Source organism: Rhipicephalus sanguineus, chromosome 7, assembly GCF_013339695.2.
Source record: "Rhipicephalus sanguineus isolate Rsan-2018 chromosome 7, BIME_Rsan_1.4, whole genome shotgun sequence".
Taxonomy (NCBI): Eukaryota; Metazoa; Arthropoda; class Arachnida; order Ixodida; family Ixodidae; genus Rhipicephalus; species Rhipicephalus sanguineus.
The window spans coordinates 32618640-32690728 of record NC_051182.1 but is presented as its reverse complement, the minus strand read 5'-3'; the positions used below and the strand labels follow the sequence as shown (position 1 = coordinate 32690728).

The window sequence follows — 72089 nt, the reverse complement described above, 5'->3', positions numbered from 1 at the left end:
TTCTGCCAATGCGTTCTCACGTCAAAAGCTGTCGCTCGGCCCTAGCCTGACTGACAAGCAAAGCCTCTGAAGACAAACTAAGACGTCGCCGCCAAATCGTTCAACTATAAAATGAAGTCAAATCGAAACTGTCGTTCTTTGCAAAAGTGAAGAGAACGACTTAAAAAGAAAAAGCTCAGTGAATAAATGAATGAATTTACAGATAGTTTGCACGCGACGTCATGGACGCAGCTTCTGAACGTAGTGGCGTGGCGACTTTTATGACAAACAAGTTTGCGGTTAACTTGCTTACCTGTGATAACGACGTGGCAGCAACGTCTCTGTGCGTGAATTACGAAAGAACCTGCATGTGATGATGTTTCGATAACATTAGTGTGACATCGCAAACTTCGCGTCTCCCCATGCCGGTGCTCCAACACGGCGGTTTCAGTGACGTCAATTCAAACCATCCTATCGCTGCAATCTTTAGTATTTTCTTCATCAGCAAAGTGACATGTTTATAAAGCTCGAGGGCGCGGGTTCAATTCCCCGCCACGGCGGCCTCATTTAGATGGGGGCGAAACGCTAGAAGCCCTTGCATTTAGATTTAGGTGTAGTTTAAACAACCCAGGCGGTATAGAAACTATTACGGAAAGACGCACTGCCGTGTGCCACGTAATCATAACACACACACACACACACACACACACACACACACACACACACACACACACACACACACACACACACACACACACACACACACACAACACACACACCACACACACACACACACACACAACACACACACACACACACACACACACACACACACACACACACCACACACACACACACACACACACACACACACACACACACACACACACACACACACACACACACACACACACACACACACACACACACACACACACACACACACACACACACACACACACACACACACACACACACACACACACACACACACCACACACACACACACACACACACACACACACACACACACACACACACACACACACACACACACACACACACACACCACACCACACACACACACACACACACACACACACACACACACACACACACACACACACACACACACACCACACACACACACACACACACACACACACACACACACACACACACACACCACACACACACACACACACACACCACACACACACACACACACACACACACACACACACACACACACACACACACACACACACACACACACACACACACACACACACACACACACACACACACACACACACACACACCACACACACACACACACACACACACACACACACACACACACACACACACACACCACACACACACACACACACACACACACCACACACACACACCACACACACACACACCACACACACACACACACACACACCCACAACAACACCACACACACACCACACACCACCCACACACACACCACCCACACCACCACACACACACACACACACACACACACACACCACACACCACACCACACACCACACACACACACACACACACAACACACACACACACACACACACACACACACACACACACACACACACACATTATTCAGAAGGCAGGAAGCTTTATCGTAGGTTGCGGCTTTGCCTAGAATGCCGTTTCCGGGCAGCATCGGCATAGCGTCTTTCATATTGTTTTCAACGTGTGTCAGCATCTGCTGAGGCCCCACAGAAGGCGCATCTCTCGATCGCCGAAACGTGAGTTTTGCATTAAATCTTATCTTGGCAAAGTATTAATTTTCCTGATGCCCGTATGCGTTTATATGGCGTCTCAACGAGAATAAAAATGTTCGTTGGCCCCTCAGTGGCGTAGGCAGAAATTTGTTAGCCACGTCCTTCATCTGATCGTGGGAGCTGTGCAGGCAAGTGTGGTGGAGTGTCGTTTTGTGCTCTGCATATGTCATGGCAGAAATAAAGTTCGGGAGGGGCACGTTGCCCGGTGTGCCACCCCCTGGCTACACCACTGCGTCCCTCTGTCACGTAAGACGATCATCGCTATAAATACATGAAACATGAAAATGAAAAACATGAATGTGTAAAACGAAATAAATTTTCTTGAAGTTGCTTGAAGTTGAACCCAGGTTTTGAAACGCAATGTGTACATTTAAGAAGTGTTATTTCATAGCGGCATTTGTTCTTCCACTATACATAGTTTTCACGGACGTCACGCCACGTCACTTCCGCCACTTCCGGTGTACGTAGCCGCCATAGCTGGGTGCCTTGCTGGACTTTACCTTTAGCTAGAGCACTGCACGGGCTCGAGCCTACCCGAAAACCCGGGCCAGGTAAAGTAGTTTCCACGGCGGGCTCGGGCCCGAAGCTCCGGGGTTAGGGCCGGGCCCGGCTTTGGTGTGGCGGGCTCGGGTCAGGCCGGGCTTGGACTCTGCTCGGTTATTAAAGGGACACTAAAGCGAAAAATGAATTAATTGGTGTAGATTGACAAAGTGTTATCCGAGAACTCGAATGTCATTCATTTCACCATCATAAGTTTATTAATAGAAGAGAAAATCAAGGTCAAAGTCCATTTTTAAATTTCGCGCTGAAATCTCCGCGCGTGACGCCACGGGTATTGGAGCTGCATTTGTCGCATTTTGGTGACATTGGCTCAAAGAAATTTTCTGAAGCTTTGCATGTTAAGTCTATGGCCCCCTCAGAGGTCAATGTACCTCATTTTTGCCGGTTTGGGAACTACGTAGGCCCCAGCAGACGCCGTCAAAATCTATGACGTTACGGCGTCTGCTGCGCGAATATCAAGGTGGCGTTGCCACCCGTATTTTCTTTTTGCGCGGCGAGCGAGGTGATTTTGAAATTGTAAACGAGTAATTTACTGACAATAGAAAAATCGTTTTTCTCTTTAGTGTCCCTTTAAGTTTGTTGCACATACGTTGGTAGTACCAAATGTCAGCTAACGTTGCCATTTGAACGAAGAGCTCTTCCATATCTCATATATGGGTCATTTCTGAAGGGTATGTGGCGGCAGGATTCCAACAACATGTCGATTCCTATCTGCAAATCACTAAAACCTGGATTCTGATATATAGAGTTTTGTTTCACGGTTGTGTATCAACACATGGCTGCCGCAGGGGGTGCCTCATGAAAAAAAAAATGATGCTTTACACCTGTCATGCCTGTGTAGCTTAAGAACATACTTATACAGAAAATATATATTTAAAAAAATGGGACGAAGACAGGCATAGGCGTGCGCACGGGTCCCCCCCCCCTGAAGGGGAACCCTGCGCACGCCTATGAAGACAGGCATGTGCCGGCCGCGGCCCGCTAGCGAGAGGTCGGCGGGCCGCGTGTTTGAGACCCCTGCGCTCTATATATAGTGCGAGAGCTACATGATACTGTCGCAACAGCGTTGGAATATGCAGGAATGGCCGAGGTCCATTAAACAAAGCGTGGGGCAAAGTAGGCCTATATTCGCTTGACGAAATATCTGGCTTGAAAAATGACAATTGCGAATCCCCTGCCGGGTGATGCCTACTTACCTCGAACCATATGCATCCAATGAGTAAGCGTCGAGAAGCTTATTGGCGCCTTTATTACCAAACTGAAATGAACCCCGGAAATAGATCGAAATCTCGTCGTACACCAGTCCTACTGGCATAGTCCAATGACCACCTTCTACCAGTACAACATCGTTAGGAAGGCATGCACCATTATAATATGCAAAAAAAAAAAAAAAGAGCACGGTGCAAACCATGCATAACATATACATTCCTGAAAACTGCACGGGGAAGCCCCCAAAGAAGAGTATTATAATTGGTATTGAAGAATGGCGCGACGTTCGGGAACGAGAGAAATGAAGGGATGAGCTGGACAGCTATGCTCATTCTGCAGAGGTCCACAAAGACATCCAAATTTGCTCCAGTGGCGGAAGTTAAGAGCAACGACTGCCGACGCGGTCACATTTCGCAAGGCAGATGAGCGCCCCTGCGGCTAGCGAAACCAGTGCGAGAAACAAGGAAATGGGATGCACAGCGCATGGTAATTTGATTTTTTGCACATAACACGTGAAGAAATAAAGTATAAAATGTGCCACAAGAAATTTATACTCTGTGTATATACCAGCAGTGGGGTGATATATGAAAAGAATGCTCTAGCAAATAGTTTTTTTTTCTTCCTTTCGTATTTCTAAAAGTATACGAGATGCACGCGGTTCGTGGTAATTTTATCTAGGTTACCGTATTTACAACAAGGTAATAAATCTGGCCTTCGCCCTCTATTTTTCTTGCTGTGGCATGGTGCTACTACGTTGAAGACAGGTGCTACGTGTCCAGAAGGGGGCACGATTGGCTTTTTCTTTACAGCATGCTTTAAATTTCAATAGAGAGCGCAATAAAGCAAAGTGAAGTGAGCGTTCTGTTCTCTGTCGCCTCTGTTTTTATTGCGCTCCCTATCGAAACTGAGCTCAGGTTGCAAATCACTTTCCTTGCTACAGTATCTGCTACAAAACGCTCTTGATGATCCACACTGTATTTGCAGAAAAACAAAAAAAAGGTACAGTATACCACTGCCGAACAAACGTTCATAGTACCGAGTATGTCCGCTCAACTCTTTCCACCGCGAGTCCCCTTTTACAAGAAATTACTGTAGGTTAGCGCGCCAACAAAGTATAGGTATTTGCCACTTAATGTCATCAAATTTCGAGGCTATAACAAGCCTGTTGTGGGTTTCCTCTGTATGCAACGACACTCCACACGAAGGGCCGGACGCAGCAAACGTTTACAACATATTTTAATTCACTTCCAAAGTGTACTTAAATGCCCATTCTCCCGACCGAGACCCATCGCTAGCGCGCCAACACTGACGTAACTCTGTAGGATGGGCAACGAAAGTTGCAGTGACGTCACACCAGATCTACTGCAGTGACGTACGTGAGTGACCTCCGGACCTCCGCCACCTCCGCAACGTATACGTACCGGCTGTAATGATCTAGAATATATTCTAGTTCACTATAGTACCGGCAAAGCATCGGTTGCTACATCACTCGCCGAGTTTCGATCGCTTCCTGGCCATGTGCGTCACAGCCTTGTGTGGTCACGTGAACAAGCCTCCTACACTTCTACGTCACTGCCCAACCTCGGCGCCCAGAAACCGAAACCGAAAGTTGTCCACATCAAAAGGCGATATTAAATTATTTAGCGAGATTACATGAATCTTGATGCGTGCATCGTGCTTCCTGGAGCTATAGGAAACGCTTACAGCAAAGAACGCGCAAGCCACAATTAAAACACCTTGCTGTCGGTTCCATGTTCGGGGGACACCACCTAGATTATTGTCTCGGGCACCTGTCGGGCCCGATCTGAGGTCGGGCCGGGCCGGGTAGGTGAAATTTTTTCTCGGGTTCGGGCCGCGCCCGGGTCTCGCAGAGTCACCGGGCCGGGCGCGTAAACTTGAACGAGTTCCGGGCCCGGGTCGGGCTGGGCCGAAAATCACGGCCGAACGCGCTCGCCACACAGGTGAAAAGATTCCATCTTCGTCACTCTTTGCGTCACGCGCGAAAACGCCGTCGGAACACGCTCAGATAAGACGTTTGCTGGCTTTGCGACTGCTCGAAGGTGCCAACCAAAGGTCAAGAACCCCCGACGTGACGTCACGTGAAAACTATGCATAGGAGAATTAACGCCTCTTTTCTGGACTGTGGCACGGGAGTACAAAGGCTAACGTCACTGCCTCGGCAGAGCGTTAAGCTGGTGTTCCGAAAAACCCTCCTCACTAACAGCTGGCGTGCACCAAAGATATAATAAATAAAACAAAATATATATTCTTTCCAGCGCTGGGGTTTGAACCCGGATCACACCGGTCCGAAAGCGAGTGCCTCGACCGCTAGGCCACGCGCCCATGCTCGCCCAATATGAACTGAACTGAAGCACACGAATGCGTTCTACACACGACGCAAAGAAAAAAAAAAAAACCCCACACAATTGGGAAGCAGCACATGCCATGGGCGCTTCAATGAAATATTTCGTGTTGGCTGACTGAAAGCGACCTGCTGGACAAAGCCCGATATCGAGAAAATTGAATTCCCAGCCCGCACTTCCACGATAGCGTGGTGTTCCTCCCGTTAGGCCGTTCTGCAGGCTGACGAATGCTGGAAATAACATGGAAGACGCCACTCCGATTCAACCCGAAAACAGCGTTGCGGGGACGGCCGCTCCCGATAATAAAAGTGAACGCTTACGTAAGGAGGCAGCATTGCGCAATGCCAAGGAAAGAAAGAAAAGCGGTACGTCAGACAAGCACACGCCACTGCCCACGCTTCGCCGATAGCGGAACAGCTCCTGAATTTTTCGGGGTCACGCTTATTTACTAGGGGTGTGCGAGCAGTGAATTTTAAAGCCGAATTGAACACGAATCGAATAGTGATGACACCAAATCGAATACGAGTATGAATCGAATACTATTCGAATAGTTTTCGAGTAGTAAGGCGACCATTTTCGAAACAGCTCCAGAGATCCATAACGTTTTGTTTGCAAGAAATATTCACGAACATTAACAAAGAAACATTACGATTACTTTTAACCGACAAAAACTACTACAATTATGTAAACTGAGGTAAGCTTGTACGCATCAGTGACTAGAGCATTCGGAATATTTTGTAGCTATACATTTAAGTACAGCAGTGGCTAAAGTATTCAAGGTGGCACTTTGTCACCGGCCTTTAATTAAAACTGAGGCATGAGAATTAAACAATGTTGAACCAAACACCGCACATGCAGCGAAACATTCAATGAAACAGATAAACCAGTTTTCGCATCATGGGCCTAAGCACCAAAGGCAGGTAAATATCCTTGTTGAATACTACATCTGCAAGGAAATTTACATCAACATAACACTTGCATCTGATGTTAGTCATGTAAACGCGTACGAAAATTCCACTTCTGTATCCGAATGCAGCTTCAATCCCCTCCATCTCATGACCGATCTCGTGATGATGATAGTGGATAGGATACCCGGGGTGCTATTCTGGACATTGTCAAATTCCTCCATTGGTCAACTTTGATTGGCCCAGAGGGCTACTACAACCTCTCCGATTGGCTTAAAATGCCGCCATTACAAATTTTGACAATATGGCGGAATTCAACAGTGTCCAGAATAGCACCCCCGGTCGCTTCGGCGACACTACTGTTTTAAGCAACACCTTTATCCGGTGATCAATATTGTGTCGATAGTCCCTTGAAAGCTGGGGCTGCATGTATCTTGGTAATTCAATTGTTAAGACTAGTAAAAATGGCCCCTCGCTGTTCCAACGTTTCCTTACTTCGGTGTTTTCCCGTCGATGCTAATTATTCGAAAAATATTCGGTATTTCAATATATACTATTCGATTCGAAGATCGAATTGAATACAGCACTATTCGATTAATTATTCGAAATGTTCGAATATTCGCACACCCTTACGATTTACCACAGCCCATAGGGGATTGTTGGCTAGGGAAGCTTCTGTGAAAAGCTGTATACACTCCAGTAACACCCCTTGCTCGACAATTATGATCAGTCCCTGAATTTATGTCTTGATTGGCTTTATATCACACGTTATCTCCATTATCAACAATTATACTTAGTATTTAATAAAGTAAATATGATTTATAAAATCATTGCACAATCATGTTTTTCACCTTTTTTCCCACTGTTTTTTGGCTCATGTTTCAGTAAAAAGTGCGGTAAACTTTAGTGATTTAATTACAGAAAAGCCTGAGGGTTGACTGAGAAAGATGAGCAGACATACAGGAAAGAGGAACGTTTATTCAGCTGTGCCAATGTACTTATTTTCTGCAAAGGCAATGGTCCAAATTGTGAAGAGCATTTTAGAGCAGATTTCGAAGTAGCCAATACGGTTTGTAGAACCCGTCTTTGCTTTAGTAGATCGAAGCACATCCATCAAGTGGCCTCCGTGGATGGTTGGCATGGCAACAGAAACGGATGATGAAAGTGAGAAATTTCCAGATTTGTCGAAAATGTAGTTGAACTTAGATGTAATGGACGGCAGTTTAACAAGGCTTCTTGGTTCCACAATTTTCATTCATTGAATATCTACTTTTGACAGCGATAAATTTTTCTCAATTTCTTTTTTTTATTTATTCAAGCCTGTATACACTTGACGTATTTTTGAGAAAGCGTGGACGTCTAGAAGACAAACGGAACGTTCCTGAACGGCAATTATTATCGGCTTGCTTTTACTGCTGTAGCAGCTGTTTTGTACGTGTATTGTAGGAAAAGTTAATGTATGGATATTCAAATTTCGTTACTACCTTGTCACGGGTAGTTCCAGACTGACATGAGAGAGAGGCCATGTTTACTGTGCGCCGGGCACGATCATTTTCGATTTCGCCTTTAAAATTCGATGATGAATATCTCGAATTATGTGCAACTTTCGCGATTTTTAAAGAATGGGTTTGCATTTGCACATAATACACCTTTCTAATGTAAACGACTGCCCTCAAGTGAATAATTAAAAAGTTAATTAACTAGTTCTTGTGAATTATTCTCGTCAATGTCATCTTAGTTACGGCAAAGCATTTCCGCCTCGACATGTACGTGTGCGAAAACTACTACAGCGTGACTGTTATGAAATTTTTATTAGAAATGTGTATTGTTTAAAAAAATACACCCTGATATACATGCCCACACTCAATATGTATTCTCCTATTTCACATTCCACATCCCTACCCCATACACATACAGCCTTCTTTTTCACTCTCGTGTGAGCCTTGTAGTCTTTAATCTTTCCTCTTGTAATGTTTGTCCTCAATGCTAAAGTATGACAGTTACTGAGCATCACCCACAGACAGCTGTCAAGCATGCACACAATGTGCTCAAACTCTGCATTTTAGCCCACTATCAGGGGCGTAGCCAGAAATTTTTTTCGGGGGGGGGGGGGGGGGGCACGGGCCCGGTGTGCCACCCCCCCCCCGGCTACGCTAAAGGGCTATGCCACTGTCCACTATAGGCAGAGGAGTCAATACTGAGCCGTAGGTGGGGGCGATGTATTTTAGTATGCCGCGCAATTAAAATATGACACATTTCTTGACTCTTGGATTACTTCACCAGAACAACTTTGAAAGGGAATCATTCAACGAATTTTTTTGAAGGAGATACAATTGTGCACATTTCGAATGAGATGAGAGATATTTTGCCTGTTCTGTAGTAAAAAAGCAAAATAAAGTAATGCACAGTAGCAAGAAGCACTTCCTCATGGAACAGTTCTTCAAGTGATATAACTATAACAATTCACTGTCTAGCCTGTTCAACAAAACTCTAACGTGAATCTTTTGCAGACTCCGAGACATTCACACTTCTGGTGCAATTATAGACATTAAAGGGCAATGCCAAATTAGTTTAAACTGATGAAGTGATGTACTGAAATTTTGATTTTGTTTGGAACGTCTAATGTCGCATTGAATAAAAGCTATTAATACATGCAATTTTTTTGTACAATCTCGTGTTTCTTGACACCTGCATGTTAAGACGCCCCAGCTGCTATTCAACGTAATGATTTTACTGCCATACTTATCTAACTAAACGGGTGTTCTTGCATTTCGCACCCAATGAAACACTGTTGTCGTGGCCATGATTCGAACCTGCAGTGCGACACCTTAACCCTAATGTGACACCCCCTAATCATCTAATGGGAGCCCCAAGTGTGCCCGATGCCTTTACTCAGTTGATTGACCTGTCCTGTCAATGATTAATGCACAGACGTATGTAGATGCAGGTTTTTGAAGATAACGGCGGCTGAGGACCACTGATGTTGCTTTCCAAGACGTGCTTCTATAGTTTCCATCTTTACCCCCGCATAGCTGGGAACCAAAAGGCCATTGTGAGCAGAACGTGATCACTTCATTTTTATTTTGCATCCATTGCAAAGTGTTTTTTTTTGGACTCTACTAACCAGGGGAGGTGAGGGGGGGGGGTTGCTGACAAAACTTCCTTATTAGGTCACCTTATTCCATATGGTCTGGGAGTGCTAAGACAATTCCAATATATCGGCCAAACATAATCCTACTGTGGGAGTGGGAGGCGACCCTGTCCAGCTCTGACCCCGGGCAGCAACAAGCCCTGGCCCACTGAGCCCGGACAGCGGCAAGCGCCAATGCTCTTCCGGACTAGGAGGTCCAACCACTAGTGACTCAACTTGTTAGCAATAAATGTTTTATTCTCTCTCTCTCAAACTAATGGAGAGCCCTGCCCACACCTATGGTTGTACGTGTAAAACCACGATATTATGTATCATGCCACAGTGGGGGAAGACTGGATATCAACTTTGACCATTTGGGATTCTTCGATGCACGGTGCTCATGGACTGAAATGTGGCACTAAAGCGTCAAGTGTAACAACTGGTGAGTGCAATTGCTTTAGATGACGCGAGTCATGTTGCTACATATCTGGCCACTAAAGCTGATGGTGCTTTCTTATGCAAGTACAAGAGCCAATATTACAAGATGTGACACAAACTAAACACGGTAGAAACGAAAGCACATGCATTACATGGCCCTAAACTGGTGCCTTTCATTCATGAGCAGTGCACACCTAAACCTAGGTACAGGCTGTTTCACACCGAGGGGGAAACAGCCCATACATGCATGCTTTTCCATTTTGTCCCCCATCAAAATGTGCTAGCAGTGGCTACAAATCAAACCCCCCACCTCACTCTTGGCAGTGAAAAAATCCGTAAACAGGGGTTGGGTGCTCGAGCACCCACCCCTGTTTACGCATTTTTTCATCGCAAGCTTCCATCTTCCACTTCCTGCCGTTTTTTTGGATTTACTATCTCTGCAGTGAAGCACCAGCTTTGCATTAAACTAAACTGATTGATAATGTCTCAGAATGTGCAATCACGATCATGCTCAATCTTGTGCAAGACAAAACCCACACACAACATGTATTCACTTACTTTGGCCAGACTGGAACGCATGAATTGTGAGTGTACTGTAGTTACAGGGTGTTGCAACAACCCCTCTCGCCAGCAGACACCTGCTTACACCGGTTCTTCTCTGTGGGTGATGTACAGTACTCGCGGATTAATGTGGAAATTTAGGGCCAAGCAATGCACACACTTTCACTTCTAGCATCTGCAGTTCGCCTATAGTTCGCGTCACATCGATGTAATTTTGACTCGAGCACTTGCATCAGAATGCCAACCTTTAGTGGCCAGATCTGCAGTGAGATGATGCAGTTATCACGAGCAATTGCTCACAGCAGTTGACTAAAAAAGAAAAAAAGAAAAAAAAAAGAGGGTTGTTTTAATCCTTGACTACTGTGCATGGCAATGCGAGGCAGCCCAAATAGCCTGAGATGTTTAATTAAAATTAAATTCAAGATTTTTGCATGTAGAAACCACTGTATGATTATGAGGCATGTTGTAGTCGGGGGCTCTAGATTAATTTTGACCACTTTGTGTTCTTCAAAGGGACACTAAAGGCAAGTAGGAAATGTTGAAAATGGATTGTTGAACTAATGCTCTGGAAACCTTCTAGTGCTCGTTTCGTCCCAAGGAAATGCTTAGTTTGAAAGAAAATCACACTCTAGTGGTACACATACGATTAGTGCAATTCAAACCGTTGTAAATAGAGGGGAATTATGTATTTCATATAATGTTGTATGAGTAATATGTACTGATATTTTTCCTGCAACCCACCCCTGTAATGGCCTGACAGCGAACAATATGGTAAAATAAAATCCATCCGCCACTGAGAAGGGGCTTGTGATGTAGCATTTGCTGCCCAACAACAGGCACTGCAGTTTCTTGCGCACACAGTGCTTGCGCATACAGCGGAATCGCGGCTATCAACATCACATGGACTCGTCCTTCGGCAAATTTGCAGTTTGAGCAAGTTTTGTGGGCGAGCAAGGCATGTGCATCACTACGTGACAACTAAACTACCATGGAAACGCGAATGCACCAGCAGAGCCCGGCCCGACGAAAACAAACTTTTGGACCACCCGCGCCAATCTCAAGGGTGACGTCAAGAAGTTCTTTTTGCCATGGATAGAACAGAAATGCACAAGCTGCACTTTATTTCGTCTTGTAATGCACTGCGATGCTCTTTCTTTATCATGGGCAGTTTGAGGACTAGTGATTAATTGTACTCAGGGCCTTCTACGTCATTGGGCTATTATAGTACTAGTATGTCTCACTAGTGGTACAAATGATGTCCGACATTTATTTACTTTCACTTGTCAATTACTAAAGCACTGTTGTGCATAATATCGAGGCTTTAGACGTTCTCAAGCACTGACCTTTCATTTTGGCATAAGTATAGTAATATCCCTTTACTGTCCCTTTAACAGGCTCCTAAACCTAAGGATATGTATGTTCTTGCATTTCACTGCCATTGAAATGCAGCCATTATGGCTGAACAGACAACTTGATCATTGTAGGTAGCGCAACACGGATACAGACAGGACAAACAACAAGCACTGTGGCTGGGATTCAAATCTGCATCCTCAAGTTTAACAATGCAAAACCCTAGCTGTTACTACCATGGTTGCAAGCACCTCAGTCGAAAGCAGTGGCACTAACATGTTTGGGAAAAAAAAATGCTCAAGGCCTTGACACATGGAAACATGAATTTTTGACTGGGCCTTACCATATACCCCCCCCCCCCTCCTTCGCAATGAATGCACTAGTGGGGATCACAGAAGAAAGAAAGCTGTGCAGAGATCTAGCTGTAATCCTCGCTGTAACACCATGCTCCATATCTCGCTGTAACTCCATGCATACTTGAAGGATTCCATAAATCTTTGTGGCAAGAGATCAACAGGCAATATAGCCAGACAGTGACCTTTTTCTAAGATTACTTGGAGACGTGCTCCAGCAGAAATTTTCGAATGTGTATAAACTCCACCAATGTGTTTTCTCCTGCAAAAGGATGACGCTTGGCAAACAAAGCTTGAGTGATGCTTATAAGATGCCTATTATAATCTGGCCCAAAGACCCGCCTTGATATGACAGACCACATCGTTGACACTGCCAGCAAGAGGCTTGAATTGTTGACATAACGTAGGAATGAGGCCAGGTATGACTCACGGGCATGTGAACATGTTTTGTCAGGCTGTGCTCATGCGTGCCACCTGCAGCAAGCCAACCATCATGACATGGATGAAAATTCTGGGATGGTCACACAGACCACCTGCAAAGTAAGCTTGCCCGTATAGTTGGCATGAGAAAATTTTAGCGTTTTTGCCAAAAAAGCAAAGCTTACATTATGGCAAGCACTGTTTGAATTGCACTTGAAGTACTGCGTTTCGACGTGGGGCAGTACAGTCGGAATCACACTTGCCTAGAGCGGCCAGTCGGCCGCCTCAACCGCTGCTTTTTGCAAAAAATATGCAGGGACCGATGCCATAATGGTACCATACATAGTCCTACCCCATGCTAGGTTCTTGTGCTATAATGCAAGCCTGAACGGAATCTCGTAGCTAACGCAATGTAGCAGCTGCGGACGGCGCCAGCACCCACAGCCACGGGCTCGAATGCTCTGCACAAGTGTGATTCCGACTGTACTACGCAGACAAATATCAATAAGCTGTTGATTATGCAGAACAATGTGCTTAGAATGATTGCTGACTTGCCTTGCGGAATGCACACTGAACCACTGTCTATGGCCTGTCATACCATGCACTTATTCAACATGTACCGTCATCTTTTACAGGTGCACACATCACAGATTGGACCTGGCGTATTCTCATGTCAAGTTGCTCACCCGGAAACCAACATTCACTACTACCCTACACGACACCATGTCTATGCCTCACCCACATACTAACTGCAGTTTTCATAAACTGTACGTTGCCTTCTCTACTTAACAAGCTTGGCTTACTCTACTCCTCTGTCCGTGAACTTTGTTACAACTCTCTTCAAAACATATTTAGTTAAGTGTGCACTGCCCCGCCACTATATACAGTGAAACCTCGGTGATAAGAATCTCACGGGGCCACCAAAAATATTCGTATCACCAGAAAGAATGACAAATTAGCATGCGATAAAAGAAGGCTGGCGTACATTTTCATTTATTGTTTTTCAGGGCCGCAGCAACGTCAGGAAGAACCCTGAATGATTGTCAGTTAAGTTTTTAGATGTCGGCAATCATACCAGCACTCGTAAATATACGGCCCGTACGCGCGTATTTAATTAATGAACCAGGTGCGTTGTGACCCACGACAGCAGTAGCCCCTTTTAAATTTAGTATGCTTTTTTTGGATCACACCGGAGCACTGCAGAGAAAGTACCGAAAGAAGCGTTTTGACGCGATGGATCAAGGCCACAAAATTACAGAACCAGGGTACTGTGTTATGATTTTGTTATCGTGGAGGTGTTGGGATGTTTTTTGGTAGATTTACGGCCGTGCATGCAAAAGTGCAACCTCAACGGTCGCGCATGTTGACGTTGTGAGGCCTGACTCCTTCTCCAAGACTGTCCTCGCCTTCTTTCGGGTCTCGCCCACCTTTCATAGGATGTCTGATGCACGAGGCAGGCGCGTGTAAACACAGTACAATGACAGCAGCCTGCGTCGACGCGTTAGAAAAAAAAAAGGCATGGCTCTATAATGTCCTCTGTAATCTAAACGCGAAGGCACACGGAGGAGCCTCAAAGATTACGCAGACAATCTCGGAGGCCATGACGCGTCTCTGAAGGCTTATTCTGACTGTAATAAAAGTGTTTTTCTTACACTGTGATTCTGATGAGTTGGCGGTGCGGCGCGCATGCCCACGCTTGCATTCCCGCGCTCGCACGTGCTTGGCGCGTCTTCCGCGACAGCACCTCTTAATTCGTACCTGGGCGGTAGTGTACGTTCGTATCAAACGTAGCTGGGTGAAAATCGGTTCGCAACAACCGTACTCCATTACATTCCAGGCCAACAGGCCTTGGCCGGGACCAACGAAAAATTCGTATGAGCTGTGATCGTATCACTGAGGTTTCACTGTATATATTCTTGTGTGTAACTTGTATTGAATGCACCCCAAGATTATATTGTATTTGTAGCATTACTCATTTTGTGGTGCACCGCGTTTTACAAATTTATTTTTGAGTTTTTCACTCAGCATCATAAGCCTGTGCTGTTTCTACTCTGTGCATACCACAGTACCGATGTATATGTACGTGAGGAAAGGGAGCACCGTCAAGCCGCAATTAAGTGGCTTGTTTTCTCTTCGCCTCAGCCATGTATTTATATATGCATGTCTGGAATATAGATTAAAACTCAAACATCATGACACATCCACTTTTTATGGCACTGAAACCAAAAGTGGTTCGCAAGAATAAGTCTTGCAGTAAATGTTGTAGGACAATGCCACATGTCAATAGTTCTGTTTGATTGAGAGTGGACCACACTATTGACATGCGTACTTTTTTTTCACAGCAACCGGGTTTTCACCAGCTGCAGCAGTCACATTATTGCTTGGCACAAGCTGCGCCAGAGTGTATCAGAGCATTCTCGAATGTTGTGAACAATTCTAATCATATTGCTTGTACAACGCAAAAAACCGTGAACATTCTCAAGGGCGTCTGCATAACCTTTTGCAGGAAGGCACTTGAAGCACACTTCTGAGCAGCAATAAAAGCTCTAGTTTAGTGAGTCTAGCAGGGCTGTCTTGGACGCAGCTGGCTTTCACAAAGCTAGTAAACCTGACCGTACTGCAGACAATTGTCGTAAGTGGAAGCCTAGCACCCTTTAGCAACAGGCTTAATGGTGTGTGAAAACTGCCACACTTTGCAGTGCAGCACGGGGAAGGATGGAAAAAAAAACCATACGCTTCGAGCACTGTATTTTGGGCATCAAAATATATGTACAATGAGCGACAAGCTCATCATTATACACGATTCAATGTTCGATTGAAGAAAGCAAAAAAAAATCACACTCACGCAAGTTGTAGCATGAAATGCCATTTGTCAATATGTGTTCATGATCTTGGCTATCTTCGAGGACTGTGACCTCGGAGAACTGCACTTTGCCAATCGTCAATTGACACATCTTGCCGATCACACGTTCGCTCGCTTCTCTCATTTCGTCTCGTGCCGTCACTGTCGTACTTTGCACACACACTGGCTCCAGGAGTCGACATCGAATGCTTTACGCAGACACGATGAAGAGAGTGAGAGAGGGAAAGAGCGTAAGAGTTTCTTGCAATATTGCCCTGGGGCATAACACTGGTGCCGCTGTCTATGCAAGTTTTTCTAAAGGGTGCCAGAAAAAGAACGCCAAGCATGGCACAGCGAAATCTGTGGGACGGTGATTTGGCTTGTCGCGAACGTGGTTTGGCCCCGGGCACAACTTTGCCACACAAATGAAGCTTTTATAATAAATCTATCGTCTTTAATGCTTCACAGTTTAACTGCACACAATACCAATAAGCACAGAAAAGCGTACAATTAAAACTAATGCACAGTTCACCTAGATTCTTTCTGTCATTACTGCCAAATATGGCTGCTCACCAGCCCTGCTTATGTTCGGTATTGCATTATAATGCTCGTGATGCATAATAAACGAACACAGCTCAAGTGCTTGTGCTCTGACAAATAGTATTCTTACATAACAACACAGGAAAAAGAAGATTCTGCACTTTAAACTAAACTGCTATAAGACGAACTGTTGCAACAGATGTAACAATAACTTGACGTCTTAACAGTACCAATCCGAAGCCTCAATTACCTAGCTTTCTACTGCATTGAATGGCAGTTTCTGCACCTAGGCAATATTGAGAAACTCCTACAGGATGGTGGTCAAGGTAAAATAGATGCTGTACAACTCCTACGCCGGAGCAGGCACTCCACGCGGCGATATTCCACAGTTGCTGCGGTGATGAGAAGCGCTGGAGCCCGTGAGGAACGGAGCTGTGCCACGTCGCGTCTCGGCGGAGACGCACACTTGCACACGAGTGCACACATCACCCACGTTCACACAAAACACAGCGGTAGTCATGTGAGGCGACTACAAGTCCACCACTTCAAGCCTTCCGGTGCGCGTAGTACATCTCGAGGGGCTTGTTGACCTTCCAGTACTTCTCGTTGACCTGGTCGAGAGTCATGTTACCCGGGAGGGGAGTGAACTGGCCCGGCGTGACGGCGATGTAGATGGTGAACGGTGCCACGCTGCGGGGAGCCGACGCGTCCTGCTCGAACTTGTCCAGGGCCAGGCGCATCGCCAGGTACTTGGAGAGGTGGTCCACTGCGTGTGCGAGAGAGGCCATCAGCCATGACCATATTTCTTTAATCTATTCCCTACTGTGAAAAACGAAAAAAAAAAATTGTACCAAGCTTACTAGATTCTTTTTCTCTCAGTTTGTAGAGCTCTTTTTTTTTTTCTGAATAAAATGGTACCATTATTTCAATTCAATGGGGCTCCTTTATTTCACTAATTGCGTAAAAAAAAATGGCTCAAAGATGGCTTCACCACATGGCAATAGAATGGCACATGGCAATAGAATGAAAGCCGAAACACAATGGCACAACATGGACAAGTGTAGCCGTCTAGCATCAAGAAACAACTGTAACGAGTATAGCCCTCATTGATTCCATGTGGAACCAATTTTTGTCGATGATGAGTGTAGCCATCATCGGTCATTTTGTTACAAAATCTCATGAAGACTATACTCGTCAATGGGAGGGAAAGGGTTAAAACGTACCACACCTGAGAGCCCAAGCAGAGGTAAAATATATCATACCCAAGAAAAAGCTAAGCTGAGTTGCCCACAAAAACACACCAGGCTTGAGTAGAACACAGAGCACAGTCACAGCATGAGCTGGAGGAGTGGCCTTTGTAAAGCCCATTTTAAACTCTCCAAAGGCAACTACTGCAAGTACAGTTGCGAGGTACTCAGAATGCGTGTGTAAGGCAATATATGCACCTCAGAAGCTGCACAAATTGTTGATGCTGTGGCTGATGATGATGACGAGTTATGGCTGAGCCCTTTGTTACTGGGTGCAAAGCATTATACACTCCACTCATTATGCAGTTAACATTGTGTGACACCTGGTGCTATTTTACCCTTCCGCCACACAATATTCAATTTGTCAATGTGATTTTTCAGCCGACTTGACGCCTGCGTAGGGGTCTTTTTGTGAGGCAGTTTCAAGCAGCAGCGTGGCTCCAGGGTAGAATACTCGACCGCCACGTAGAGTCTGTGGGCTCAAATCTCGAATGAACCCTGCCTCTTTTTTTCCCATTGAGCGGGATAGCTGCGACGGAGACCGGCGGAGGACAACCACGCCACCAAAATAGGCTGTTGTGAGCTCTTAACAGCTTACGCTGCAAAATTAAGTAACAGAAGAGAAGAGAAGACAGGGCAGTAGACAAAAGAGATAGGAAAGGAGATAATTCTTGATCCCTCTTTCAAAGGAATTGCTGATAACACAAAAGTGAAACTGTGAGATAATCATGCTGTAAAATGCCATTTTATTAACCACTGTATAAAGATGATACCATACCTATCTTATACCCCTGTCACACGGGCAGCCGTGAACTCCATTTAACTCCCTCTTATTTTCCTTGAGGGAGATGGGGTTCATGTCACACGGTCACCATTTCGCTGAGGAAGTTAAATGGAGCTTTTGGTGGAGGGAGTTCGGTAATGACCATTTCGGCTCGATGGAGTACTCTTGTTCCCAGCCAGCTACTGCTACGCTGAAAACCGGACTAGCAAAATCGTCCTATTGAGCTCAATTATAATTTTGCTCTTTTTTTGCGTAGCATTTCAGTTTAGTTGTATTTTTTCGGACATTAGTGCTTGTACTCCACGCCAACGCCTCGCCAAGCTGCCGCTGTGAAGTGTCGCGCCCTATTTGTTTCTGCACGTGTGAGGCGCACGGACAAGCACTGTGACAGCAATGGTGATTCCGAGCACTTCATCAACACACAAAAACACGTTTTTGTTGCTTTAAAAAGGCGACTGCACAGGCAAAATATGGGACGCTTCGACGAGCTGCGCTGTTTCTGCCCCACGCGGCAACCGTCGAAAGCTTGCACCGAGCCGTGTAGCACGGCCACAACTCCATTCTGGTTAAGCTCCATTAAGGAGTTCAATGCGGAACGGAGATAAACGGAGTTCAGTGGTGGCCGTGTGACAGGGGTATTACAAGTAAATCACTATAGTATAGTACCATGTAAAACATTACGTAATGACTCGCTGCACTTCCGCATTGCATGATGTTCATATTGGATGCCTTGCTGCGTATTTATAACTTTGTATAAGGATTCCTTACTACGTGACGTAACCTTGTATAAGGATCCACGGACATCCTTGCCCAGAAGACGGGGGATAATGTTATATACTGCGGTTTCGGTTTTGAAACCTGCTCTCTTGCCCCCAAGGGGGCGCATCACCCTTATATATATAATCCATTGCCACTATTAAAATTGGTCCTTCGCTCGGCACCTGGCCGCGTCTCTTCTGTCTGCTTTGGGGCCGCCATCCTGGCGTGCACCAGGTACTTCATTCCTTTGGTGTCGGCGTCCTAGGCGGCCATGCCGACACCACAGAAACACGTCTCCGTAGAAGTACTCACAGCTGTGTTGGACGTAAAGAACTACAACTGCGTTGCTACTGTGCAGGCATGACAGACTTTATCGAGGATGCACCTATGTTTACATGCATTACCACATCTCCGCTGAGCATTTTGGTTAGACTCTGCAGTGTCTTTGGCAGCCCGGTACGTTGCGACATGCTCAAATTTAAAAATGCAAGAGGCAAACTTTGCAGTGTGCACCTTGAACGTGCGAAAGTGCCACGCTTCCAGCTTGCGCATCTCACTGGTCCAGTGTGAGCGGGAATGACACATGTAAATAAAACATTGCAGTCATTTCTGGATTGGGTGCGCTCCTTGACTGTTTCCAGCGCTTTTTGAGGTGATGTTGGCAACCCTGTGCAGTTGTGTGCGCAGGACTGACATCTCTGTTAGGGTTTACACCTTTGATCCCTGCCTACCCTCCTTTGAATGGGCGAGGGTAAAGTTAAATGAAACATTCCTGAAAGGGTATTTGAGAAAGTGTTTTCACAGTGGCCTCAGAGGTGCCTGAAGGTCATTGCATAAAGCCAAAATAGAGCACTATGACTAGAGAATGTGGGGCACCTGGGAACCAAGGTGCACTACCACACTCTAAGAAAGAAATGAGTGTTTTGGGAGTATTTCTGCCATGGAACGAGAATAGTCACCTGGCTTGCTTGCATCTCCTTCCTTGAAAACGCTGCTCTCGCCACTTTTCTATCACGAAAGCTATGTCACACTGATAGCATGCACGTCGTTCATGACTAATAAGCACTGGGACAGTGGTGACAACACAAGGAAAGCATGCGAGGTAGATGACAATCACAGCTGCATGGCAGAAACACTCCTCGAATACTCAGTTTTTTCTTAGAGTGCAGTACAAAGCAAAGTGACAACTATTGCTTTGCTTTGCCTTGTGCCAAGTGTGTTTATTAAATGTGTACGCATTTCTATGGTCTGTCCGCCCCTATGTCATGTAAGGCGATCATCACTATAATGAACTAACGAACTACCTAACTAACAATTTTTTTAGCAGTGCTGGATTTCAAGCTCGAGCCCCTAAGCCAGGAAGGCAAGTGTCTTAACCACTGAGCTGCCTAGCGATCCTTGCATAATGCGCATTTATCTGAACCATATGAATTCATTGTACCGGCAGTGCAAAACAAATGTTCAAGAGAGCCATGAATTGGGCTAGTTGGTGGCTGCTACTTCCTGCGCTGGGTGATAGAAAACGAGGGCATGTTGACAATGGCTGGAAAAACAAATGTAGAAAGATAACACTTCCTATGAAGGCTTCGCTGAATTTCACGGTGGTGGACCTCTGGGACAGCATAAAAGGTTGACATGGAGGATTGTATGAATGAGGACGATTTCACATTTGCAAAAATTTAACGACAAACTCGCGTTTTGGTGTCTGTGGGATGCACCTGCTGAGGGGACTGTTCCAGACCCTGAAGTACGCTAGAAAGTTGATGAATGATGCCATGCCTATGCTGCCTGAAGAGAACTGTCTCGGGAAAGCTGCAACTTATATTTAAAACGCTACACTTATGCATTACATAAACAACTCCCAAAGAAGACTTTGAATGGATGTTTTTCTCGCTGGTTAATCTGGACTAAGTCACTCCGTACTGAATCTATTACTCTCAAAGATTTGATACGCCACTCAAGATCGACTGGTGGAATGCACCATTAGGCAAGATATATATTTTCTGTGGGCGGAAGGTTGTTATGCAAGAACAGTGTGGGTGCGGTGTAAGAGACCGTGAGAAGTATGCATCGAGTGGTGTGTGGAAAGAACTACGTTGGCCGGAGTGAACGGTGCGGAACGACCACTCGAGAAAATGGCGGGCTTTCTTCAAAGGGCCCAGTCATCGTCAAATTTATCCTTGCATTGTGATGATTAGAGATCGGATTTTAGGCAAGTGCCTATTCTTACTGAAAAACCAAAAAGACGCGTACCTTCAAGGAAAAAGTAAGGACAGGACAGAAAGGGCGTCCTGTCCTTACTTTCTGTCCTGTCCTTACTTTTTCCTTGAAGGTACGCGTCTTTTTGGTTTTTCAGTAAGCATGTACCAACTAGCCCAACAAAAAGTTCTATTAAGTGCCTATTCTGTTCCTTACGCTCCTATCGTGCCATTTTGATATAGGAGCATGAATTAGAGGCTAAGGAGGGCTTTTATAGTGTTTTATAGTGCCTATAAATGCCTAGAAGTGCCTAAAATGCCCATTTTCAAAATTGGCGCCTGTATGAACACTATTCAGCCTCAGTTTTCCCTTCCGGGTGCAGATTGAGCCTGTTACTCATTTTACCGCGCAACATTGACTGTTCAGAACTGCATGGGATTCAACCTAGTCTAGTTCTCTAGTTTAACCAACTCCCAGAAACAACCGCTAGCATCAAAGAAATGGGACGCATACTTAGGCTTTAACCTAAGCCTGATGTAGCAGGCTTAGGTTTTAATTGAGGCGTTGGGGCAGCCGAGGCGATCTTGTTCAGAATGTTGCTACAGTTCCTGGAGCAGGACCTGGAACTGGGAACAGTTCACAACTAGCCTCCAAAAACATTTTTTTTTTGCGGGCGATGGCGCCGCGGAGGAACCCCATTCGACAACCACTGGTGTACACAAGCCCCCACCGACGCGTCCAAAGCTTTTTTTTCACGGGCGCCCTTGTAGCTGCGTTTATTTTTTCAATTTCGGAGGCATTTTCTGCACCGAAGACAGGAGAGATTAGAGCACTTTCCGTGGTGCAGTGAAGCCAATCCTCTGCATATTGTCCAAAAAAATTTATTTCGCTTGTACCTTGCGAATAAACCGCCTTTAAATTTTAGTTTTTTTAGTTAAGACACGTACAATAAAATCGGCAAAGAAAAAATCCCTAAGTTTGTATTGTTTTTGGTAAAAAAACTCAGTAGGGAAAGGGTTAATGTGTTCACCGCCTGGGGAGCGACTGGTTCTACGCGATTCGACTCGGCCAATAGGAAGAATCCCCTCCTTCTGGTATTATAGCGATCTGGATGTCTGCTCCTGCTCTACCCCCTCAGTCGTGCCGAAAAGAAAGGCACAGAGGTGTGTGTTGATCTGACAGTGGACGCTTGACTCACCAGGCTACAAAATAAGCGGGGAGACCGCGTTCTGCAAAGCGTACGCGACAAAGGACAACTGTACGCGTCTACGTTCAACTGTTGGTGTCTGTGTGCCACCTTAAACAATAACATTTCTTGTTTTCCTGTCGTAAATAGACATCGCGCACATCTTCCTTTGAAATTATTTGCATTATTGTAAAAATTTATTGTGCCTATATTTACAATATTAGAGGCCTAAAACGCTGTTTTGCGTGCCTATTTTTGGCGCCTAAAACACGCTTTTTTAATGCCTAAAAATCCGGCCTCTAGTGATGATATATGGTATTTTATGGCACAAGGGCCAGTGGTGGCCAAAGAGCGCTAGGTCATGGCATGGGATGTGATCAATGATGATGTTAGGTGGCTGTATAAGGGCCTAAAATTGTTTGCACTGAAGGTGCGTCAAAGATATAATTGCTAAAATCATGACAGTGGCGTGAATTAAGCGCGATGAAGATAAATGAGTAGTGCTTGTGATACTAAAATACAATGTGAAGGTAGCACGAAAACCTCACGAACGCCCTTGAGACCAAGGGCCCTGAGGTAGATGCTTTCTCTTAATGAAACAACCGCAACATCGACCTCTCTTGAGAGGCCGTGCTATGGATCACCTGTGTATATGATGTGAAAACTACGAAATTCTTTTAAGTATCTTAAAAGATATTCGTATTTAAAAAACGGTCCTTTCCTTGCAACATTACTGGATGTAGTGAGACTTGCTGTCAGACTGGTACTAGAAAATGTTTTCTCCTAAGTGCTTCAAGTTCCCGGCATTCCAGCAAGACGTGAAGGACTGAGAGTGGCTGGCCACATTTATCACAGCTGGGTGGCTCACCACCAGATAAAAGGTACACGTGTGTGCTGTATGTGTGTCCTATTTCAAGTCTGCATAACATTACTTCGGTGTGGTGTGTCTTTGAAGTGGGCGTCCAGCTACCGAGGTATGACTTAATCAAGTGTACAGTAATACCGTATTTACTCGCGTAATGATCGCACCCCTAAATTTTGTCGTCTAAATTCGATTTTTCTTTTTCCCCGCGTAATGATCGCACCCCGAACTTGCCGCATCGATATGTCGTGTGCCAAGTCTAGCCGATGATCATCGCGTTTATCATCTGTCGAATGTTGCGTTAATAACTCTTCCAAACTCGCCAAGTGAACTGCACGCACCAAACATATTCGTAATTTTTGCCCACCGTTGGCGGAAACGTGCCATTTAGGATTGCAGTAAAGGCAAATGCCGCAGTTTTCACTGAATGCCCACCATGTGTTTTATGTCTGTGGCAGCTGAACGCGCCCATCTTTGTTTCTGTGATCTGAAAGCAGGCATCACTACGCTAATGCCGTAAATTTACTGATTTAAATGAAAGCATTCCTTATTTAGACAGAAGAGACTGTTCTGACGCGTGTGATGTACTCACAACCACCATGACTGACGAAAAGAAGAAAAAAAAAATGCGGTCGCTTCGCTCTGTGGGCTGCCATGTTTGTTTTGCTATCCCGCACTGTTACAGCGGCGGCCGCCTGTTGGTCGACCTGTTGTCATCCCGCAGCAACAAGCTGCCGACGCATTCCCATAATTCCTGAAAAAGCCGTGTCGCCGCCATCCCAGCCGCCCGTCACGGCGTCACCTGACACCACGTTTTTTTGGCTGTGCTTTGTGATCGTCTGTTGAAGCGCCGTTTCACCATGGGGCGGTATGCGAGCTTTACTGCCGCGTTCAAGCTGAAGGCGCTTGATTACGCGCTAGAGCACGGAAACCGCGCTGCCGGCAGACATTTCGGCGTCGACGAAATCCGGATCCGATATTGGAAAAAACAGTGCGAGAAGCTCATGGCTACGAACAGCACGCGCCGGGCTTTCCGCGGACCCAGAACGGGCAAGTTCCCTGACATCGAAAAGGCAGTCCTCGAATACGTGAGGGACATGCGCAAAGACGGTTGTACCGTGTCGTTAGACATGGTACGGACGCAGGCGTGCACAGTTTCCCGGAGGCTGGGAATAGCCACAAAGGACTTCCGCGCCAGTTCCGGCTGGACGACACGCTTCATGCGGCGGAATGGACTGTCGCTGAGGCGGCGGACGTCGTTGTGCCAGCGACTTCCATCCGCGTACGAAGACAAAGTGATCGATTTTCACAGGTTCGTCACGAGGATACGCCAGAAGAACGGTTTCCTGCTGTCACAGATAGGCAACGCCGACCAAACGCCGTTGACGTTTGACATGCCTCGAAGCACTACTGTGAACGAGAAAGGTGCTCGAAGTGTGCTCGTGAAAACGTGTGGTGCGGAGAAGCAGCGGTGCACCGTGATGCTCGCAGTGACGGCAGACGGGCGGAAGCTGCCGCCGTACGTGATTCTGAAGCGGAAAACAATTCCGAAGGGAAACTTTCCCCGTGGCATCCACATCCGCGCTCAAGCAAAAGGGTGGATGACGGCAGACCTCATGGTCGATTGGATCAAGACGGTTTGGGGGCGAAGAGCAGGAGCGCTTCTGCTTCCTTCACTTCTTGTGCTGGACAGCTTTCGGGGCCATCTCGTTGACAGTGTCTGTACCGAGCTGAAGGAGCGGCGCACGGAAATCGCAGTGATCCCTGGGGGTCTAACTTCGCTGCTACAGCCTCTGGACGTGTCACTGAACAAACCGTTCAAGGACAACGTCCGGAGGCTGTACGCAGAGTGGATGGCGGCGGGCGACCACGATTTCACGCCAAGTGGCAAAATCAGGAGACCCTCCGTGGAAGTCCTCTGCTCATGGATTCTCGAAGCGTGGAGTACCATTTCCGACGAGGTGATCGTCAAGAGCTTTAAGAAGACTGGCATTTCCAACGCGCTCGACGGGACAGAAGATGACCGTCTGTGGGACAGTGAAGACACTGCCGATTCCGACAGGGAATCGTGTGGCGACGACACTGACGCCAGTGACGCTTCGGACTCAGAATGAACGTTAGGGGGTCAGAGAGTTCAAAAATAAAAGGGCAGTGTTCCATGCATGTAGCTCCTGCGTAATGCGTGCATTTTATTACAAAGGTAAGCCTTACTCTACTTTTATTTTTGGTTATGTTCATGATAGCTATCGTAAGAATTCAGATCAGCGACTTCTTTGCGTTTTCGGTGCTCAGAATATTGTTTCACGGAAAATTTACCCCGCGTAATGATCGCACCCCGAAGTTGGCGTCAATTTTTTTGAAAAAAAAAAGTGCGATCATTATGCGAGTATATACGGTAACTCGTTAACTCAAACTGGCATATCTCGAAAAATCGGCTAAAGTGAAATTTCCCACGGTACCAAACGATTTTCCGTAGGTGCAATGTATTTATTGCCCTTTATCTCGAAGTATTTCCATGCCCACTTTCGGCTATCTCGAAATCTTGACTGAGAGTGGAACAAAAGCTTCACCGTCGAACTGTTTCACAAAATACTAGCGACAAAATGTCGTACGTTTCACAAGGCTCGCGCGAGGCTGCCGCGCTTACGATGAAGTGGACACTGTTCCCGAAAGTGAAGTCGAAACCTAGCGGCGTAATAACTTTGTCAAGCAACCCTGTGTCACGTCATGTGACGCCGTAGACGTGCACAGAGGCAGGCCCTGCAAATTAGCACGGGTCGTACACATTGTTTTGTTTACCGTCAGAGATGTGATTTCAGCATTTTATTTACGCAAGGCACGTCGCGCAGATTTTTTTGTCGGCCATGCGATGTGGTGAGGATAACGCCGCCAAAGCAAAGCAAGTCACTAATGCTGAAAAGAAAGGTAGCCCTAATCAAAGAAGCGGATTCGAGGCTCGAAGTTTCTGCACATCAAGTTTCCGCACATCAAACCGGCGCTGATTGTGTGGCTGCATCTTGCAAGAGGAGCCCCTTCCAGTCAAAACATTGACAAAGAAGACCTATTCTCTGGACTTCGCGGTGGGCTACGCTGATCTCACCTGCAACATTGGCTGGTTTCACCATTTTCTTATGCAAAACAACGCGGCGTCACGCATGGTGATCGCGGTAGTGTCGACGCAGCTACTCAAGGGGTGACGACAGCAGCGGAAACAAGAAACATGCTTCGCTTAATGCGAAATAAAGTTGAGTGCAACGGCGGGGACGATCGCCACATGCGATGTGTTAAGCAACTCAAGAAAGCTTTGCTAGGTGCAAGTGTTACTGAGAGGCAGACCAGCCTTAGTTGGTCTTTCTGCACTAAATAAAAAGTTATTACTTCCCATATGGGTTCTTAATATCCCGCCACTCGAGATACGAAAATAGAGTACTGAATGTGATGCCTAATTGGACAGATGAGTATGCTTGGTGTGTGGCATTGAAGTATGTGTGCTCGTTTTGGTTGAGCAGACATGCACCAGTAGAGAACAGGAAATTTTCCATAGTCGTCCTCTCGCATCACAACGAGAATCTCCCCAAAGTGTGCTACGTGCATTGAAATCTCCAACAAGTAAATAAGGTTCAGGAAGCTTATCAATTAGGTTCTGGCATTCAGTTCTAGTAAGTCCATAGCCCAGGGGAATGTATAATGAAATGACAGTGATTAGCTTTTTAAAAAGCACCGCTTGAATAGCGACTGCTTCTAGATGCGTTCTCAGATGGAGTTGCCTGCAGCTAACGCTACTTTCAACTATGCTCGCCACGCCACCGGACGAAGTGACTATGTCGTCACGGTCCCTGCGGAATATGGCATATTGTCTTAGGAAGTTTGCGTGTGTCGGTTTAAGATGTGTTTCTTGAACACACAGCACTTTTGGACTGAATTTATGCAGGAGCTCAATAATGTTGTCTAGATTATGCAGAAGACCTCTGACGTTCCATTGCAATACCTGCGTATCCATTTTGAGTGGAAAGTTAGTGCTGTGTGTTTACAGTGCCCTGAAGTTATGGAGCTCTTTCCAGGCCCCGCAACAGGAATTTTTTTCTTCTTTGGAGTGGCCGACAGAGTTGCGCCACTCCTTTGGCGCATTTCGCGCCGCCTCACTCGAACTAGTGTCCATTGCCTCTTGCGAGGCGAGGCGTTGGGTGTTCGCCAAAGAGGCTATGCCTCAGGGGGCAGAGCCTTTTGGCCCACTTACTCAGAGGCTGGTGGGTCCTTTTTGAGAGATGGCAATGCAGCACTGCCTGCAGCTGCCGAGGGGGCAGTTGGCGTCACTGCCAGCTCACTACGTGTGGGCTGGACAGCTGCCGGGAGTCGTCGTGATGCAGCCTCCTGACACGCCATATCGGCAAAGCTACCCTTAGGTAGGTAGGAAATGCCTGCATGCCTTCTCGAGAAGATGTTTTCTTTGACCTTAACTGCCACTACCTCCTCTCTTGTCCATGACGGGCACGATCGCGAGTATGTGGCGTGGTCCCCATGACAGTTCACACAGTGTGCAATGTTTTCCCTTGAAGCTGTCCCTTGTGCTGTCCTTGTGCTGTCCCTTGAAGCATCTGAGAGGATTTGGAATGTAGGGTCTGACTGAGTTTCATGTACCCTGCCTCGATGGTTTCGGGCAGGATACTGAAGCCAAAAGTGAGGATTAGATGCTTTGTCTGTATTTCCTTTGCATCACGCCTCATACTGATTCTCTTCACATTCAGGATATTCTGGTCACTCCAGCCCTCAACAAGTTCGGCCTCAGTTAGTCCCATGAGGTCATCATCTGAGACAACACCATGGGACGTGTTCATAAGGGACTGTCACTTGGACGTCCTCAAATGATGTTAGATTGGACAGCTTCTGACGTATTTCATTGCGGAGATCCAAGAGTCGATCTCCATTTGCCATTCTCGACGCTTTGTAGCCAACACCAATGGTATCCGACAGTTTTTGAGACCAGGAAAGGTGAGATCACTATCACTGTCTTTCCTGCTTTCTTGGAATGAACGACACGATAACGTAAAAATGTTTCTTTCTGGTGTACAACAAAGATAAATACATCTTCGGTGCGCCCCCTCTTATGGGGGCGATCGTGAAGTTTCGGGAAAGAGCGAGCCATAGGATGTTGTATGTTTCGGCAGTGACGCCAACCACCCACCGTGCAGCCCAACTAGGGGATGCTGCAGGAGGTGTGAAAAACAGATCCTGGAAGCGCCAGCTGTTCGTTACCGCTATAACCAAATATGGTGTATCCAAGGCTGGCTACCCACACAAGGTTAACCCTTGCCACCATGAAAAACAGAATTGAAGAGAGGAGGGGACAGGAAAGATCAAAAGTGAGAGAGATGAGGGGAGAGAGACAGGAAAAGGCGACTGCCGCTATCCCATGGATGGGTCAGCCCAGGGGTGCTGTCTATGTGAAGCCGGGGCCAAAGGGGTGTGTTGCCTCTGCCGGGGGTCCTTAAAGGTCCCATCACCCGGGGTAGGCTCAACCCCCAGGATCCACTTTTCCCCGGACACGGCTAAGCCACGCACAACGAGGCATGGGAGGGGGAGGGGGACAGAACACACCAAAGCCAAGGCACAGCTATCTAAAGCAAGTGAAACAGAAGCATGTAAAAAGTACTGTAAAAAAAATGCAATTTAAAGGACTATGCCAGCAAAATTATTGTTCGTGACTCTTTTACTGTAATTTGTAGCTTTGTGTCAGTTAATCACCAAAGTGAATAGTAAATGCTCTAATGTATTGTACACTTTAACGCATTTTAGTGTCACTTCAAAATGCCCGCATAAAATCAAACTGCGGGGGAATACCTAAGATCCCATATGCTCAAGCTCTGATGACGCCGAAAGCACAGTTTTCATCAAATCGGGACCCTGCATGCGGTAAATAATAGATCGATGTAGGTGCTTCGACAATGAGCTAAGCCTGTTAAACAGAGCGTGTCCCCTCGGGAAAAAGAGAAGAATTTCTGGTGTAAGCAGCCAGAACCACCTTGAAAGCAGCCCAACAACAGAGCAAGAGGGGCGAGGAACAACAGCCCCCATAGGATGCCAGTCGTGACATTACGTGTGCCCCGCAAATCTTCTGTGACGTCGACAATACTCGCTTCACTCTTTCAACGTCACGGGGGGTCCCCTATCCACATCATACCTGTGGTGACGTTGCAAGGTGCTGCCAACTCAGCACAAGCGCTTATTTTAAAACTTAATTAAAATATTTAAAAGGCAATATTCCAAAAGGCCACATATGCAGGACAATCACGCAACACACAAATCTCGAGTTAGCAATTTTGGTGTCAGGGGTCCTCAAGTACCGTATTTACTCTAATGTAATGAGAGTTTTTTTCAAAATCTCTCTGAAGTGATTTGGGGGTCCGCGTTATAATCGAAGCACCTCAAATCAGGCCTTGGCGGTGCCGCCCCACTCGTTCCTTAAAATGGCTACGACAAACCTAGCGATCTTTCAACCTTGTGCTGGCAACATATGCACGCTGGCAACATCGAATCCAATCCAATCCAATCCTATTGTTTGCGACGTGGGCCCGTATTCTCAAAAGGGGACAATCGCAAAAGTATCGCCTTTGGTGTGCGCTGATTGGCTATTGAGCAAACCGGAAAAGTTAGGGTGCCATCTGGTAATTCCGCCGACGTCAATTTTGCGTCATGGTGCTCGACGGTGCTCTCGACATATTTGCAATAAACGAAGGCACCGTTAACCGTCGGTTCGTGGTGAAGTCTAGCATTTCAGTGACGTAGGTGGTAGCTTCTAGTATTCAATCCTCGGTGGATATACGCAGCATTTTTTACGCTGAAGCTTTCATCGAGCATTACCTTGGGGTGTTATCAGCACTCGTTCTTTGCCAGCGCGTTTTTTTCGTGGTTTGAACGTCCCAGGAACATGAACCGTGCATTGCTCGCGTGGCTTATCGCGAGCCGGCAACATGTTGAGATCTTGAGACGATATCGCTGCGGCGGCACGCTACAGCTGAACTCTCCGAGTACGCCGTGTTAAACTCTCAACGAAAATACGTTTCACGCAAAGTTGCATTCTTTAAATATTATACTGTGCATTAAATAATCAAACAAAAAAACGTTGAAAGCACTTTCAACACGTCTTATATACTTCAAGTAGCCACAGCCAAGCCGGCCAAGCCTGGCCACTGCGTAGAAGCAGCAGCACACGCTCAAAAACACCTCACTCGGGTTGCTCTGTGCTCGTACGGTGCGCTCACTCCTGTGTTGTGAGACATTCGTACTACCAATGGCCAGTTTCAACAATGACGTCACAGGCAAGTGTTTTTTTTTACTTATTGAACGCATCAAATTCTACGTCACCAAACGCGATACTATCGCCTTTTGCGATCGTTTGAGAATACGGGCCGTGTTTTGCGGGCGGTTCATTTCCTTTGTGCTTCCGCGACTTCGGCTCGAGCAAATGGCGGTGCGATGAGTTCAGTACGATGCCCGCTTTAAAGGGCCCGTAAACAGGCTGCGACTTTTTTTTTACATCCGCCAAACAAGCTCGCTAATCCGTACAGTAGACCGCGGCGATCACGTTTTCCGAATATTACAGCGCTGCGCGCCGCGCAGACCCTTCATTTCGAAAAACAATTCTCGCGCTTCTTTCCTACGCCTGACCAATCCTCCTCGTACGCGCAGTGACGTCAACTCGGCGATCGCCGAGCTGACGTAGCACTGAGCTCGTCGATTGGTCTAAGCCAGGTCTCAACAAACAATTGTCAAGTTAACGTCAGTTCCTGTTCCTACCCACCGCTACGAAACTGCGCCTTGTTTTTTGGCACTGCGGTGATGCGGTTTCGGCCACGCAGTTGTCGCGCGTATATTCCTCGCACTGCATAGCACCTGCACGCACTTCGGCGAAGCGTTGTTCAGTTGCCGGCTGCAAATCGAGCGAGGAGAGGGGAATCTCCGGTAGCTCGGACGGGTCGCGCTTGCTCACGCGGCAAGCGGGGTTCTCCAGGCTTTTCTCTCGCACCCCTTCGACGTCTCGAAAAGCAAGCACGCATTCCTGCTGCATTGTGAACTGTCACAAAGGTTTAAAAATAGTGAAGAGCCGAAAACTGTCCGTCAAGTTACGGAGCACGTGCGACAATATAAACAATAAACAACCAGGAGCCGCAGCAAGCGGAAGTGCATTGCGACTGATCGAGCTCGCCCATGACGTCAATTGTTGACGTCGTGTCACGTTGCCGAAGTGGGCGGAGTCACGACGACGGGCTACGCCTTTTCCTCCATGTGGCGGAGAAGGGTGGTGAGGCCGCGCGAAAATTTGAAACCAGCTGAAACAGATGTTCTAACCCCTGTAACTTCCTTATTATAGCACGTACTCGCAAAATTCTTGCGGCAGCATGTTCACATAGCAAAAGTGCGCATATTTCTTTTTATTACAATTTTTGGACATCGGGGTTGTTTACTGGCCCTTTAAGAGAAGTGCAATACTGATGGCTGAGGAAATCGGGAACTCAGCCGCGGCTCGACGGCTAGATGTGGCGGAATCTACTATCCGTGGGTGGAGGCTCCAGCGTGAAGCGCTCTTCAAGAGTGAGCCCGGCCGAAAAGGCTTCCGTGGACCTCGTTGTCACGTGACCTCGTGACATCTACAGGTAGGATAAAGCGACCTAGCGCCGCGAAGATTGCCGAGTGGGTGTCCGCCGCTTGGTATGGCCTGCCGCACGACATGATAGTCCGCGCGTTTAAAAAGTGCTGTATATCGAACTATATGGATGGCACGGAGGATGACCTCATCTGGGAGGAAGAAAATGACAAAGAGGGCTCGACCACCGGCGATGATGGCGATGAAAGCGACGAATGAACAAAACTCACTTTATATTTAGAAACTGGGATGTCTTTGCCACTACCATGTGCAGCAAATAAAGGTACTTTTTCCCCCCCGCTTTACTCATGTTACATTCGTGTTCTTTTTTTTTTTTTTCGGCACTGAAAAGTCACCCCTCGCGTTACAATCGTGGTCGCGTTACATTCGAGTAAATACGGTAAGTACAGTAGATTCTCAGTAAACAAAAATCTTTTAAACGGAATTGCTGCTTAAATGGAACAACTGCCTGCAATATGATTGGTTTTGTGCTTGAATTCTGCAATCTTGTTCATCTTTCAGTTAAAGGAACTCCTGTTAAAAATGGAACATAGTTTCCTGGCCCCTTCCGTTTAACGAGAGTCTACTGTACTTCACATTACTTGCATTGAGCAAGTAGGTAAACAAGTAAACGAGCTAGTCACAATGGAGCACATCTGTGATTATGTAAGTAATGAGCAAATAAACAATGTTGTAATCATGCAAAGGAACTATCGACTGCAATGTAGTGCAGAAATTTGGGAACCATATTTTAAAAGGTATGCATTGAACAGTCAAGTAAATTTTATCAAGCTGTGCATCATGAGCAGGCAGATCAGCAGACCAGTCAGACTAGTATATGTGTTGCATAAATTCATGGGCTCACCGGTCGCATTTGCCGTGGTCTTGATGTAGCGGACCTGCGCACTGGAGTCCTCCAGCATCATCTGCGGTTGAGGCTTGAACACGAGCTCGATCTCGCTGTTGAGGGCAGCGTCCCCGTCCTCCGCGTCCGTCTCCTCGGTCTCGCCTCCGGCGGACTCCGTGTCGTTGGAGCAGGTCGCGGCCTGAGGGGCAAACTCACACTGCTCGTATTTGCGAGCACTTTCGCAAGCGCTCCCTAGGACACGCGAGAGCACTCAGTCAAAAACCAATCCACCACCCGATACACCAAACAATAGCTATAATCCCTGTCATCAAATGCATGCAGTGCAGCGAAGGCCATGTTAGCAGCGAGTCATGTTAGCGAAACATAAAAGAGAACCAGAATGGCTCTTATACTGTTCATTACTTATCGCCCTCTGCATGACGGTGGCTGGTAACTGCACACAATTATTCGGGAAGGCCATAAACAGACCAATGAATGGTGCTGTGCATTAAAGCCCAGCTTGACTAGTGACAAAAGCACATTCTATTCGTGGCTCACAACTCGGGCTGCGCATGATGCCTAGCCACGATAATGGTACGTAATGGTTACGTCTGGTGATGAAGATGACACTGCAGAATCACTGCGGAAGAATGTTCAGTGACCATGACGTTGGAGAACACAGCTGAGTACACGAGCCGGACTATTTATTTAGTCAAGGAGGCAACTAGCTGCCACACTTCGGTCATCCGGGCGGAGCCTCTGCTGCCGTTTAAAGGGGCCCTGCAACCCTTTTTGAACATGGTCCGAAAACGATGTCCATTGGTATAGTCCAGTCTTCTGTGAAGATTTGAGACATCTGAACATTGGAGCACTGCACGCAGCAAGGCATTTACAATTACATTTCAAAGACGGCTAGAAATTAGCCACTCTTCTCCCGGCAAATTCCGTAATAGACAGGCCCAACTATGTAACAGCTTTTGGGACACGGCCATTGTCCGATTCAAGCATCGTGTGCTGCCACATACCCGCACTGTGCTCTACAGTGCTAGAGTTACAAACTGCAGAATTGCACTACTGCGCTTGTGATCTCACCAAAGTGAGCTGATGCATAATGCGCACAGACAAAGCTTCTTGCCTCTTTGACATCCCAATGTAGCTATCAGAGTGATCGCTGGAATGACAGGAGAAAGCTCTTAAAGCTTGCGACGAATCCCTGAAACACTGCTCGCACTTTAAAAGATTCGAAAAATTTTCTCGGCAATCGATTCGTGAGGCAATAAGCTCCGATACTTAAGTCACTCGATGATTACTTGGAAAAGTGTTGCAGGGCCCCCTTTTTAAAGTTTTACCTGATTATAGCGCTCAGAAAGTTGCCTGCTTTCACCTGCCTCGTTAATTCGCAAAGCCTTTTGCAAGCACTCCTCAAGCCTCCGAGTTGGGCTAATTGATGTTTATTCCGAGATGAATGGGTTCCCCCTTTGTCAACACTACAAATCCTTTCCTTTGTACAGTTGAACTATTCATACTGCTGAATGAAAGAACGCACCCGAGAGAACTACTTCGTGGCATGAGAAGCCAAGAATACTCGGCGATCCAAGCGGTGTTCAGGTCTACTGTTCATGCTCATCTAAACAATATATCATCAATGTGCTCACCGCGGAATATCCTGAGAAATAAGTTCACATTTCCGTGATGTGGATAACACTGCACATTGCAGCACTAGGTATCGTTACCTCAGCGCAAGCATAGTACAGTAAAACCCCGCTGATACGTTTTTGAAGGGACCGTAGGAAATGAACGTAAGAGACGCGAAACACAAGAGCTGGAAAACAGGAAAAACTACAAAATATTTAGTGGTACAGAATTTTATTTCAAAGCTTACGCATGAAAAAACCATGTAACTTTGCCTGGTGCTTTTACTCATGTCCGAGCAGCACGAAAAGTTTTTAGAGCACCTGCAGTCTCACATCCTTTTCATAAATCTAGTGCCACCACGGCCTACACCTAACAAGCGATCGCTTATGGCAATACCTTCGCGAGACTGTCGCCGGTTGTGTCGGTGTCGCCAAGCGATACTGTAGGACCACTGGCATAGTGTCGGACCACCGCGGCTTGTAGTAAACGGAAAATAGAAATACCCCCGAAAGCGGCTCCACCAATCCTAAATTTCGTCACTGGTGCACACATTGGTGCACTCAGCCGCGGTCTAGTCGACGGATAGAAACGCGGAGCTAGGAACGGCGTCATCTACAGAAATGTAATCAACGTATGTGATTTTTTTTAGCACCAACAGCTGTAGACGTGAAAGAACTAAGCACATGCAAGCACGACCAGCGCGGCAAGTTCAACAACGAACCGCGCGCACGACCACGTGAACTCCAACCAGCTCGAACAACTCCGACAAATAAACGCCAACGCGATGGCAGAAGCAAATGCATACCTTGGAGGCCTTGCTTTCGCAAGTAATTACGTCATAGACGCCATGTTTGCAATACAAATCTTAAAGGCGATGCTTTTGTTATAAGTAAATGCCAATCTCGAAGGCCTTGCTTTCGCGAGCACTTACGTCATCGACGGCATCTTCGCAATACGGATCTCGAAGGCTTTTGTTTGTTTTTGATGCTTTTGTTTGTGTCAACCGAAAGGATCTGTCGCTTGCGCCTCTCATGTGGCTAATGTTACGGTCAAACCAGGCCAAGCTGCGTGAAAAGCCACCATGGCCGCTCTCTTAGGTACTCACTCGGTCGGCTTGGAGCGCACTTCGAGACGTATCGCACGGCAACGGTCCCACAGTTACGATGTAACAGCGGGGTTCCCAATACATTGTACCCTATGGGAGCTGTGCCGGGACCGGCGGAAAACGACGTAACAGCCGGGAAAACGCATCAGAAAGGAATGTAACAGCGGGGTTCCACTGTACATGTATATACAGGGTGTCCCAGCTATCTTTAGCCAAGGGTTAAGAAATCCAATATTAGAGGCAGGCGAGTGAAATGAGTTGCATATTGCTGACTGCCACCTTGAGCATTACGGACAATTTTTTGTTTTGTAAATAATTAATTTATTATGGCAGGGCATGCACGAGGCCTAGTACGGCCTCCTCGCGAAATTGTTTTTCGGTTGGGAGTGTCTAGCGTTACGTCTAGACGTAAGAATAACGAGTCTTATTAAAAGTTACGTCCAGCGTGACAATGCAAATACAGCCCGTTAGACCTACCGAAACGATTGGCCTCAGTGGCGCAGCAGCTAGCGTGTCGTGCTCGGAACTGCGAGGACGTTGGTTCGAACATCGCTGCTGGTGCATTTTTTTTTTTTTTTTGTCTCAGGTGTTGCTGAAGTCTGTTGCCAGAGAAGCGCGACGCGGCTCGTGGGTTATGTGCGCCTCCGCCTGGCCCGAAGGGGCAGGTGCGCAAGCTAAACAGCGTGTGGCCGCGACAGCGGCCAGTAGCGCGTGACCGAGACCCTGCCAACCGGCCATTGAGCGTTAGCGAAATGGCTGCACTCGCAAAGCGAGGGCGAAGCCACGATTAGGTTTCCGCGCCCGAAGGGCGCAGAGGGCCTTCACTGAGCAACAGGAAAATAATGTACTCACGTTTGTGGAAAGCCACATCTGGACTAGAGTCCCTAGATTTTCCCTGCTCTTCAACAGGGAAAAATCTAGGGACTTTAATCTGGACGTAACGATAGCGGTGACTACAGTTACGTCTGGACGTAACCCTAGCAACAGCCTTTTCGGTTTTAAAATGTGCTAAATCTCAAACGCGTCTTATGGCACCAAAGGTGATGCCATTCTTGCGCGAGCACTTTCGCATACAGTTTCATTTCTGCGAGACTAGGCCCGCCTCGAAAATTAACCTTCAGTCTATACAGAAGACGGCCCTCTTCCTCCTGTGCAAACGTTTCAGCGCAGTACAGCGCTAGAAACACTGTCACAGATGCATTCACAGCTGCAAAATTATGTAAATGTAAAGCAACCCCTTCAAGGATGCCACCACAGAAAAGCTCATCAAACGGCCATGATGAGTTGCGATTCCAAATTGTGACTTCGTGAATAAAAGGCACCACTCATCTTTTCACAATTCATCTTTAGAAAATAAAACTGCAACATTTGCGGTTTTATTTTCTAAATTTTGCACGACTCTGAGGTTGCACCTTTTGTTTACAGTGCCGTCGCATTACATCTAATACAGTAAAAGCTCGTTAATTCAACACCCGTTAATTCGGATAATTTGGACGGCTCTATTGATCTCGGCCAAAGTACATGTTAATCTATGGGACCAAAGCCTTCGTTAATTCGTCAGAATTCAGCTCCGCACCGCTTAACTTGGACAAATGCTGACGGCTGCCGCTACACAAAAGTGTGGTAAAGCAACGCTGGCACCACTGGAGTGAAACCAAAACCTGAGTGGCATCGCCATCGTTATCAACTGGTGGGGGCGATCGCAGCGTCATCAAACATCGGCGTCTTCTTTCTTCGCTCCACTGCGCCGCCGACACCATTTTCCCTTGTGTTGTCATGTCGGCACAGTCTCTTCTTGCGGAGTTCTCTCTTTTTTTTTTCCCGTTGTGACTGTGCATGCCACCACCATCGTGCGCTACAGTGATGGCAACGCTGGAAAAGCAGCAGAAGTACGAAGCGAAGAACTTGGCGACTAAAGTGGAAAATATGGCGACTAAAGTGGACTTCATTGCACCTCACGGGAAGCCTCAAAAGCGCTTTTGATATTAGAGGACGTCTGTCTGAGCACTTCTGACAGTTTGCGTGCTGCTGGCCATTTGGAAGAATTAAGAAAAATTGTAACGTCAGCTCGAATCTGCACATTTTAGAAAATGAAGGCATGCTCCTCCAACTTGATTTTAATGTTGTTTTTCCTGTTCATTCGTTAATACGGCATTTGGTTAATTCGGACATTTTTTCCGGTCCCGTGAAATCCGAATTAATGAGCTTTTACTGTACGGTGTCTTGCCGGCGGGTGCATCAAAGCCACCTTGTTTGCTGCAAGGGTGGAACCACGTGGCCTAGTCACAAATCCGTGCCAGTCAGCGACGTCCCTGAATTTGAGACAGGTTGCAGCGACTCCGTGAGGCAGTTTTTTGACTGACCCGATGTAGTAACTCTGACGGTCACCCATTCCATGATTTCTCTAGTTCACCCTGTGACACTGAATTCTCTTGAACATGCAATGTCACTTGTTGATGCTAGCTTTAACCCGCAGATCAACAATATTGTAGACCCAAGGAAAAACCACTCCTGTTCAAAACGCGCGCCTAACATGAGCTTGTTTCGCTAAATTTAGCAGCCAGAGGGCACATGCTCTTCATTCCAGTTGGTAAATAAGATGACAGAGGACGCCAGTTAAAGCCTTGTTGACAAGAATCTAGCGGTGTGCGGTTTGCTGACGTTCTCCACGACGATGGAATTCTGCCTCGGGTTTCAAGAGCTCCTACAAGGTAAGCAAACCGAAATTTTTTCAAACACGTAGAAAAAGGTATTAGGAACCTGCTGTATGAATATCGTGGTGTTGTTTAGCCGAGACGCTAAGAAAGCAGCCCGTTACTGCGGTCGACAAAATTGTTGAGCTGCCAGGCAAGGGTTGCGGAACACCGCGCGCGTTGTAGAATGGTATGGCTGCTGCATGGCTTGGTTCGCGCGCTTTTAGCGTTTTAATTACCGTATTTACTCGATTCTACCGCGCCCTCGATTGTAACGCGCACCCATTTTCCGCGACCCCCCCCCCCCCCCCCCAAAAGTAATACATTGATTGTAACGCGCACCCATTTTTCGTGAGAGAAAAGAACAAAAAAAAGTCCGTAGGAGTCAAACTTCGCACATTCAGAAGAAGAAGTATTTGGGTTTTACAGAACTGAAGTTTCAAAAAAGTAAAACACAAAGTCAAAAAGCAGGCCTTGCCGCTAAAACTGTCACCACTACGGCGGCGATGCGAGTCGCGTAGGATCAGTCCTCGTCGCTGTCGGACAACTCCTTGTCGCTGTCAACACTCTTCGATTTCGGGAAACCGGCCCTGCTTTGGTCCACTGAAACCTTTTCGTGAAGCTTTGCTGTAAAAAAATCTTCTGCTTCTGTTTGCGCCAGTCTCGCACGCACGTTTTCGGGAACTCCGAACTATATCCAAACGACCGCGATGCGGCCCGATTTCCGTCCGTCTCTCTGCACATGTAATAACTATTCTTTTAAATGCGGCATCGTGGTACACTCGTCGAGTATTGGAGTCGGCACTTCCATACCGTCGATGCGAACGCAGAACGGGATGACAATCTCCTCAGCACACGTACGAACTGAAAAAATGGCAGAAATGGCCAAGGCGCGTAGGAGGTGGCCATTTTGAAATGTCGATGGCAATACGATAACCGAGTTTCTTTTTTTTTTTTGGTACTCGATTCTAACGCGCATGCGATTTTTGGACTCGTTTTTCCGGAAAAAAGGTGCGCGTTAGATTCGAGTAAATACGGTATTGGCGCTTTAATATTTTTATCGCAGATAAAGCCCGATAAGCTATTGTGCGTGCAGTCAGAGCCACGAATACTCAGCCGTTTTTCACCATCAAAGCTTTGTGCCGCGAATATTGTATTTTACAAAGTGTAACGACGCGAGAGGGTTTTCGTAGAACTCACTGATCTTTTTCTTTGCAGGAATGGACAAAGACATCTTCTATGGAAAGCGCGGAACGGACAGGGGTGTTGCTCTTGTTCCGCTACATCCAAGTGACTCTGAACTTGACTCTAGTGATGATGACACAAGTGATGAAACTGTGCACGCTGATACCTCAGAAGCGCCACCAAGCCAGGACCATAGTGCGACCAGTAGCCCTGATCGCTCTATGACAGCCAGTCCAGAGCGTTGTAGACTATCATTGTCGGCTAGTAGGTCCTGCCCTCCATCAAAGAAAGCAAAATGCCGTAATCGCGTCCTTGTGCCCGTTTCAGACGATGAAGATGATTCAGACAAAGCAAGCAAAGTTCCCTCCAAAAAGCCAAGAAAGTGGGACAAGGTTGATATACCCAAAATACAAGTTCCAGAAAAAATTCATGATCCGGTTTACAAAGTGAAGTCACCTTATGCCTACTTCACGTATATGTTTACAGACAAGCTTGTGGACCTCATCACCTTTCAGACCAACCTGTACAGCACCCAAGAGCAAGGGAAGTCTATTGCAACAAATGCTGAAGAAATTCGCCGCTTTTTGGGCATTATGTATATCGCTTATGGGAGTGTACAAGTTTCCCTCACTCGAAGACTACTGGTCCCTAGATGGCCGATTTCCCCCAGTCGCCGATGTGATGCCCCTGAAAAGGTTTCAGGCAATAAGGCGTGACGTACACTTTGCCAATAATCTGGACAAAGGCACCAACAGTGACCGATTCTCGAAGGTGCGGCCCCTCTTTGAAAATCTTCGAGAGCAGTTTTTGAAGATTCCAGCAGAGCGTAAGCAGAGCATAGATGAGGTGATGGTTGCTTACAAAGGGACACGTGCTGGGAATCTACGGCAGTACGTGAGTAACAAGCCTGACAAATGGGGTTTTAAGATATTTTGCCGATCAAGCTCAACAGGAATCATTCACGACATGTTGCTCTACCAGGGCTCGAGCACATTTTTCAATGTGTCACTGTCCTCTGAGGAGCAGAGCCTCCTTCTTGGTGCAAATGTGGTACTGGCACTCTCGAGAACGATTGATGAACCTCAGCACTCAGTTCTCTTTTTTGACAACATGCAATGCCTTCTGATGATGCCCGGTACGACAACGTCAGCCACTGGCCAGTTGCACCTCTAGAACATGCCTTTGGTTCTCCGCCACAATAAGGAAACCAGACAAGAGGTCGCTGTGCCATGTGCCACAAGGGCATCTCTGGATTAAAGTGCGCAAAATGCGGTGTTTTCCTTTGCCTGAAGAGCAGAAAAAACTGCTTTCTGACATTTCACACCCGCTAGCATGTTTTTTGAAAAGTGATAAAAAAATCACCACAGTACACGTGTTAGAAGGCTCAATATATAAAAAACTTTTTTTGAGCCCCGCCTTTTTACCGTTAACTGGCAGATCAACAAAATTGTTGACCTCCTATATCTTTTTTAGTTTTTGATAAAACATCATGAAACTTGTTTTGGTAGTTCTGTGGCTGTTCTAGAGAAGAAATAAACCTGCAAGAAAATGTTTCCGCTGTTTATTCTAATCTTGCCAGTTAAAGGGTTAAGAGGGCAGGAAAGGCACCACCCAGATGACCAAAACACGGCAGCCAATTGCGTCTATGACTGAATAGTCCTGCTCCTGTTCTCAGCCATGTTTCCCCAAGGTGGGTTCACCGACCGTGCGGCTTATGATGTCAGCCTAGGTCACATGCTCATTGGTGCAGGTGTGCGTGCTCCTTTGAGATAGGTGGTGTGCCTTATACAAGTGCACGACTTATACACCAGAAAATACAGTCATCTTATGACCTTGCAGCTAGCGCCTCACTAACAGTTTCCATTTTGTCTTAACTTTCAGTCCGCATGTGCATCACTGCCATGATTAGCTACCCACTGGTACAAGTGTGCCTCACGAAACGTATTCTGTTGATGGATTTGATGCCTCAGGAAAAATAAACAAGATGCTGAAAGTTAGTGCTGTGTCCATGCCATTACTTCCTATGTTCTCTTGCACACTAAATATTTGCCACGCTCTTTAGACAAGCTGACTAGAGTGACCAAACAACACCATGTGAAAGCAGCAACACCTGGCCTCCGTACCTGCTGAGTCTTGGGCCTCTTGCGTGGCTGTGAGGAGCCCACACTGCTGGTGCTACTCTGGTTGGTGGCATCGCTGCAACTGCCAGGCGTCGGTGTCTGACGTGGCGGCGGCTGTTGCTGCAGCTGTAATTGTTGTTGTTGCTGCTGTAGCTGTTGTTGCTGTTGTTGTGGCTGTTGTTGTTGCAGTTGCTGCTGCTGCACCGTACTACTGGCCGTAGGGGCAGCCGCCCCCGAGAAGGAGGTGGGCATGGTCGGTGTGGCCGTGCTCGCGACCTGGTGGCTGCCACCGCTGTTCGACGTCGCGCCGGAAGATGGCATCGACACGCACGCGGTGGCGGCCGGGGTCGCCGGCCCGCTGCTGCCGTTGTTCTCGTCGCCACCGTGCTTGCGAACGCGTTGGTTGCGGTTGAGAGCCTGCGCACAGACAACACATGGCACAACGAGTTGAATGAGTTATGATAATCCAGTGAGATGAGCTGCGAACTGAGCCTAGTCAGTTGATGGTCCCACATTTTTGCAGAGTGCACCAAAATTCAAAGCTAGTGTGCTCCCTTCCATTTTGAATATTAAACTTCCTAAACTCCTACCTACCCTCATCTCATCTCCAATCTGCATTTGACCCCACACTGGTCACTGCCACAGAGTTGGAATTTGTTAATGCCACGCTAGGGCCTGTTACAAGCGTTTCGTTACCAGGACTTCTCAAGAATGGAACAACCTTCTTGGCATGCAACTGGAAGATAATACGAAGTTTCACACAGCCACAGCCGACTCCGTCGCTCCAAGCTTCACATGACATGAACAATTCTGTTGCCGCCTTGTTATTTTCTTGGGCATGCAGAGATCTTTAACCCACTGCCCTTTCTAACACCTTTGTTCTTGAAGGTACTGCTGTCAGCCTGCTTAACACAAACACTCTGCAGCACGGCCAGGACTGGCTTGGACTGATGCCACCACTGCGAAGTGTATCTCGGTATGTTTGCGGCGGTTGACGATAGCTAGAGCGATTGAAAGTGAGTGCACTCTCCCCGCTGGTCATACACGAGCGAAAGGCAAGTTGGCCAGTAAAAGCGAGCTGCACTCCAGATATTGTCAGCCACCGCAAACATACCAATACACACTTTGCAGCACTGACATCAGTCCTGGCCCCGCTGTGGAGCGTTCGTGTTAAGCGCGCTGATGGCTGTACAATGAAAACAAAATAAAAAACAAAAACTGAAATGGCACCCACACCATATGTAGTTATGACCCCATTTGTTTGCAATTAGTGAGCTGGGCTCAATCACACGTTTCTGATAGAAAGAGGCCCAAGGATGGACTCAGCTCGTTGATGAAGCTTTTGCACATTTACCAATACTGTAGATGGGTTGATTTCATCTCAATTCTTTGTTGTGCATCTGGTAGAGGGCAGGACACACTATTCATGAGGCAGCACAGGCGGGAGTGTCATGAGGCAGCACAGGCGGGAGTGACTTTAGTGTATTATCTTGTGCAGGCCCGTAGCCAGGAATTTTTTTCGGGGGGGGGGGGGGGGGGGGGGGGGGGGGGCACTTGATGAATACCTTGACTATTTCAGAAACACACATATTTTTATTATTTATTTTTGATAAAAACACGTACTTCACCAAAATTTTGGGAGGGGCCCGGGCCCCTAGGGCCGCCCCCTGGCTATGGGCCTGATGTGTGCACAAAGCACCCCTGCAAATAACTTGCACCTCTAACTACAATCCTCGGAATAATTAAATGATCCCTGCGTATCACTAGCACATTTCAGCCGTACAAATTAATTTTACACCTTGACAGAAATGCCCCCACAACTATGCCCAAAAATTGCAAAACCTTTATCTTTCACTTAGTTTCAGCTGCCACTGTCGGTCCCATGTCTTCACCCACCTACTGTCAGTTTCAGCCTTCACAGTCACTTTCTCTTTGTAGCAAAACCGCCATTTGGGCTAGTTCGTATCGATTCATCTTGAGAGTGAAGAAGGGGAGGCGCAATATAAAACAGGGATATGAAGAGAAGTGCGCCTGTGTTGTCAGTTTCCTCTTTATGTCCCTGTTTTATTTTGCGCCTCCCATTCTTTACTCTCAAGATGAACTTTCTCGTTGCACTGCTGTGAATACACCTTCTTTGCATTGTCGTGAAGCATTGCCATGAAGCCACCATGCACACCGACATTCATGTATGACTCGCACCCCGACTTTCTGCCTTTTTTAAAGGAGTTATACCTCAGAAAATATGATATTCAAGTCGGGAAAATAGAGCAGCCTGGCAGCCGGGGCCTTTAAAAATAACTTTAGCATTTTTTTTCGTGCAGCATTTGGATGGTAGTGTTGCAGCCAGGGTTAAAAAAAATTACACCATCTCCCACTAAAGGGAACCGTGTGGGGATGCAAAGAAGCGCATGGGTCGACTTAAAGTTCCGTTCATCACGGGCACCTTGCCCAATGTTAACGCGTCCTTGCAAGCGGAGCACACCATGAATTCACTGGAGTTGCTGTTGCTGTTACTCGTCCCGAACTCTTGTTGGAGCAAGTGACGCGGGTTCATCGCACGTCTGCAGAATCTTGTTCCCCGACGCCATCACGTGATTGCTGAGAGAGTGTAAGGGGGGAGAGGCCACAGCGTCTTACCCAGCCCCTTACACAGGCCTGAATGCGCTAGCGCGTGCCAGCGCATTCTGACTAGGATACAATGTGTTGGTTCATCGCGCGTCTGCAGAATCTCGTTCCCCGACGCCATCACGTGATTGCTGAGAGAGTGTAAGGGGGAGAGGCCACAGCGTCTTACCTTGCCCCTTACACAGACCCGAACGCGCTAGCGCGTGCCAGCACACATGGTTTTGTCTGCGTTATGCCAAGCTAGGACAGCATACGGCAGACCCGGGCCCCTAAAGTGCGCTGCACGTATCATCATCAAGGCAGTCGAAGGAAAAGAGGAAGAAGACTTCTCCATGGCGCGAGCGCACGCTCAGATGGCTATGCTGGGTGGTAGAAAGCGGACGGTCGCCAATGGAACTACGGACACGGCTCCGAGCAAAAGCTGCTTCGCATCTAAAAATAAACTTCAGAAGGGAGGACAATTGGGCATGTTGGTAGTTCATTGCACTGCAGAAGCCATAGCACACTAAACAAACACGAGACAAGATGAACACAGGACAAGCGCTCACTTTCAACTATAAGTAAGCGCTTGTCATGTGTTCATTTTGTCTCGTGTTTGTTTAGAGCGGCATGGTTTCTGAAGGATGACAAAAAATAAAGAAAAACAATGAAGTTGGTAAGGCATCCTTCTTCAGCAGCATGCTCATCGACGACTTAAAGGGACACTGAAGCACTTTAAAAAGAAACGAGGTTATCGTGTCATGTTAAGTAATTTCGTGCGGCAAACTTGAAAATCAAGTCGAAAATTTGCATAGACCAACGCAAATAACTTTACTTTGCTGAAAACGAGCAACAGGTGCATTTGGGCGGCATCGCGAGTCTTGCCGCCGCCTGTGATTGGTCGAAGCTCCGTGACATCATCGGCGGTATCGTGAAGACAGCTGACGGCGTGTGCCAGCAGGCGATGCCGTGTATTTTTTTTTTGTTGTTGTTGAAATCGGCGTGTAGTTGCTGTTATGGCAAAATCTGGCAGTCGTAATGAGTTCACTGTATATTCGTACATGCTCAAGCCGGCTGCCACTGTAAGAGCGACGACCGAAGATGCTGCCAGCGCCGATGATGTGGCACAAGAAAGTGTGTCCCAATCGGTAACCTTCACCCACGTCGTAAACATGGACTGGTACGTGCAAGATGCATGTTAGTGCTTAATTTCATTGCATTAAATTGATAGAAATGATACGTTCAGCTGTAGATATTAAATCCGATAAGGAACAGCAGCATTGGCACTCGCTTTTAGCCGCATATTGGCAGGGTCCGCGCTGCGCGCGCACATCGTGCGACAACATCAGCTGTTCGTGAATTTCACTGCTCAAAGTGCAGTGTTGTTGACGCAATCAGTATCACACTTCGCAGCGGGCAAGAAGCATGTGATGAGTCAGCGTGCTATCGCGCGAGAGAAAAAACACAAACAAAAGCACACGAGAGCAGCTCTTTGCCGCAGTGGTGACATGTGTTTCGAACTGTGCTGCAATCTTGCGCAGTGGCGTAGCCAGGGGGTGGGGGGCACACCGTGCCCCCCCCCCCCCCCCCCCCCCCGCAAAAAAGAAAATTTTGTTTACCATAGCATATAGAGCACAAAATGACCCTCGACCACATCTTCCTCCCCGGCCCCCATTTCAGATGAAAGAGGTGCCCCCCATTCCCCCCCAAAACAAATATCTGCCTACGCCCCTGATCTTGCACATGGATAGTTTGGCTCATACATTGCAGTCTGTTTACAATGTCGTCGCTTTTTCGAAATTCTGGCCAGTACTACAATGATGGTGTGTTGAAATGCAAACGGTATATTAGCTGCGTCATAAGTATACGACTGTCGTGTAGAGTACCCGATTTCGGGATCTCATCGTAAGCCATATCAAAGCGTTTAACACGGAAGCACCTTACGTCCTGGCCGAGGGCCCCCTCAGGTGCGGGAACACAGAACGAACAGCGTCGCTGTTCAGTCGCATAGACTTGATCGTCAATCGCAGCGGCTGCATCAGCGACAGGCTTCGTACGTAGTCGCTGTCACGGAAGTGCTTAGAGCACAGCACACTTCTTCTCGTAGGTTTGAAGTCTTTCCTTCTAACTCCAGTGACCAATTTTGCAGCCATCTTCTGATCCCATGAAACTTATGAGAATCGACCTCATCGCGACTGAAAGTGTCGTAGCAGCCATATGCCACGCAGTACTGCGGCATCACGAGTCTGCTTCATCCCCCGACAAACACAACTAGAGAATGTCGGACAACAAATATCTCCAATCGAAACAAGAGAATGGTGTAATGGCAAGAAACCCCTGCGAACTGGCACAACTGATGCTTCGCTAGGCAGCAGGTGGCAGCAGAAACAAGGAACAAACTAAAGCAAACAGGCCCTGGTCGTTCCTGTCAATGACGTCACCTCTCCACGTTTCTCTCTCTGCCGTCCTCCTCCCCTGCGCTCCGCGCGCGTTCCCTCGGCCAAAGACTGCTAGCTTATAGTGCCGTTGTTTAGTCGAACATCGTGAAAAAGACCTTCGCAACCATATTGTATGAGGTCGCAGATACTGAATTTGCAATAAATTCGCGAATTCAGAACCGCTTCAGTGTCTCTTTAATGGCTGTGTTCCAATACAGAAAGACAACAGAACGTGCATAGTGCATGTCCTGTTTTTTATGTTTTTCCTTTCTGTCATTTCAGCACTATGACCACAAGTACTGCAAAGAACCAACTAGCCCAAAGATCTGTACTTATAATACACTTGCAGAGGGAAAAAAAATTCCACATGCTCTATGCTCGTGTGTCCAGAGTGCATGTGCCCTAGTGTTCACTAGTGCGCGCTATGGGCACTAGCAAAGGTAAGCACAGTAAACAAAACTCCAGCGCTGGTGTGTGTCCCTTCTTTGCCTCTGTCCTTGTTCATTTTGTGCTGAAACCACTCAACTACATCCAACTTGCCCAAATTTGTCAGTTCCTCTCCCTCCCAAAATATACATTTCTGCTGGGTACTCAGTTGGACACCCCCTTACCAAAATCCTGGTCGATCCAGGCTTACTCGGACTAAAAGACTGATAAAAATTATACTCAGCCACACTCAGCCGAACTCGCTCGGCTCACAGGATTGTCTGAGCGAGTTGAATCACGAGTCTGTCAACCTATGCGCACTAGTGAACTTTGGGAAGCACGGCAGCATTCCCCGGTGTCTTTCCTTTTTTGAGGTGCGCCAGCTTCAAGCGCACGTTACCAGTTTTGCCGAGCACGGAGCCCGTCATCCCAGCCTAACCTGCATGCGCATGCCTTCCTCGATGCTGTGTGCCAGGGCCTGCGAGTGCTGCCGGTTCAGCTTGGCGAGCACGCGCTCCTGGTGCGCCTCGTACTCGTCCCGGCTCGGGTAGATCTTGGCGATGAGCATGTCGAAGTTGGGGTCCGCTCGCAGCGAGCGTTTGGACACCAGCTTCTTGCGGCAAGTCGGGCACTCCTGCGCAAAGAGGTGCAAAAGTCAGAAGCAATAAAGTCTATTGTATAGCCTGATACTCTGCACTAACACTGTGATGCCATATGGAAATTACATGCTTTGTAAGTATGTTATGATATCTATTATAAGTGTTTTGATATGTGCTATAAAATATGTGCTTCAACAGTGATGCTTCCTTTCCTTATGTTTCATTAATGCACTTGTTTGTTTAATTACATGCCTCGTAATTCTGATATGACATCTGTTATAGGTGTTTTAATATGTGCTGTGAAATGATAGGTGTTTCACTAGTGATGGTTCCTTTCTTATGTTTCACTAATGCACATTTCTGTTTAATCTGATTTTAATCCACTCATGTAATAGCCCATCAAGGGCTGACAGTATCAATAAATAAATAAATAAATAAATAAATAAATAAATAAATAAATAAATAAATAAATAAATAAATAAATAAATAAATCGGAGCAATGATATACATTTTGACTGCCTTTTGTAGAATGGACCTTCTCCTGCACACAGTTTTGCAAGTACAGCCAAAACTCTAATGCGGACTCTGTTTACATCTACGTGCAATGAACACGATTTTGTAACCTGTACTGAATAGTAGGTACTGCTTTGTGTTCTTTGTTTCTATTGGTTGCTAGAGTGTTTCCTGTAGCTGCTTTGCTACCTGGGGTGGCACGGCCAAGAGAGGCAATTACTCAGCCTTAGTCGTGTGCCCCAAGGCAATTTTGTATCGAATTTGCCTTCAATAAACCAATCCAATCCAATGGTAGTTTGCACATGTGTGGTGCGGGCAACAAGTGGTGCACCGCGTTTTTTTTTGTAGGCACGGCGCTATAACAGTGCGACAGGAGCAAACAGTGTGACACATGGCGTCACAAGGCTACAGATCACCTTGAAAGAAGGAAAAAAAAATAATAAAGAAGGCGTGAAGCCAAGCCTACGAAACTGTCTATCGGAGTGTGGGAGATGACTGCGGAGGCCACGGAGGTCACAAGTTTTAATTTCGGCGACTCCCTTCAGGAGGCACTGATCTGATCCTGAAAAGGTCCACTGTGAGCCACTAGCTTACGGCTGAAAAGAAAATGCTCAAACCGTCAAAGCAGCTTTCTTAAAAAAGGTTTACAAGAATCAAAAAGATTGTGAACACCAAGTGTTTGAGTGAATTTGATGTGGAGGGGCAGGTGATTCTGCACGGTGACCACGATAATACAGCTGCACTCTGCACTGATAGCACTCGCGTTTCTGGCTGACACGCAATTCCATCACTGTGCTGGAAAAACCCTCCCTACTTGTGGAATTTAGACCCCTGTGAGAAATTTTTTTTTTGTTCTCAAAACTAAAAAACTAGCATTCTTGCAGCAGCACTCAAGGATGCCCCAGGATGAACTTTCTTGTAACTTTGGTCCAGAATTAGGTTGAAATTTATTAAATTCGGCCCATATAAAGGGAAGCCAAAATGAAAGATCTGTCAAGTTGGCCTCAGTGCTTTCAGGAAGGTCGTGAAAAGACCAAGGATAATCAGTTCTCCCTTCTACATGTGCAAAGTTGTGCACAGAAATTGCGTTCTTCCCATTTGGTAAGACTGATAGATGACAGTTCTACATAAGAGGGGCTTGCTCGGTAAAGTTGTCCACTGCCACTGTTGTGACAACTTTGGAAACAGAAATGGGAACCATCGTTAAAGGCGCAACACCACACAACACAAGAGAAGACCAGACGAGCACAGGCGCAAACTAACAACTGATTTATTGAAGGCAGATCTCCAGGCATATATACCAACAGGCTGCGCAGGCGCAATGTCACAGCAATCCTCGGAAAACATCAAAAAACATAAAAAATATCGCGAAAGAAAATCAATTTCAGCTTTGTAAAGCGCAATGGAAGTGTCGCTGACACACGCCTCACCTGCTTTCCTGATTAGAAACGCTTCTAACGTTTCACGTGAAACGTTAGAAGCGTTTCTAATCAGGAAAGCGTAACGGGAAAGCGTAACGTGAAACGTTAGAAGCGTTTCTAATCAGGAAAGCAGGTGAGGCGTGTGTCAGCGACACTTCCATTGCGCTTTACAAAGCTGAAATTGATTTTCTTTCGCGATATTTTTGATGTTTTTTGATGTTTTCCGAGGATTGTTGTGACGTTGCGCCTGCACAGCCTGTTGGTATATATGCCTGGAGATCTGCCTTCAATAAATCAGTTGTTAGTTTGCGCCTGCGCTCGTCTGGTCTTCTCTTGTGTTGTGTGGTGTTGCGCCTTTAACGATGGTTCCCATGTCTGAACACCAACTAGCCCAACAGTCAACTCTCTTAAAGTATTGGAAACAGAAAGCGGTTAAGCCAGAGTGGTACCAAAACAGAACTTCCGAACAAATGTGCGGCCAGGAACAATGATTGAAAAACTTTGAAGAATGTGATGAATTCTTGCAAAGGGTAATTACAGATGACAACTAAGCTCCAGAATACAACATGATTCTAGTTGCTTAGCAAAGAGTGAAAGAAAGAATGGGCCATACTTGTTGCCTTCGCATTAACTTCTTTAACACATCCTGACAACAACAACTTAAAGCCTTATTTTGCATGCACAATAAAGTTAACAAATTATCTTCAAGTGAAGCTTTTATAGCTCACAGATTTCAGAAGCAGTGTCATAAGCGAAAAAGCCGGCACCAGCAAGCGTGCAGAAATGCGGCTCTCAAAGGTGTGCCGGTCACATGCGTATTCCTATGCGCCGTTTTCCAAGAATTGATGCTCTCTCGATCATGGGCTTGTTGGTGATCAGCCGTTTCTGACATGGCAATCTCATCTTTTGTCGACGTTATCTGTCATTTCACAGTGCCATATTTCATTGTTGCCAGTATATGAATGCACGACTTCGTTGTTGCCTGCAGCAACTGAAGTGTTGCGCTGCTAAGCACGTGAATGAAGCTCCAATTCTGGGCATGGAGGAAGGAAACAGTTAGGAGGGAGCATTTCGCAATGCAATATAATGAAAGAAAAGTAGTCGGTCAGGCATGCACATGCCAGTCTTCGCTTTCCCCCCATTGTCCTGATAAGGCTAGGCCTCTTGATTTTTTTTTTTTCCATTTATGGTACAAGATTCGAATGTATTAACTGTGCATGACTTCACACCTGATTGCGTGTCTACTTCAACACACAGTCGTGTCTCTTTAGAACTTTTTCAACCATCCATGGTTTTCACTGAATGATTGTCTGTGGAAGCACATGGCATTTTAACAATAGTAGGCTCGAAATTCCTAGAAGGGCTTAACTCTCGTTGGTTTTCGTTGTGTATGTACCATACCGAATCGATTCAAGAGAACCCTTAGAAACGTTAATACCTGCTGGCTGGAGTGTATTGAACTTGTGAATAAGGTATGACTCTGTATATTTTCTGTCTCTTGGGGACCGGAAGTTTGACTGAAGTATGTAAAGTTTGAGATCTTCGAAGTTGTGACCTGCTACATTAAAATGCTTTGCCGTTGCATTGGGTAACTTCTTCGCCGTGTCCGCACGATGCCCGTTTAATCTAACATTAACAGGTTGTCCCGTTTCGCCAATGTACCATTTTTGACAATATGAACACTCAATCATGTAGATAACGTTTGAACTAGTGCAGGTAAAATTAGATTTTATGTGGTGGACGTAATCACTTCCGGTGCTTTGAACTATAACGTCATCTTGAAGGTGTTTACAAGTCATGCATCTTGGACGAGAACAAGGTGTTATGTGGGCAGCAGAATGAGGGTTTACTTTTGCATGCACTAACATGTCCTTAAAATTACTATTGCGGCGATACACGACCTTTGGTACTGCGGGAAACGCTTTTCTAAGGCGCTCGTTGCTTGCCAGTATTGGGCAATACTTACGGAGGATATTATTTATGTTTGGTAGCACATTTGAGTATTTGGTTATAAATACTGGCAGCTGGTTGGGCTGTGCTACGGGGGCCCTTGGAGCTAGTGATGATTTCCTATCTAATTGACACGCTTCGTTGTAGACCTTGTTTAGAGCATCTTGCGGGTAATTTAACTAATGTTTCCTTTAGGTTGCTTAAGTGGTGAACATAGTCGTTGTCATCGCTACAGAACCTTCTTATACGCCTCGCCTGTCCTACAAATATCCTTTGTTGGTTTTCTGTAAAGCGTCGTCTTTAATTTCCCTGCTTCAAAAGGTACCACCGTGTCTAGGCAGTTAATTTCACTGGAAGAATGGTGCATGGTGAATTTAATACTAGAATGAAACTTGTCACAGTGGCTAATGAATACGTTTAGTGTACTTACGCCATGTTCCCAGATGATAAATATGTCGTCTATGTAACGGAGATAGGTGGAAGGCTTCACTGGACATGATTCCAACAGCTCTGATTCTAGCTGTCCCATAAAAATGTTGGCGTATGTTGGCGCAAAAGGGGGTTCCCATACTAGTGCCGAAAGTTTGCAGCCCCTTTTGCTCAACAACACTACCCTCTGTAAGCCAACACCAGCACTCAAGGTAATTAAAAAGAAAGAATGCCTCCTTTGCCTTTTCCACTGGCAAAGCAAGTTTGGCCACTGGGCCATGACGTACTCCCGTATCTAGAGATCGCATCCGGCGCTTGCAGTAGACAAAAGATTTGAGATTTGTAACTGGGACGACTATCTGCTTGGGGCTACGCGAGTCACACGTGACACACGCGTTGAGATGCGTGTCGCACATCTCTGGCATCTCATCTGCCTTTGACAAGGCGTCACATATCGGCATCGTCCTCTCGACACGGGCTACCGATTACGCCGTTCTGCGTGCTCGTGTCATGCGCTGCTGCAACCTCGCTTACTCAAACGAGCTTCGCGCGCCTTAAGAATGCAACGTTGCGTCGAATATGCGGCATACTTTTTTCTTTTCCTCCAACTCTATCGGGGCGCTCAGCACGAGGCGCGTCCACCGAAACGATCGGCGCGTCTGAACGCCGCGGCACGGAGCGACAGCCCCCGCTGCTGTCTTCGCGGGGGATCGCCGCCTTATCGCGTCGAAAGCGTCAGCTGGTCTCCCGGGGCTCGCGGCGCAAATTTAGCCCGCAGCTGAAGGCGGACGAGCGCACGGTCGATTGTTTACAGCGAACAAGCCACGCGCGCCGTAGTGGTTCGAGGCGGCAAGCAAGCGGCGCGCAGTGGCAGTGCGTGCGCGCTGCCGGCACGACTGAAAAAGCGAGGCCACAGCCCTCTCACCTTGTTGCCGCTGCGCAACGCCGTGATGATGCACTCCTGACAGAAACGGTGCAGGCACTCCTTGGTGGTCATGGTGTTTTTGAGCATGTCCAGGCAGATGGGACACATGAGCTCGCTGTGGAGGCTGCGCGGCGACACGGCGATCTCGGTGCTGTCCGTGATGACGTCCTGAGGCGTCCGGTTCATCTCGTACAGGCTCAGTTCCCACGTTCGGTTCGTCGCCTGGGTGTCCGACGACGACATCTTGGCTGCTGGGACACTGTCGGAAGCGCAACCGGTCTGTGCCGCTGCTACACCGCCGTGCAGCTAGCAAACCGCGGGCTATGAACACCAAACACAAGGGCCAAGCCGCAGCCTCCGAGTCCCACCGCTGCTGCTGTCGCTGCTGTTGCTGTTCGCTGAAGCACGCTCGCCACACGAAGGCGCCACGAGCGATGCTGCGAATGACTGCGATGATGATAGCGCTAATGCAGTACAGATCGCACGTTGCTGGCAGGTTTCGTTTCATTATTAGTTATTCGATTCTCAGGAACGGGTCAGCGAATGTCAAAAACAATTTATTTAGCCGCTGTTTCTGGGCATACGCGAGGCGAAGTAGTAGCATAGGTGTTCTCTGGAAGTAGTGATATCAACTTTCGATCCTTCATCCCAAGGGTGTGCTGCAAACCGCCTTCGCACTAAAATTTCGAAATCGTGTTCATATTATCATAAATTGCGAACGCAAATCAAATAGCGATGCGAAAAGAAAAATTCGGCAGATCCCACGTACCCTGGGAGTCGATGTTATGCGAAGCATGCGGCGGGAAGGCGACAGTAACGTATTTTTTACTGAGTGAAACGTTACAAAATGACGCTAAAGATTTGTATAAATTTTATACGCACACATTTATGTTGAAGAGCCGCATATGTGTTATATAAACGGTTGTTTACAATTGGGTAACGCTGCCAACGGCAACGTGGGTATTACCAATACCAGAAGCGGTAAGCTCATATGTAGTGCTTGTGCCTTATGATGGAGAACGCACGCACGTTTCACGAACCCGTGCGCATGTGTGGAAGAAGTTCTTGACAGTTCTTGAACAAGGTCATCATCACCGTGGTCAGCGAGCACCAGCAGCTGGTCATGATTAGTTAAATCGTGGATGCCTCAATCATTTCGCCGACAAATTGTCTGTCGATAGAGCCGGTAACATGTCGCAAAACCTGAAGTCACCGTTCACGTTGGTGAGGTATAGGCCGCCGAGGCTGGTAGGCCTGGATACTGCTAGGAGACGCATCAGTGGATGGCGCTTGTCGTAATCGCAGGCTATCTGGGCGTATGTGGCCTACGTAGCCTAGTCTACAAAGCGGCTGTCAGTCAATCTGGCATCATCCTCGGTTAGCATGAGGCCATCGCCCCGCCTCGTAAGAAATAAAGATGACACTGCGTCGCTCTGGCGGACTAAGTGCACTTCACGGTGCGATGATGTGAATATAATACGTAACTTTAGTTGATGTATTTCTCGGGGTCGAGCAATACTTGAATATAGCTTGCTGAATCATAGCAATGCAACTGTAATGTTTATTAGACTGCTATAAAAGCGGAGCCAACACTGGAACCACAGACGTTAATCTGATATGACGCCTGTATCGTAGGAGTACACATCGTAAGAGTATGATGTGGTGTTTATTGCTTTCTTGCAAAATTAGATAGCCGGCACCACAACCACAACGACGTTGCACCGACATTACGCCAGCGTAGGCTGTTTTTCCAAACCAGTTTATAGACCTGGCGTGGCTCTGTGGTAGAATGCCTGATTCCCACTCAGAATGCTTGGGTTCGATTCCTGCTGGCATCCTAATTTTCAATCTTTACATTCTTCGGTTCAACGCTGCCGATGTCAGTTTTTCCTAACGTTCTCGCATTTAGGTTATCACTGTCTGTTCTCGCCGTTCCTGGGTAGATATAAACTGTCAATCACCTGTGGCGCATACCCGTACACCGCGGCCCCTGGTAAACGGGTATGTGCCACCCGTGTCTGGAGGAAAGGGTTTGACGACGTACGCGACAGGATTTTCACGTTATTTATGTCATGACCCAACAGTCATATTCGTCAAATCCTCTTGCCCTCCCATGCCAATTTTGGTCTACACCAAGTTAAGGATGCGGTCATGAGAGCACCCAGACGTAGGCGGCTAGATAGATAGATAGATAGATAGATACGTAGATAGAAACGCCAAAAGTGCCAAAGGTTCGCTAAGAAATGCTCCACATTTCAAACAGTCGAAAGTTGTCGAATATTCGTCTTGGTATCCCTGGCGGCCGATGCCGGCAATGCTGAGGGGCTGAGGCAGCAAAAAGCTCTGAAGCTCCGTCATGTCCGTTTGGTCAGTGCCGGGTGCCTGTCCCCCGTACCCCGTCCTACTTCGCGCTGCACCGCTTTAGCAAAAATGGAAAACCAACAAGAACTAGCCCAAGCCGCTGCTCTACTGGTGGATTGGCCTAGTTATAGGAGGGAGCCTTACATTCTCCCTCTTTTTTTGGAGACACGTGCTCCCCAGAAGGTGTTGGCTCCCCGCATTTTTCTAAGATATGGCAAACATTTGCACAAAGGGGAAATAAAAATCTCCTCCCCGAACTCTACCTCTCTCCACATATCGTCGCCTTTTTATTGCGTCCCTATGCACATTCCCAACAAAGGCTTCTTATGGCTTCTTTGGCGCCGCCATAATCCCCTTTCTGCTGTTGTAAGCTTCCAAAAATGCCCAGCCGAGCAGCGACGTCAGCCTTTGTACTTTCGCTCAAGAGTTCAGAAAAGAGGAGCTCGACATGTGGCAAATAATCTGTGAAACCATGCAGGAAAGCCGTCTCACATTTTTTTGCAAATCGTCCGATGGATGACTTGCAAAATTCTGCGAGACGGCTTTCATATATGCAAGGGATTTTTTTGAACCAAGCACTCGTTCACCGACTGCTTTTCTCGCTACTCGTGATTTTGCCGCTCCTAATTGACCGATTTCAAAAATCATACTGCGCATGCGCCAAACCATCGCGACGCGAGTCCCCCTTGCGGCGAATCGACCCAACTAGTCTCGGTTGGAAAGCAAAGCAGACGCTGCGGCAGTGACGGCAGCGTGCGCAGTTTCTCTGCGGGTATACTGTACGCTGTACGCGTGATTTTTCCAAGCATGCCTGCAAACTGTGTTGCTTTCGGGTGCACACAATACTATTACGGAAAAGGAAACTCTAGCTTCTTCCGTTTTCCATCGGCGAAAGTGAGTGCGAATAGAAGGGCTCTGTGTGAATAGAAGGCCGTCGTGCCGACGTGAAGATGGTTTGTTACGTCGGCTGTAATCCGTCACTCACATTCTGCGCGCTAGCGTAAGCGCCGGCGCTGCACGTTTTTCAGGCGCTTCCCCCGGATTGTTAAGACAGTGGGAGTCGATGTTGCACACTTCTCTTTATGTTTTGGTGTATGCGATTTTTTCATCGGGTAGTGGCCCGAGTTGCACAGGGTCACATTGATATAATTTTATACCCGTCATTGGGGAGGGGGGGGGGGGGGGTATGAAGCCGAACGGCCGAACTGCGCACTGTGTTTCGTCATACCAGAAACGTGTCATTGCTCTACTTTGATATCCAACATTGCGGTTTATTAGCGTTACCGCTGATACACCTTAACATGACTGTATAGTTGAAATGAATGGATTTAAATGAAATGATTATTTCTACATTAATATACAAGGACAGCAAACATTTGCCCCACCTTAGGCAAAGGCTAGTCGAAGGTCCAGTGAATGAGCGTGTCAGGTAAATGCCAGTACAGCAAGGAATAAAGAGCAAAAGTAATTGTTGAATGCAATGAAACTGTTTTATTGTGAAACAGCACAGACTTTATTCGAATACAAAGAACTTGTTCGCACAAATAAACAATTTCTAAATGTATCCAAACATTGTTGCTTGGCTGCACTGGCAATAAGCGTCGATGATGTCACCCGTTGTTTTCTCGTACTACGCCGTGACCTCGTACACGCTGCCCGTCTTCATAGATGGCTTACAAGTTCCTCTTAGAAGTCCAACCTCTGGATCGGCGGTAGTCGTATTGAGCATTTGATTGGCCACGTAACCTTCATCGTGTAGCGCCCAACCACGATGCGCCTGGCGAACGGTGGATGTGTGAGAGTCCAAGTATTCCCATACGCCGTCGCAGCTCACGGGGCACTTGGAGTAATTTCGCGTCCATCCCGCGTTTGCAAACGGGATGGGCACATTATTCTCTTCAATCATAATAGATTTCAGCGGAAATCCGATACAACTGAGGCGACGCACAGCGCAAATTGCGAAGCTACACAGAGCACAGGCCACTCGAGCTGCACGCCAGCGTAAGCCTTGCTTTCCAACCGAGCGTAGTTCCTAGGTTTTCCCTGTAGGCGGCGCTCACAATTTTGACCGAGGGTAATACCGAGGGTAAGCGAGTACAAGTACCTCGGAGTATGGGTAAATGAGGGGGATAGATATATGGAGGTACAAGAGAAAGCATCGGTAGCAAAGGGAAAGAGGAATGCTGCAATTATGAAGCACAGAGCTTTATGGGGATACAATAGGTACGAGGTGCTTCGAGGGCTGTGGAAGGGTGTGATGGTTCCGGGGCTTACATTTGGGAACTCAGTGGTGTGCATGAAGTCAGAGGTGCAATCAGGAATGGATGTAAATCAAAGGACGGTGGGCCGCCTCGCCTTGGGCGCTCACGGGAAGACGACAAATGAGGCGGTGAAGGGTGATATGGGATGGACAGGCTTTGAAGTGAGGGAAGCGCAGAGCAAAATGAGATTCGAAGAGAGGCTGAGGAAAATGAAGAAGAGTAGATGGGCAGAGAAGGTTTTCAGGTATTTGTATAGAAAAAGCGTTGACACGCAGTGGAGAAAAAGAACTAGGAGGCTCACCAGTAAATATACGGCTGGCAGTGCGGGCGATATGACAACAAGGAGCATTAAGCGGAAGGTCAGAGAGGCGGAGAAGACTTATTGGATGACAGCGATGGAAAAGAAGCCGGCTCTGAGTAACTACCGAAAAGGAAAAAACGAAATAAGGAGGGAAAGGTTTTATGATAATTCAAGGGGAAGCGCTTTACTGTTTGAAGCAAGGTCGGGCTGCCTGAGAACGCGTAGTTATAAAGCGAGATTCAGTAACGAAGAAGAACTATGTACATGCTGCGGGGGAACTAAGGAAACGATGGAACATGTACTGATTGAATGTGGCGATATTCACCCAGGTATACGTGTGGGCACGAGTCTACATGAAGCCTTGGGTTTTAGGGACAACAATGGAAAGCTGAACACGCCCGCGATAGAAATAAGTAAGAGACGGTTAGAGTATTGGTGGCAGAAAAGTAGAGATAAAGTACAAAAATAAATAATTGGGGGAAAAAAAGGTTATTCTGCCTTAAGAGGCAGAGAGATGGACTGGGAATTTATATTTTTTGTTATAATAACATAGATTTAATCAATGTAGATAAGGCATTAGGACAACATGAAACAAGGAAGTTTTTTTTTCTTTTTTTTTCCTTTTTTTATCCTTCGAGCCTGGTGGCAGACATGTCACCGCCCCGTTATAAAGGGGACGCTCATAGCATCCATCCATCCATCCATCGGTCAATTGGCTTTTTCGAACATGGTGTCAATGTTCTTTAACACCAATATCTAGCATAATTGGTGCTCTACTTGGCGCCTTTTGATCTCGTACTTTTAAATATGAGATCAGTGGTTGACAGTAAGACATTTTTATTGAAAGAGATGACTCACACGAGATATTTATCAAGAACTTCCTATAAAGAAGTTTGTTGGAGGGGGGGGGGGGCACGGCACTTGCCTCTCTCCCCCCTTCGTAATTCACGCCTCTGATTAATATATATATTGAGCTGGCGTATAAATGCTAGTGCTTTGAAGTATGTGTGAGTAGACGGGAATGTAAACGTGAGCCGACATAAGGCTTAATGCTGAAGTTGTGTAGATAGAACCACAGGTCGGCAAAAAAGTGTGGAGCTCACTCAGACTCACTCAAGAAATATATTTTGCGCTTAGGGCTCACTCGGACTGACCCACCAAAATTTTCCTCATCAGGACTCACTCGGACTCAGACTCGCTAAAATTTTTCTCAACCGGACTCACTACTCACCAAAATATTACTCACGCAGACTCACTCAAAGTCAGACCCACGGCTTGATCAGAGTCTGAGTGAGTCGACTCATGAGTGAGCTTGCCGACCAATGCTTGCGGCATACTCGACCGAACTACGCAAGAAGTCCGTGCCTTCGTTTCGGAAGCGCAGTTGTCAGCGTCAAGTCGTTGCGTGGCTAACGATCCCCGAAATGCCCCTGTGGAAGAAATATATACTTGCGTGAAAAAAAAAAAGAAAAAAAAATTGTGAATGCACTCTTGGAGATGCGCTTCGTCTGTGTTGCCCTTGTCTGCGCCTTTGTGAACTCAGCGCTGCCTTCCAGGGGCGTAGCCAAGGGGGGGGGGGTGGGGGGGTTCAAACCCCCCCCGAAATTTTTCAGTTTTGCTTGCGTATATAGGCACGCACACATACAAACGCACGCACGAACATACGTAAAGTATGGTTGAACCCCCCCCGCAAAAAATTTCTGGCTCCGCCCCTGCTGCCTTCATCATCCGTTTGCAGCCGCAATGGCGTACCAACTTGTTCGCGAGTGGGGGCACACACACGCGCACACACACACACGCACACGCACGCACACACACACACACACAGACTATATATATATATATATATATATATATATAAGTATTCTTCAGGAGCAAATGTGGAGGGGGGGAGCCGAAGACGTGAGGTGTGACAATGGGCTGGAGGAATGCACCCATGTTGTGTTGGGGCTTCAAAGCATTGGAACTCGACTAGTGACTACAGGAATGTACCTCACCTGGACGATCTTTGGATATCAGCGGAGTTTTTGTTTTCTTTCTTTTCTCTTCTTTTCTCTTTTTTCTTTTATTCAGGAAACACGTGTGTTTCGTAGGCCAAAGTATGTGCACGTGGGGTGTTGACGATTTTTTTGTTTCTTCTTTCTTTTTTTTTTCAAGAAACACGTGTTATTCTTATGTCAGTCAAAGTATGTGCACAAGCGTATTCGCGACTTATTTCGGCAGGTTTCTTACCTCTCTCTCTCTTTTTTTTTTCTTTTTTTTCTTTTTTCCTTTTTTTCTTTCTTTTTTCTGTATGTACTTTTCCTTAACCTTTTTCTCTTTCTCTCGGCTCGGAGAACGATGATATAAAAGCGCACCGAAGCCTGGTAAATTTCATCCTGATGAAGATCGGTCTCCGATCGAAACGTCGACAAATAAACAGTTTTTTAGAAGCGTATACCTTTCTCCTATATATATATATATATATATATATATATATATATATATATATATATATATATATATATATATATATATATATATATATATATATATATATGTATATATATATATATATATATATATATATATATATATATATAGAGAGAGAGAGAGAGAGAGAGAGAGAGAGAGAGAGAGAGAGAGAACTTCATTCGCACTCAATTTGATGTCATTTTCATATAATAACAGTGCAGAAAAAGTACACATTTAGGTCGCATACACTGGGACAACCAAGCGACATTTTTTGTACATTAACTATACAACTTTATGCATGAATAAAATTATGTTGATGGCGGCCTTCCCAATAGTACGGATTTGTATCATTGAATGAAATTTCGTTAATGTCTAAGGCTGCTCACTAATAATTGCGTTTTTTAATGTAGGTAGCAATGACTGCAGCTTTTCTTTTCCGCAGTTAGTGCTACACTTCCTTGCCCATGATCAGGTTTGCGCATATTATAACTTAACTTGGCTCCTACTAGTTCATGCAGTGTTTCTAGCGCGCGTTTATTATTATTATTATTACTACTATTATATTGTCACGGGGTTGTGACGTCGACGAAAGCAGCAGTCGGCGTCTCGAAGACGAAACTGTTTATTTGGCCGAACTTGTGGCCTGGAAACGGAAAGTCAAACTACAGCAATACACACTGTACACTGATAGCGGCGCACAGAGCGTCGGCCGTCGATAAAACTGATCATGGCTAGGACGCGCCGTCTTTTATACATCATGCATCGAGCTTTCCAGCCTTATCACTCGTGGTTGCGCAAGCTCTGGAATGATTTTTGACTATTCGCGTCATGTGCGCAATCTTGCAATCTTGACAAAATGATCTACGACAATATGGAATGTTCCCAGACATTCTGGCGTGGCCCGCGCAAGACGGCGATCACACGTGCAACGGACTAGTTACACAAACACAGGAAAAGAAGCGCGCATGGCAATATTACTATTATTTATTGCTTGTCACGAGTGAGTGCACAGCGGCGGGAAACGATGACGACGAAGTTCTCGAAACATTCGAAAGACAAAGAAGAAGTGATTGCGCCAAGCTGCGGTTGCTCGCCTGCTCTTGGGGTAGTGGCCAAGAATTGAGTAGCTGCTTTTTGGTTTTTTTTGTGCAGATCAGACCGGACAGGATGCCCTTTTCGTCTCCAGGACCAGGGACTTTCCTCTGGTCGGATTCCATTGCTCCCCAAGAGTTGCCAGTGGATCTTTTCTTGCGTAACGGCATCGCTTCTGTTCCTGTGGCTCTCGTCCCTACCAATGACGGCGTCATTCGAATGAAGAACCCGAAAGCGATCCAGACGGAATTGCGGTCGGTGACGGCCCATTTCCAGAGCATCACAGAGGTCCGTCAGTTCGGCAGAGGGGGTATAATCTGCTTTTCCCCAGACCAGTCCTGTGTGCAAGACCTTCTAAAGTGTTCGATGTTCGCATCCACTTCGGTGAGCGCATTCATTCCTCCACATTTAGCATGCACCAAAGGTCTAGTCCGTGGCGTAGACGTGAACATGACACCATCTGAAATACTAGAATTGTTCTCTCCAGCAGGTGTTATTTCTGTTTATCGGTGTGGACGTGTGGTAGACAAGAACAAAGTACCAACCGAGACTGTCATAGTAACATTTGCAGGGACAGTTCGGCCATCAGAAATTAAGGCATGGCCTCTAATTTACAAGGTAGAACCCCTTTCCCCTCGCCCTCTCCAATGTCTAAAGTGTTGGCGTTATGGGCACACCATAAGAGGTTGTAGGTCTAATGTCAGGTGTCGAGTATGTGGGGAGGATCACAATTCTAGTGACTGTCAAAGTAAGGAAGAAAAGTGTTGCCTTTGTAACGAAGCTCATGCTGCAGACTGTGCAAGCTGTGCCGCAAAGGCTCGTGAGCTGCAAATTCTCGAAATAGCAGAACGGAGACGTTGCTCTCGCAGAGAAGCAATAGCTGAATTACAGACGAGATCACAAGGTTACGCTGGTGTTACTGCTCGCCATATGCCATCAATGGAAGGGTCTCTATCCGCTGCTATTGCTGAAGCGATCGACAAGGCAATGGAAAAAGCGATGGAACGCCTTGCTGGGAAACTTTGCGAGTCTCTGGCCCAAATCATCACTAACCAGATGGCACAGATAGTTAGCACAGCAGAAAATGTTAACTTAACACCTCAAAACAGTGACACTTCACGACCATCAAAGGAGGAGGTGTCGGTTATCTCATCTCAGGATACTCAGTCTGCAGGTACATCCGCCGTTGCCAGACAGTATCAAGGTGAAGATATAGATGACGTGCAGGACTCAGATGAGATGGAGATGGATCCACGATCGTTAAAACGCTCAAGATCCCCTTTGACTAAAAAAGGTACTTCGCCAACCCACCCAAAGACCAAGAAGTACCAGAAGGATAGCCTGACTAAAAGCGCTTTCTTAAAAGAAAGCATTTTAAGCAAGGCAGTTACAGAGTCTATTTTATCAAAACCATAGGTTCACTCAAAATTCTTCACTGGAATTGCCGATCAATTCACTCAGCAGTAACTGATTTGGTGTACTTGGCATCGAAATTCACTCCAGATATTATTGCACTACAAGAAACCTGGCTTTCAATGCATCAGCCTTTTCAATTAAGTAGATTCAGATCTTTCCGGCTAGACCGACCATCGAAAGGCGGAGGTCTAGCATTCTTTATCAATAATAGAATAAGCCTCAAGGCAAAAATTGCATATAAGCATATGACACCTGACAGCGAAATTTTTGCATTGGAAATAACTTTGCCAGGCTGCCTGCCTTCTTGTTGATAAATGCATACTTTCCTACAGGGGTACAAGATACTCGGTGTTTGGACTCTGCAGTTACATCTCTGTGTAAAGATAAAATTCTGGTGGGGATTTCAACTCCCATCATACGTGTTGGGCTTTCGAACAGATAGCTGTGGCAAACGATTGTGGGATTGGACAGTAGATAACAGCCTGTCTTGCCTTAATTCGGGAACGCCTACTTTTATTCGTGCGCGATCCCGTTCAGCCTTGGATTTAAGCTTTGTAAGTTCGTCCCTCACTAGTTTGTCATGGGCAGCCATGGACTGTGCCACCAACAGCGATCATTTGCCAGTAATATTTGAGATTGCTTGTCCAGTAACTTCATCCTGTTCTCAGACTCGACTATTTATAAATTACGGCAAATTTAAAAAAGATCTAGAAAATGCGTTGACCACACATTCGGATGAGCGAGACGATATAAAAGCTATGAGGCTAAGTGCATTAATTAAAGGACGTACAAAAAAGCAGAATTTGTTGTTGAGTCTGCAAAGTCCATTTCCGGTAGTCCTTGGTGGAATTCAGATTGTACACGAGATTACCGTCGACGACAGGCAGCTTGGAAGAAGCTTATGTATAACCAGTCCCCCCAAAATTGGTCCGATTACAAATTTTACGCTGCAATATTTAAACGCACAGTTTCTTTAGCTAAAGAAGCATACGATAGGAAACACTATGATTACCTATCGAATCCTAAGAACAAAAAATCGCTGTTTAGGTTTATGAGATCACGAAAAATTTTACCATCACCAAGTAATATAGACTGTGAAATTATGTCATCAGATGAAATGAAGAAATCTTGGAAGGCATAGCTAAAGGCCTGGAATGTAGATTTACATCAACTAAGTTATACAATTTGCAAGTACCAGCGCTAACGGTGGATTATACTAAAGTTTCATTGGAAGAATTAGGTCTAGTGATTCAAGATTTACCCTCGTCAGCTCCAGGTCCTGACGGAATTACGGTTGATATGATAAAGATATTATTCAAATTATCACCGTGTGACCTCATCAATACAATAAATTATTCGTTAAAAAATGCCTGGATTCCATATGATTGGAAATTAGCTAAAATAATTCCGGTACAAAAAAGACAAGGATTAGGCTATACCATAGAAAACATTCGACCTATTTCTCTTACTTCTAATATGGTAAAACTCATAGAGAGGGTGCTCCATAATAGAATTTCAATCTGGATGGCGGATAATTTATTGTTAAATCCAAATCAAATTGGCTTCAGAGCAGACTGTTCTATATGGTGTGCACACGCCGATTTAGAAAGCCGTATTCAACTTGCTCGGAAAAGAAGGCAACACGCAGCTTTGGTGACGTTAGATGTCGCCAAAGCGTATGATAGTGTGGAGCATTCAGTTTTATTGGACCACTTACAGAGGCGTAATTTCCCTCAATATATCATTGCGTGGTTGGGCGAATTTTTGAGGGCAAGAGAATTTTATTGTTATAAGGACGGCTGTGCATCATTAAAGTTCAAACAGACTCGCGGAGTCCCCAAGGAGCAGTGTTGTCTCCAGTATTATTTAATGTATTAATGAGCTCAATCCCCAATTGCCAGGATGTGCAGGTATATGTTTATGCCGACGATATTGCATTCTTCGCGGCTGATAGTGATATTATTCTCTATATCAGAAATTACAGAGATATATGAGTATGCTAGAGGTATGGCTAGAGACAATTTGCATGTCCTTAAATGTAAATAAAAGCGCATTGTTGATATTTCCAATCGCAGATCCAATTTCAATTTCAATATTCTATAAACAAGAGCCTATTCCGCAGGTTGAGTCGCTAAAATATTTGGGAATCATTTATAATGGGACACTAAACTGGACTCCACACATAGAGAGTATCGTACCTAAGGCACAACGTGCCTTAGGCATACTACGTAGGCTGAGCAGCAGACGATATGGACTACGTAGGGACACACTTTTGATGGTCTATAAAATGTACATGCGCCCAATATTAGAATTTGGGTGTGTCTTGTTCTCGGGTGGCCCTGCGTACAAACTTAAGCCTCTGGTTATGCTGGAGCGAGAAGCCTTGCGATTGTGTTTGGGACTCCCTGGGTTTGTAGCAATCAACGTTCTGTATCAGGAAGCGCGCTTGCCAACATTGCCTTGTCGATTCCGAATCCTGACGGTGCAGACATTTTTAAAATTTTATAGCTTTCCGTTAAGACGATCCGAATATGCTTTTATAAATGAGCCAGACTCCTTTTTTCTTGCTCATTGGCCACGTTTTCGTACACCACAGATTATTTTTGTTCAGAAGCAGCTAGACCGGATAAACGTGAAGATTCGAGATGTGCCTGCAGCAAATGTGTCCAATCAAAATCTTAAGATAGAATTCGATGAGATTTTCCCCTCTAAGCCTAAATTTCAATCATACAGGGTGTTAAATAGTCGGCTGCAAGATTATCTTACACACGCGAAAACAAAAAATATAGTAGCCACAGATGCTTCAGTAACTGACGAAAAGGCAGGCGTAGGTATTTACTCCCCTTCGCTTGGCTGGTCATTTTCATTAAGACTGCCCGACTTCACCCCTGTGTTTGAAGCTGAACTCTCGGCAATTATACTGGCGCTGCGAAAACTAGATTTGAATGACCATTGCGCAATAATATAACAGATTCCCTGTCAGTATGTACATCTCTAACAATGTCATCAAAATCAATTGCCTTAAAAACGCTCCTTACGCTAGTGCCTCCACAATTGAAAATTTTGAAATTATTATGGGTACCTGGCCATTGTGGATTAGAAATAAATGAAATGGCTGACACACTAGCGAGAGCGGCATTGAACGGTCCAATAATTTCGGTCCTCCCTGAAGTAGCCAGCATAACTGCGATTAGGTATAGGAAATTTTCCCTTCGAGCAGACGCCATAGAATCAATAACTTCATGGACAGAATTTAGACATCTAAATTTCCATGGAAAATTCAGTGGTGTCAAACTAGACAATTAGAAGTATTATTAACTAGATTACGATGCCGAGTGCCCCCGTTGAATCTATATGCACACAGGGCTGGTCTGGTGATATCTCCCCTCTGTCACTTTTGTTCAGAAATCGAATCGATAGAGCATTATTTTTTATCGTGTCGCCGCTATATATTACAAAGAAAAAGACTTCTTGAAACTCATTGTGCTAAGCTGGGGATAATTTTAACAATAGACGCTATTCTCACCTTCGGTGCTTCGGATTTGGGCGTCAGCCACAGGAATGTTTTGATGCCGTAATTGCTTTCCTTCAGGAAACAAAACGAATGTGTTTTTAAGTTCTTAAATGCAAACCTGTTCCGAAAATAGCAATGAATCAATAAGAAAAAAAATCAATAAAAAAGAAGACGTTCGGTACCACAGTAATTTCAATATTCTAATGTTTAGTTAGGTTGAGAAGTCTGGGCTAAATGTAGAAATAATTATTGCACTAGTTCTTTTTATGTGTGCGTGTCTTTTGTGTTAACTTAGTAGTTTTAAATCTTCATATCTACAATTCTTGGCCAATCCCCCAGAGTGGGTGTGAGCCATGAGTAGAGGATCATCATCATCATCATCATCATTCGAAGCGGCACGAGCGCATGCTCGGAATATTCCACAGAGCTCGAGGCACGCGAACCGAGCCATGAAAAAGAACGAAGAGGAATGAGCTGGCATTGTCTTACTAATAGGCAGGTAAAAATTAATGTAGTTATCATCCATAGGATACAATAATTTTTCTTGGCCAATCCCCCAGAGTGGGTATGTGCCAATCGAAAGGCTTGAATCAACCAAAACTTCGTGGGCTCGGCAGAGGAAGGTCGCATCGCCAGCAGACGCACTGGCGACGGCAGCGACGGGCGTTCGGGTCTGCGGACGGTGACGCGGGCGTCCCGAGGTGAGGCCGGCGAGATCGACGACGTTCGGGCAAGGCACCTCGGCGATGCAGTGGCCGCGCCCCGCAAGTACGGACGTTCCCGGCGCAAGACCCCTTCCGAAGCAAGCCACCGAAGGCAGTCCCCGGAGGGCCACGTCAGCGATGGAACGCCATGCGGGGCGAAGGAATCGACGACGACGTTAGGCCTAACGGGTCTAGCAGTCAAGCCTCGGTGGACGACGACCTGACAGGCGGCGGCTAGCTCGTCACACAAGATAGTCGAAGGCGGATCGCATAGGAGACCGACAATGACTGAAATTAAAGGCCAACTCCGCGGCAATTTTTGGCCATGTCAAAGTAATGGTGCTTTTATGTTCCTGAGACGCTCCTGTTACGGGCCCGATAGCAGAAATACTCGGCAAATTGGAGAATAATTTTAAATAAGCAAAAAAGCGCAACACCGAAACCGAAACCCAACCGAGTGTACTGTCTAATACAGTCCCTAGATTTTTCGCTTTTACTTAAAGGGGTACTGGCACGAATATTTTCAGTTGTTGTTTTTTTGCGTCAAATGAAAGTTCAAGCCCTCAAGAGCCTAGAAAAGGTAGTGCTAAGCGCGAGTTCGCCCTGAAAAAGTAATTACGGTATGTTTTTAAAAGCTAGTTTCGGTTCCTACTGTACCCCGACGTCACAACACGGTATGCGCTTCTCGTCACGTGCTCGCACAATATACAGTGACGTTTCCACGGCCGCTCCGCAACGTGGCTCCGTTGGTGACGCAGAAGCGGCCATTTTGGAAGTTTTGATGACGCACAAGCGGCCATCTTGGAAGTTTTTGTACCTAACGTCATCACAACTAGCCAGACTGCTGCGTGAAGTCACCAGAATTTGTACTGTAGCCTGACGTCAAGCTAGTGTCGATGTCAGTAGGTGCGCCATGGAAAAATTGACTTTAATATCAAATTACAATGCCTTATCAGCATTTTCTGAGCTTCACACTTGCTCAGAGCCGTCTCTGCATACAGGAGATATGCATGGCACAGTAAACTCGCCTTCGAAAAAAGGTGTCAGTACCCCTTTAAGTACCGACAACTGCCTCCTTTCACGGCCCTCTCTAACGCGCAGCTGGCGTCCGACGCCATTTTCTTCCTAACTTGGAAGATTTACAAAGCCATGCGCGTCTAAGTACATTAGCCACGCACCTTTCAGTGGACCCGCGACGCGCCTTTCTCCTCCCGTCAACCCCCTGTCATTAGTGAATGGGGGACGCGTTTCACCAGGTGCTGGAAAAGAGTTAGGAAGAACATGGCTGCCGAAAACGAGCGTTAGCCAATGAGATTCGTCGCCGGCGCTTCAATGGTTGTCGGTACTTAAGAAAGAACAGGGAAAAATCTAGGGACTTTACTGTCTAAGTATGACTACAGTGGCTAGAGTATGACGTAGACGTTGTTACGAACGAACCGGAAGTCGTGCAAGGCATGCCGGTCACGCCGGCGCGGAGTATGAAAACTGTGACAGCCGGGATGACCAGCGAAGCGCCGGCCAAACCAACGCTGTCTGTCGCCTTGTGCACAGCAGACGCTCGCTGTAGCGGGCGGTGCCCTCGGCTGCGTCACTTCCGCCGCCTCGCCAACACTGACGTCACACACGCAATGTTGCCAATAATTGTGGGAAGCCAGGAGGGCGTTTGCAGACAATCTTTAAAATTCATTTGCAAACAATCTGCGCATGTCTCAAGCCTGTAATTTGGCATAAATGACGGAAACGTGCAAAGGAACGTACCCAGCGAATTTCACTGAGATCCATCGACCTCGAAAAATCGCCGTGTTGCGGTGTCGAAAGAATCAAGTAAGAGCGGCGCAACGAAGCAGCGATCTCGATGCTAGACTGATGAAGCTAGCACGAGATTAGAACTGTGAGATTGATTTATTGCTTAGATTGAAGAGATAATTTAAGTTTGCTTATTGTTACTTGTCTTTTTTGTATATCTGTATATTTTTGGGGTGCCGTGGCTTTGTGTGATAAATGTTGTTTTCCAATAACCGAGTCATTGACTGAGTCCATCGCACCGGGCCACCCGAAATTCGTGACATTGCTATTGTTGTTCACCTGTCAACCAGAAGTTATTTTTTTAATGTGAAAGTGTGTGCTATTAGACACGTAGTACATTCTTTACAGTCATTTTATTTGTATTTAAAACATTGCTTGGAGGGCCCTCCGGCCCGTTCAAGTATATACGCTTTTATAAACGGTGTAAGCACAAGTTTTCTTTGAAAAAAATGTGGGTGATGATAACGTGAAAGTATATATACCCCGTACTGTTTCCTTCCGCATTGGTTGTTAGCTGCTCATGATTGGTCGAAATTTTCTGGGTCATGCACACAGCGCCTGCTCATAACGCGATGCCATGCCCAGCAATATGGGACATCGACTACTGCGGCAAAGTCGACCCCAAGGGGAAGCATTCGGCGGAACTTTATGGGGAGCGATCTTTAAAAAATGATTACTAAGGAATGCCTTAATTTTCGCAATTTGCACTCAAGACACTTAACGCCGACAACGTTTTTATGCTGTACATCGCGATTAGTCTTAATCCACCGGCAGGATTTTTTTCCCGAGACACTTTTGTTTCTCCATTGAATATGCATGGTGTGATTAAAAAAAAGTAAATTGTAGCGCAACGATCAATTATACGCAATTTGCACTCTAGTGGCAGATACACTAGGACAACCTTTCCAAGCGTTTGCAATTTGGTGGGATTACGCCGGGTGGATTTTTTTTCCCGAAGAGTTTTTCTCATTTTATACTGCAGGAAAGCAGCCCTATATATCTTACGGATTTCCGTATAATACGGATATCCGTATCTTACGGATTTCCGTATGATACGGTGATATGGCATTCCATATTCCAATAAGTCCGTATCTGCGGACTCCGTACATATGGATTTTTTCAATAGGCTGGGGTAAAAAAAAAATCTCCTGTCGTTAAAATGACGGAAAAGTGCGTGTTGATCGCGTTAAAACTCAGGAAAAGTGAGCAGATGTGATGCAAGTTGTCACTCTGACGTACAGGAAATTAGTAATAGTAATAATCAATAATAACGCATGGAACAATTTATGTTAAAGGGACCGACAACCAACTTTTGCGGTACCCGTTTTCTTGAGTGCAACGGGAAGCTTACCGGTCAGAGCTTCTAATCACGGAGTGGTAACGCGGAGAACGCCGTAAAACATTTGTAATCAGAGTTTTTCGATCTGCAGCGATTATGCAGTCTTAATATCACATGCTGCAAACAGTGAGAGGTGAGCGCGATAGCGATTATACGCCAGCAGTGGTGACAAGTTATGCCCTAAGTATGAAAAGGCAATGTTACGTTTGCAAAGCCTGCGGTGCCGCGACTACTGCTTTCTAGCCTATTAAATTATTTTACAATAGTTATAGCGTTTTTCTGAGGCTTCTTATAAAAGTACTTTGGCCGTACACTGGTCGCTTTATCACATTTTAGTCAAGCCAAGCCGAGCTAAGCCTTCGAAAACGAAACAAGTGGTAGGATACACCAGCAGTGCTGTTCATGAAGTGGTAGCAATCCTCCACAGAACAGTAAGTCGATGGCATTTTGCGAGCAGCAGCGCAAACTCGCGTGCTACTCTTCAAAAGTCCGATACGACGAGAGTCGAGCTACGCGGGAAACGCCGCCGGACGCCTCGCGCATGCGCCGCAGCCTCCGTTTCACTGGAAGCCACGAAAGCAGCGCCACATCTCATGGTTTACTTCTTTTACCTTAGAAACAAACGGGATTTGACAATAACGTACATATTCAAAATTTCAGCCCTCGTTCTGGTGCGTGTAAAAGCATTGGACTACGTACAACAAAGTGCTTAAGACTGCATACGTCTAGTTCATGGCGCTCGCGCTAGGCTGCGCGACATACCGGTTTTTGTTACTTTTAAACGCGATTTAAAAATATAAATCCTACTCAGATCGCGAAAAGTATTCTGGAATCTGCCACTATAATTCACGGCCTTTTCATTTCCACTAGGATCTAATCACCCGTTCTGGTCAGTTGTCGGTCCCTTTAAACCTATGAGACAAGATGTCAGTGTGGAAGCACATGTATAGTACAGATGGTATTTCAATTTGTAGTGTTACGATAAATGATAGATCTTAATTCCATGTAATTACTTGTACTGTTTGTTGTTATGATTAATTAGCATTGCAGGTTAATTATCATTATTGATTGTATGCAATATAGTGTTCAGTGGTGTCTAACGAAGGGTATCCGAGATGGCGCTATAGCTTTTAAGTGCAAAGCAATTCTTAGCGAACCTCGGCAACTTTAAGCGTATCTATCTATCTATCTATCTATCTATCTATCTATCTATCTATCTATCTATCTATCTATCTATCTATCTATCTATCTATCTATCTATCTATCTATCTATCTATCTATCTATCTATCTATCTATCTATCTATCTATCTATCTATCTATCTATCTATCTATCTATCTATCTATCTATCTATCTATCTATCTATCTATCTATCTATCTATCTATCTATCTATCTATCTATCTATCTATCTATCTAGCCGCCTACGACTTTGTGCTCTCATGGTCGTTTGCCTTGGGATATAAACCAAAATTGGCATGGCATAACATGACTGTATGACAAACATAAATGATAGCCCATATCATGAAAATCTTGACATGCATGTCATAAACGGCATGATTTATTTGCCATGGTATTGGCGCTCTTGTAGCCGTTTCGTTAACTTGATATAAACCAAAAGTTATATGCCATGACAACCATGTATGTCAAATATAAGTGAGAAGTCTTAAGGTGCAAATCATGACAGGCATGTCATGTAAGGCATGATTTATAATGTCATGGTCTCGGGACTCTCGCGGCCGTTTAACTTAATGGATATGCAAGAGAAGTGGTATTCCGTGACGTGACTATCACGAACATAAATG

General features: G+C 46.3%; 1 protein-coding gene across 1 annotated transcript; it reads right to left on the bottom strand.

Moving 5' to 3' along the window:
* Nucleotides 1-15818: 15818 nt before the first annotated feature.
* On the bottom strand, nt 15819-53402 carry LOC119399377 (E3 ubiquitin-protein ligase RING1). Its single transcript, XM_037666189.2, has 5 exons — nt 53040-53402; nt 47642-47836; nt 41738-42151; nt 33015-33195; nt 15819-17237 (listed from the first exon to the last, which is right to left on the bottom strand). Exons 1-5 carry the CDS (start codon nt 53280-53282, stop codon nt 17017-17019), a joined length of 1254 nt encoding a protein of 417 aa, XP_037522117.1. The 5' UTR covers nt 53283-53402; the 3' UTR covers nt 15819-17016.
* Nucleotides 53403-72089: the final 18687 nt, after the last annotated feature.

Excerpts from the sequence above, each read along its gene's own strand:
- LOC119399377 (XM_037666189.2), bottom strand. The coding sequence starts at position 53,282 with ATGTCGTCGTCGGACACCCAGGCGACGAACCGAACGTGGGAACTGAGC. Across the intron at positions 42,152-47,641 it reads AGGAAGGCATGCGCATGCAG|GCTCTCAACCGCAACCAACG; the intron begins GTTAGGCTGGGA and ends GTCTGTGCGCAG. Across the intron at positions 17,238-33,014 it reads GACCACGGCAAATGCGACCG|TGGACCACCTCTCCAAGTAC; the intron begins GTGAGCCCATGA and ends TCGCACACGCAG.